The 72,089-nt window shown below is 34.7% G+C and overlaps 3 protein-coding genes and 5 pseudogenes across 3 annotated transcripts; 1 reads left to right on the top strand and 7 right to left on the bottom strand.

Moving 5' to 3' along the window:
- Nucleotides 1–3,749: 3,749 nt before the first annotated feature.
- Nucleotides 3,750–5,627, top strand: LOC143629760 (increased DNA methylation 1-like). The gene is made up of 2 exons (XM_077098942.1): nt 3,750–4,301; nt 4,560–5,627. Exons 1-2 carry the CDS (start codon nt 3,750–3,752, stop codon nt 5,619–5,621), a joined length of 1,614 nt encoding a protein of 537 aa, XP_076955057.1. The 3' UTR covers nt 5,622–5,627.
- A 6,143-nt stretch (nt 5,628–11,770) lies between these two features.
- LOC143629759 (cytosolic sulfotransferase 15 pseudogene) lies at nt 11,771–12,769 on the bottom strand (annotated as a pseudogene).
- Nucleotides 12,770–21,304: 8,535 nt separating this feature from the next.
- LOC143629718 (flavonol sulfotransferase-like pseudogene) lies at nt 21,305–22,333 on the bottom strand (annotated as a pseudogene).
- Nucleotides 22,334–27,526: 5,193 nt separating this feature from the next.
- On the bottom strand, nt 27,527–28,550 carry LOC143629758 (flavonol 4'-sulfotransferase pseudogene; annotated as a pseudogene).
- Nucleotides 28,551–35,950: 7,400 nt separating this feature from the next.
- On the bottom strand, nt 35,951–36,982 carry LOC143629757 (flavonol 4'-sulfotransferase pseudogene; annotated as a pseudogene).
- A 3,188-nt stretch (nt 36,983–40,170) lies between these two features.
- Nucleotides 40,171–41,250, bottom strand: LOC143629717 (cytosolic sulfotransferase 12 pseudogene; annotated as a pseudogene).
- Nucleotides 41,251–46,105: 4,855 nt separating this feature from the next.
- LOC143629716 (calcium-binding protein CBP-like) lies at nt 46,106–49,243 on the bottom strand. Its single transcript, XM_077098918.1, has 5 exons — nt 48,683–49,243; nt 47,288–47,334; nt 47,002–47,177; nt 46,879–46,897; nt 46,106–46,319 (listed from the first exon to the last, which is right to left on the bottom strand). Exons 1-5 carry the CDS (start codon nt 49,215–49,217, stop codon nt 46,215–46,217), a joined length of 882 nt encoding a protein of 293 aa, XP_076955033.1. The 5' UTR covers nt 49,218–49,243; the 3' UTR covers nt 46,106–46,214.
- Nucleotides 49,244–56,815: 7,572 nt separating this feature from the next.
- Nucleotides 56,816–69,653, bottom strand: LOC143629785 (chromatin-remodeling ATPase INO80-like). The gene is made up of 23 exons (XM_077098963.1): nt 69,397–69,653; nt 69,173–69,260; nt 67,800–68,148; nt 67,282–67,717; nt 66,996–67,196; nt 66,737–66,847; nt 65,765–66,192; nt 64,845–64,953; nt 64,689–64,769; nt 63,813–63,985; nt 62,610–62,735; nt 62,288–62,449; nt 62,148–62,205; nt 61,661–61,891; nt 60,911–61,057; nt 60,337–60,840; nt 59,525–59,785; nt 58,721–58,828; nt 58,546–58,640; nt 58,287–58,443; nt 58,011–58,205; nt 57,755–57,901; nt 56,816–57,004 (listed from the first exon to the last, which is right to left on the bottom strand). The coding sequence occupies exons 1-23, from the start codon at nt 69,454–69,456 to the stop codon at nt 56,888–56,890; spliced, it is 4,344 nt and encodes a 1,447-aa protein (XP_076955078.1). The 5' UTR covers nt 69,457–69,653; the 3' UTR covers nt 56,816–56,887.
- Nucleotides 69,654–72,089: the final 2,436 nt, after the last annotated feature.

Below are 72,089 nucleotides of genomic sequence, written 5' to 3'. Positions count from 1 at the left end.
AACTAAATATCACTAACCGTTGTTGTGACCGTTGTTGTTCGTTAGTGTTTTCTAAAGAATGAGTATGGATCCCACAAATAATTAAAAAAACTACGATATAATTGCACATTACCAATCCTCGGTAATTACCAATGGATAAGCGATGAATACACTAAAACGACAAAATAAATACTTTCACCAACAAATTAGCGCGAAGAACCACCGATGCACACGTAAGTCCAAAATTTGTCATCACATGTAGGAACAATTCTATTGATTAAGAAACCTTAACTTAGTAATTGTAAAGTGTCATTTCCGTTCTTGTGGTTTGGCAAATAATGCGAATTTAGTCCAAAAAGTTTATTTTTTGCATATGGACCCTCCACGTTTCTCAATTCTTGCCAATTACATCCAAATCACTAACCTCGTTAAATTTAATCGTTAAGTCAGGGGTAGACATGTTTTTTCACTATTTATTTATTATATGAGTAAAGTGCAAAAATCGTCCCCGAGGTTTGGTCATATTTGCGAATTTCGTCCAAAAATAATTTTTTTTGTAAGTAGATCCTCAATTTTTCCCAACCGTTTCCAATTTCGTCCAAATTGTTAACTCGGTATTCAACGTTAACTTATGGGTGTTACTATCCTTTTACATGTTTGTTTACACTATTATTATTATTATGTGTTTGTTCGATGACATATATAACACTTAACGAATCGTATGTTTGAATCCAATATAGTGTGCGTTTGTTTATTCTTCTTTATTTTTAGTTATATAAGGGTTTAGCTCAGTGTAATAATAATAACAATGTAAACAAATATGTAAAAGGATAGTAACACCCATGAGTTAACGTTGAATTTAGACCGAGTTAACAAATTGGGCGAGATTGGCAACATTTGGGAAACATTGAGGGTCTATTTGCGAAAAAAAATATTTTTGGACGAAATTCACAAATGTGACCAAACTTCAGGGATGATTTTGGCACTGTACTCATGTAATAAAGAAATAGTGAAAAGACATATCTACCCCTGAGTTAACGATTCAATTTAACGAAGTTAGTGATTTGGATGTAATTGGCAAGAATTGGGAAACATGGGGGGTCTATATGCAAAAAATAAACTTTTTGGACTAAATTCACATTATTTACCAAATCACAAGGACGAAAATGGCACGTTACTCATTTAGTAATCATTCTAGTAATCATTGCTAATACTAAAAGATAAGATTTGTGATGAGATTCACACCTTTGCCTTTTTAGTTGTTTGCCTGTAAGAATCGTGTTCGATGGAATATCTCTTGATTGTAAAAGAAAGATTTTTTTAGTTTCTAATGGTTAATACTTAATAGTTCTCGGTAGTTATCATTAACCAACCATCATAAATAACCATTTAAGAGGAACTACTCACAAAGGCCAACTGATAATTAGGTCTATTATTACTTTTATACCATTTTTCTTTGATTTCCATTTGACACATGTCAATAAATTATGACTTATCACACTTCTTATTTTTATTAGATTTTTATAATAACTCAACCCTATATATATATATATATATATATAGTATTCAGCTTTTCAAAATTAGACCTATATAGTCCTTTTAAAGTGTTTTTCGAGTTAATATATATTAATTGTGTATAAGTTAAGTGTTAAATAAATAAAATAATAATAATGTGGGCCCACACAAGCTATCCAATCCCCTCCCTCTCTTGACCACTACCATCCACACATTTGTACCGAACCCTAAGCAACATTAACTCAACTCCATAACTGAAGACCAAAAGCCTTATTGGATCTCAAACATATACTCACAACCATTCGGAGAACACAACATCAAATATGAAGATTTCATTGTACGAATGGTTGCAAAATGATTTGTAAGTCATGATTTCTCCATACTTTCACCTTTTTTATGCTTAGATAGTTATTAGATGTTTTTTTTTATTAAATAAATCATGATTTATACAGTTATAGCATATGTATTTGATAGTTGTATTGTTGATTTAGGCCCAACTTATGGTTTATCAGTAGGCCCCTAAATTAGGTTTCATTTTTGGATATTAATTTGAGTTCTTCACGTTTTGAAAACACAGAATTTGCTAATTGAAGTGATTATTGTGTCTTTCTTGAATTATTTGTATGATTACTTTATAGCACTTGAATTAATTGCAGTTTTGTGCTAATATAATTGTTGAAATTGGTAAAGAGAACATTTTCAATCATATTTTCTTTAATATCGATTGTGGTCAAATGTTTGCGAGCTACTTGAGCTCGGATTGAAAAAAAGCTAGAAGCGTGCCGAGCTTTTTCGAGCTTAAGCTCGAGCTTTCATGAGCCTTGTATTTTTTAAGTTATGCCTGCTGTGGACTTTTATGCATTAATTTCACGATGTACAACCGAGCTTGAGTCGAGCTTTGGCTCGTTTAAGGTAGTACACGAGCTTGAGCCGAGTTTAGGTGTGTTTTAATGTTTTTCTGAAAATATATAAAAGATATAGAAAACGAGTCGAGCTCAAGCCGAGCCCGAACTTGAAAAAACGATTCATGAGCCGAGCTCAAACTTTAGAAAAGTGCTTGAAATAGGCTGAGCTCGAGCTCGAGCTCTCGTAGGTCAAAACAAGCCGAACTCAAACTTAGTAGATAACACCCCCCCCCCCTCCACCAAAAAAAAGTTCAACTAAATTAGTATCATAATTGCTTAGGGTCAAGTTGGGATTCTTCTTTTTTTGTTTTTCCTTTTAGTGACGAATTTCTTTTTAATTTGTTGTCATCTGTGAGACTTGAACCCAGCTACCCAAAACCTCCCTTTCCAAAACCCAGGTGTATAAAAGCTTTGTCTTCGTCAATAAACCACCCACCATATTAGTTGTTTGGGATCTTCCTCGCTAATCTATATATTAAATATGCATGCATCTTAAAATATTTTGTAAATCAAAAATGATTTATTTCATCCCAATTTTATCTATAAAACTAAATTTGTATTATAGAAAGGAAAATCAAAAGAGACGAATGATGCATAGGGGTATGCATGAGTCGGTTTAAAATGATTTTGGTCTAATACCATAAGTTCATAACTGGCCCGTTATGACGGTTTTGGTTAATAAGTTTTGAAGAATATAGCGAATCTGTGCGGTTTTCGTTATTCAGTTTTGAAGATTATAGTGGGCCTGTTATGGGTTGGTTAATTGTGAATTTGGGTCTAACTAAAAATAACTCAAAACAATAGAATTGAACATTATTTTAACCTAAAAGTTTGGGTTTGAAATATTTTGACCATGAAAAACATTTACAATATTAAAATAATTTGTTCGATTCAGTTTTGATAGGTATGGAAACCGTATTAACCATAACCGACCCAAACCACTGTCGGTTTTCAAAAAGTCACTACCCATTAGTTTTCTGGTACCGTTTGGTTATATCATTCCGTTTCATCGATTGTTTTGGACTTTGGTTATGAGTCGGTTAATTTGATTTTTTTGCACACCCCTTATGCAGATAGGCAAAATATATACTTTCTTTAATAACTAGATAGGTTTCCATATATTCGAATAGTTACCCTTTTTTATTCCACTTAATCGTTAAATGTGCGTCGGCCTTATTATGTCACATATAGATAACTTCAAGGACTAATTACTAACATTAATTGTAAAACCGACATATATCATATAACATTAACAGTTCTATATTCTATTCATTGACAAACATTAAAACATACGTTATCAAAAACTCTAAACCCTAACCAAGATTCAACCACATCATCAATCAATCTTCAATGGAGTTATCTCCAGATTACGTAAAGTATCAACCCGAATACAACCCAGAAGCCATAATCAGGTACGCTTCAGACGACGTTAAAGTTGGCCGAATCAAGAATCCACACGTTAAAGAAACAATCTTGAAGGCGAAGAAGCATCTCGCTGCACTCGGTTGGTCTTTCTTCTACTATCACAAGACTTCCGACCGCAGAGAACTGCGGTATCGTTCTCCCGCTTGGAGAACATATTGTTCCCTCCGAACCGCATGTCTCAATGCGGTTCATTCCCAAAACAAAAAACCCGAGAAAACCGACGAGTATTCGTTGGGTAATAATCGACCGAAGAAAAAGATTCGTGTGGTGGAAAAAGATTCATGTCAGCATGCAGTTCAAACCCAAAACGCTAAAGAACCCGAGAGTAAACCCGAAAAAACTGATTGTTTTTCGTTGGGTGGTAATCGACTGAAGAAAAAGATTCGTTTGGAAGATGTCGGAGACTTGTATTTTCGACGACAAGAAGAGGAGTTTTTCTCCGAATTTAATGAAAACAAGAAAATTGGGGTTTCTAAGGTACATGAAGTTGATGTTGTAACGAAAACTTGCGGCAAAAGGAATTATTTTAAGCCGAAGAAACTTATTAGAAAGGTGTCGGGTTCGCGTTCGCGTTCGGGTTCATCTGCACGCAGTTGAAGATGCGTTCTTTCGCTGTTAATCGAAGAGAGCATAATATTATCGGGTTCACGAGTCTCGTACTGCAAGAAAGACGGTCGGGTTTTGGCGAAAGGACGGGTTTATGATTCTGGGATTCAATGTGATTGTTGTGATCAGTTCTTTCTGTTGAGTAAATTTGAGGCGCACGCGGGAAGCACGATTCGTCGTCCAGCCGCCAACATATTTCTCGAAGATGGGAGGTCAATTTTCGATTGTCAAACGTTGTTACAACACAACAACAAAGCTGCTCGTGTTACGAAAACCTTAAAGCCCACGAAATCGTTAAAACCGATCAGAAACGATGATTTTTGCGCGTTTTGTGTCGATGGTGGCGAGCTGGTGTTATGCGATTCGTGCACGAGTTCTTTCCATTTAACGTGCATTGGGCTGAGTCGAATCCCAGATTCGGATCACTGGTTTTGTCCTTCGTGTTGTTGTGGAATATGTCACGAAGGCGGTATTGATAGTGATAGTGATCAGATTAAATGCGAGCAATGTGACCGTAAATTCCACCTGAATTGTCTTAAAAAGTTAGGGTTTATAGTAACCGATTCAGGTCATGGTGACTGGTTATGCTCGGAGAATTGCATACGAATATCCTCCGGGCTAAAAATGCTTTCAAGAGAAACAATTATACCGTTCACCGAAAATTTAAGTTGGAGGATATTGAAGCTCGAGAAGGACGAATTCGACACGTTTGAGTACACGGAAACTTTTAGTAAACTAAAGGTTGCATTAGACGTAATGCACGAGTGTTTTCAACCGATAAAGCATAAATGGTCTGATAACGATTTAGTCGAAGATCTGGTATTCGGCAGAAGCTCAGCCCGGTCGAATTTAAAAGGGTTTTTCACCGCGGTTTTGGAGAGGGACGATGAGATGATTACAGTGGCTACATTGCGTGTTCATGGCAGTAAGGTGGCGGAGATCCCACTCGTGGCAACGAGGTTTAGGTACCGAAGATTGGGGATGTGTAGGGTGTTAATGGGTGAGATTGAACGGAAACTGGGAGATTTAGGGGTTGAGCGGCTCGTGTTGCCTGCGGTGACGGAGATGGTTAGTACTTGGACGACTTCGTTTGGGTTCAAAGTGATGAGTGAAGATGAAAGAGTGGAACTTGTTAAATACAAGTTGGTTGATTTTCCGGGTACTGTGAGATGTCATAAAATGTTAAGGTGAATGTGAATGGGTTCTTATGTAAGGATGTTTATTTTGGGTTTATTATGATTTGTAGAGATATTTTGATTCATGAGTTTAATGAAACTTATATTTAGGTGGTCTATATTTGTATGATAACCAATCGTCTTTACTGTTTAATGTTTAACTAGCATGGAAGCCTGCGCTTTGCAGCGGGTATACGGGAACTGATATCAAAATAATAAACGAAATAAACTCTAATTGGTTCAAGTTTATGGGTGTGTGCACACAAGATTTAAAGAAAAAGATATTAATGCCAAAACACTAAATGCCAACTGATCTTGAAAAGCTTGTCATTGTGGCTTTACGTGTTGCTGCCCTGTCTGCTTGTTGATTGAACCTCGAACAACCAGGTTCTATATCAGTTTTATATCATAATCCTAATTCAACCCGCCAAACCACTAATCTGTCGCGGTTGACACCCATATTCATTGAAGATTCAACATATTTGTGTACCCTCTTGGTTCAACCAAGCCACTTTACATATTAGATCATGAACCATCTCGGCCTATTGACAGCTAATAAACAAATCCGTCACATCAGTCCATAGGTTGTTTAATGTAAACATACTTGAAATCCATTAATATATCTCAAATATTGGCAATTGACTAACAGTATGTTATTATAACCTTATATTTACAGTCAGATCAAAAAGAAAATACTTGCAACAATATTGATTGACACAATTTACTTTAAACTTAGGTAAATGTTCAAACTTTTTCATTAAGCATTTTTTGTAATGTCACTATCATTTGAAATAAAAAGATAATAAAAAAGGAAACTTTAACCAAGTTAATAACTACAAAATTAGATGCATACAAAGAATGGTCTTGTATCACCAAAGAAATTCAGTACTGACTGGCATAAAGCACACATCTAGCTTCTATTTTAGTAAGTATCCAAATCCAACAAATACTGTTTAGTTTTGCATATAGAATGACTAAAACAAAATTAATACACCGTTTAAGCGGTGACATTCTCATAGCTCCATTGACGAAGACCTCGGCCTTCTTGTTCTTGACATTACGAATTTGAGAAGCCTAGTGATATTTACCCGCGCGTTGCTGCGGGAATTTGTTGTGATTCAGTTTATTACGTATCAATACATCACGATTTCAATACAGTTTATCAAGCCATAATGATTGTTGACACTTTCAACAACAAATCTAGCAATGAACGAGGTTCAGTCCTATTATATAGAGGGGCAAAGAAACTGAGTACCCATGAAGGTTGATATGACCCGAGCTTAAGCCTGCTGTCTTAAAAAAAAATTACATAAGAGCTGCAACAAATTCACCATACAACTCATTTTATACATATCTATGAATCAAATGTTCCCTAAAATGAACCCCATCATATTCGCTCATTTCATACAGTTCCATAGATAACCATGAACCCACTTTAAAAAAACTTACTGCTCAGTTTATTGTTTTAGTTGTTGAACGCACCTTTATAAAGCCTTGCTTAAGTTTGACATTACATTATATGCCTAATAAGATCTTCTTAGCTCAATGATCGAACCCACCTCATAAATAAAACTAAAATATAGCAAAGAAAAAACGGTTGAAGGGTTCGAAATAGCACAAAGTGTGTGTGTGTGTGTGTGTCTATATATATTATATTAAAGAAGGTAGGTTGTTATGGAAATAACATAAATTTGTCACTCATATTTGACACTATGACGATCAACGTGTGTATTGACCCGTCACCCAACCCATATAGAACTTATGGCTTACCTGCAGGTGGATATGACTTGTTCCTCCGCATCGTTAGTCCACATAAACCATGGCAGTTGTATGAAGCAACCCCAAAGACCATTCGTGTAATTTACTGAAGCAACTATATAACTATTTGTTTCTAAAAACTAAAAAATTATACTATTCTTTAGCTATTTATTTTCAAAAACATTGAAAAATCGTGTGGGTGGATTGGACTCAGCAGACCTGACCCGTATTCACCTACACCGATTTAACAGTAACAAAACCGTGTGTTCATCATACTAATTTTACCTGGCTTTCTAAGCGTAAGGTTCTCTTTCCCATCTTTCCCGTAGTTCCATCCAAATCTACATGAATATTTTAATGTAGTGAAGGTTAATAAATAAATAAAATAATCATATGATCCGGCCCCACAAATGTTATGGACCTATGGTAAGCCAGTTTAATAAAAAAAAAAAAAATCAAATACCATATAAACCCATAAAATAGTTACTTGTATACTTTGTTTTTAGATTTAATAAACTGTTGTCATTATGTTGGTTTAAGATAACATAGCTGTATCCCAGTTTAATAAATACAAAAGGGTTTAATATTTAGTGTGTTTAACACTATATTCCTAAAAGTTTCATCTTTGATTACTATATTGTTGGGGGACACTATTCTCATTTTTCAGAGTCTGCAAACTTGTTTGTTGGCTATGTTATCATTAGGGGTGTGCAGGATACAGGTTTGACCCGTGATACCCGTGAACCCGGTATACGGTTCCGGTTTAACAGAACCGGTATTAGAAATCATGTACATTTCCGGTTCTGAATATCAACCCTAAACGGGAAACGGTCCGGGCCGGCTCATACCCGTCGGAACAATAATATAGAATGAATAAAATATAATGAATGCCATGCAAGAAAGAAGATGAAAACATTCTATTATGTGCCACTGTTTTGTATACGGCTGCAAATGGTCATGTGCAGCAGATTATGCGTGTTTGCATCGATGAATGTTCAATTAGCAAACCCGTAAAACCCGCCAACCCATTCCCGCAAAACCGGTTTAATACCCGGACCGACCCATTTGTAATAGGTCCGGTTCCGGGTTTGAAAAATCACGCAAACCGGTTCCGGTTCCAAACCAGTTTCGGTCTGGTCCGGGTTTTGTTTGTTGAAACACATGTATGGAAATTTCTAACTTTATTGATATAGATAACAACAAATCGTAAGTTCACCACAATATCAAACAATTAACCAACTTAAAGAATATATCATATGTTCAGTGATTATAAAAAGATAGCAAACAAAGATAAGTAAAACACAAAACAGATACCTGAACTTTAACAAAGCAGCAATTTTCAAAGCTGGTAGTCACCGCCCCAAAATTTTCAAATGAAACCTGTAAACCCCCAAATCAAACCCGAATAAACAAAAAAAATCGAACGGCTGACTTCCTTAACTCGTGCATTGGGGTCACACTTATAAGCATCTAAGAGTTGAATACAAACTTTAAAACAACAATGATGAATACCATATGGAATAGTAATTGATGGTGGAATGGAAACCGAAACCTGTAGTAATTGATGATGGAATGAAAACCGAACTTGTGATTGATTTAATTGAACGGATTGAGGAGGCGGTTGGGATGCTCCGGCTAGGTTTGTGTCTGAATGCTATCGGCAGGCAGATGAAAATTGATATAGTAATTAATATAAAGGTGTCTCACCTGAGAATGATTAATTACCATTTTGTACTCCTTAAATGCTTTATTATTATTATTATATTATTATTATTATAATTTTTATTACTGTTGGTTTAATTAAAATGAGAGTGGCTACTCGACCTTGAATCTTAGAAAGCTCAAAGCAGGCTGAGGTTTTTCAAGCTTGAGCCGAGACCAAGTCTTAAATCTTGGTTGTTTAGTTAATAGTTATCAAGTCTTGTAAGGAAAGTTCGTTTAGAATCGTTGAGCCTTGTGTATTTTTAAGTTTACCTCTTTTGGACTTCTATGTATCAATTTCACACTACATGGTCGAGCTTGAGCCGAGCTTTGACTCGTTTAAGGTACCTTTCGAGCTTGAGCCGAGCTTAGGCTCGTTTAATGTTTTTCTCAGTATATAAATTAATTAATAAAGGCTAAACGAGTTTAAAAAAAACTAATGAGACGAGCTTGAGCTTTAGAAAAAGACCTCTAAACAAGCCAAATTTGAGCTCTTGTAAATTAAAACAAAACAACCTCAAGCTGAGTCTAAGCTTGAAAAAAATTACATACGAGACCAGCTCGAGCTTTGGGAAAAATGCTCAAAACTAAAAGACTTGTTTATTTTGACAAAGAGAAGCTAGGTTTAACCTAGGATTCTGTTTTCAAGGGTCGACACGTCTTGTTGAAACCAAGACTTCCTAAATTAATTCTTTGTTTCTACATTTGTTAGTGTAATATACTAATTTATCCATTCCAAACATAAACTTAGTTTAGCCATAAATTTATTAAACCAAAAGTATATCATGTGATAAATATATGGATCAGTTTTGTTCTTTTAGGGAATTTGTGATTCTAGAATCTAGGCCAAAGGTTAAAACAAGCAACACATAATTGGGCTTGGGAAGCAAATAAATTGGGCTGTAATCGGGTCCGAAGGTCAATTAATATTTTGAGCGAATTAAAAATAATAATTTCTTTTATTCTGGTTTGGGTCAAAATTATTCTCTTACGATTTGAAATTTATGGTTTGTATTTTTCTTCTTAGTTACTATTTTGACGGGTTCAGTCTCTTCAGTACGGTTTGTTTTCAAAGATGACCATTATCCTTTATTTATCGTTAAAGATACAACAATATATTTAAGAATAAGTCTTGTTTACCTCCACTTCACCATTTTTTTTTTCAATTACAGTCTTGTTTACTATTTTATTTTTCTGAAAATTCTAATACAAATTTTGTCTACAACATAGTTGTTTTCAAAAACAATGTTTGTGGTCTCGTTAGCGGGTTTGACCGATTGTTGGATCGACACTTTAGAATAAGTAATTGTTTAAAGTTAAGTAATATTAACTTTTTAAAAATACGTAATGAGATATTAACTTTTTAAAAATACGTAATGAGCGAGATTAAAACCTAGTAAAATGGTAAGGAAGAAACTTTGTGTGTCATGTGGCTCAGGTTCAATTTAGCAGCACCAGGGTGACGTTTAAAGACTAGACGAGTACAGTGACGAAGCATGGACTTAATGGCAGCGGAGACCGAAGTCACGGACCTAAAAATTTTCAGTTTGACGATTTGGTTCGTGTCGGGTGGGCGATTCGGGCTGGTTCCGCGATTCGGGTCGGTGGGATCAAACAATAGGAAATCTGAATATCTATTTTCTTTTCATTCATTCAAATAATTGTTCTTACAAAAAATAATAATTAAAAAAACTAGATAATATTTTTAACCAACAAATGATCTAAAATATTCATGATGATGCGAGAGGAAGGGTGCGGTTACTTGATGTTGCGGCGTGTGTGGTTTCTCTAAGGTTGAAGGCGTTGTCCTGTCTGTGGTGGCTGATGGTCTCTAGGGTGGTGGTCGTCAGCGGTGGACAACAATGTGCGCTTAGTGGTGGCCAGTGGTCTCCATTGAGGCAATGACTTTGAGTTCTGTACTGAACGAATGGTTGATGATTTTCAAACTTTAACCCAATGGCAATCCTGATTTTTTTTTGTTGTTTAAACAAGTTTATTATTATTATATATAGCCTTCTTCAATTTTGAGTTTTATATGAACAAAACTTTTAGTATTCGACTAGTATTTGTGTTAAAAAAAACGTGAGGGTTTTTTTTTTTTTTAAAAAAAAAGCAAATGTTGGAATGCTATAAAAAACAAATTCAGTGGTGACTGGTAGCTTTTAGGAGAAATACTTTAGGGTGACCATGCTCAAAACTTATAAAAGTTTTCAGACAAAAATCACAAAATTTACCCTATTAACCAAGAAAACAGCAATGGTCGGGGTCACCCCCGGTCCCCATAAACCTTTGCCCCTGGACGAGTAGGTGGCGCTCACTAGTTGGATCTTTGAACTGAATGAGTTTTATTTCACCACATTGTCGTGTCTTCAGGGAGTGTTCACCGGCATGGGCCTTAGGTGAGAATTTTCCTCGAATCAAAAGACGAATGTATCCCGATGTGCTTAAGTTAGCTAGCAACCAACCAATATGGAGATTTGTTGGCCATTTAAAAAATAATAATAATTAAAACACTATGATTAGATTAGTTTAAAGGAAATTCATAAACAAAAGCATGTATTAATAGTTTAACACACCAGAAAAATGAAATTTACTAACTTATTACATTCAAATCAAATTATTTTGGAACGACATACTTAGCCATAAACATTTATTTTGAACGACGAGTTATGAAACTTATGTGACCCAATTGTCACATATATGCACTTAGATCCAAACCATGAAATTTTCTTTTTGTAATTTATCCAAAGTTTGACTCATTTCGGTTGTAAGATGGTTTTGCCAATCACTAACTTTTCCTTCTCTAAAGAAAGCATGATTAGGTATACCTATACTTAAAGTCCCATGTTTATTAACTTCGCTTAAGTTTTCGAAACTACACAAACTCGCAGTCTCTTCCACTATACCTTTGGCCTCTTCCTCCTCAGTGAAAGGGTATCCCAAGAACTTTGCAAGAAGCCTCAAATTATTTTCGGTATCCATTTTCATGTCCTCGTACATTACGAACATAATCCTTGTTGGTTGTTCTAGCCCGACCTTGTAGTACCCTTTAACGTGATTCCAATATGGTCCATTTGGTATAACACCGTTTGTAAACATCACAAACGCCTCCTCGAGTGTCATTAGATTATGAGATGATTTCGCTCTCAACTTATTTGCAAAGTGAAACAAAGAGACTAACACATCTTTAGGGTTTCTACACATGTAAATTATGTGACAGCCAGAAGCAAGAATAGATTGAGGCAATGAAGTGCAAGGCATATGGGTAGCAAAGAGACGTGGTGAATGCGCATCAGCATAAGTAGGGCTAGTTCTTAACACTTCACTCTCAACAAAAGGTACACAATTATGAGGGTTAGAGGTTTGTAGAGGGTGAGATGATAGAGGCTTATTTTTGTACGTGTTTCGGTTCACGATAGCAAACACAAGGGCTTTGAGCCACGTTGTGCCCGATTTTGGTAGTGTAGATAGGTAGATGTCGTCTGGGCAAGCTTCAAAAGTGTCTTGTGTGGCCATCACAGTTTCAACTGAGACAACGTCCTTCGACTGGTACCAAAAGCCTTGATAGTTGTATAGATCTTCAGTCATCCAACCTTTTGCTTTTGGGAAATTTGTAAATCTATCCTTGTATCGATCAAAGATCATGGCCAGATTCGCCTCTTCATCTTGATTGTCTTCTAAACCAAGTTTAGTTTCTAGTGACATTTGCAAGATTTTCTTTATAAAGGGATTGTTATTCTTTGCATCCTTAAGTAGCTATATATATATATATATATATAGGGAAAACAATTAATATATTGGGTTGAAAAATTGGTTAATGTTGTAAACGTTAACAAAATGACAAGTATGTTTTGATCAAATTTTAACAAAGTGGTCACAAATCTATAATATATTGAGGATATCTTATTTAGATACATTAAATTGACGGCACAACAAACCGTTGATTGTTTATTTAAAGTAATTGTTTTCGTATCTCATTATTATTGTCATAAAATAAAATATTTGGGAGATGCACCTTCCAAAATGTATAACATAGGTTGGGACCAGGATTCTTGATCCTTGTGGATAAGCTATTCTTGGCGACTGTTTCCAGGAATAAGGATCCTTTATGGATAAAGGATCCTCAACAGCTGAAGACTTGGTCAAAGCATTAAAGATTGTAGACGTTGGAAGGAGTTACAACTCGTTTATACAAGTCATAATCGCTCCAATATTCTTGCAAGGACAATAAATGCTCTTTATGGCTAGTTATTATTTAATTATTCTTCTTGTAACTATATATATGAGCTGATTATATCACATAACACACACAACACATAGCATATAGAGAATCATACTAGCAAACACTTTGTACTCACGATCAGCTAATATTCTCACCTATTGTAATATTTTCAAGTTCAATATAATCGGTAGTGATAGTTTTCACTACCCGGGGTTTTTATGCCAGCGGGATACTAGTTATCAAGGGCTTTTCCTCGTATAAATCTCGGTGTTCATCTTTTGATATAGTCACTTTGATCATATTTGTCATACAAGCATCAATCCTTACATACGAATTTGGTTACTTGATTTTTAGACCGATTTTTTACCAAAACAACATAAATGATAAACATCTTTGGGCTATATAACAAGGGACACAACGACATTGTTGACTAATGTAAAGCTATGTAATGGTTTTAAGTATTCCCTTAGGTGTGTGATGAGAAATCAAAATGAGTCGCGTGCTAGGGGTAGCACGGTGTGACACCCACCCGAGGTTATAAGGCGTGGCAATTTTTGTAATGTTCGGTCCGGATTTGGCTGACATATTACAATAAACATTGTTTCTGAACAAAAGACATGATTTTATTTATTTATTTACTAAATGTATACTACATTGGGCAAAGTAACTTAATATTAATTTACAAAACTAACACGGTTAAAAAGATACTTTTATTGAGATCCTAATGTTTTATTCTTCTCTCTTAATCCCGCCCGAAATAACCTGTGAACCTGAAAAAAATAAAATAATAACGAAATGAGCCGAATGCTCGGTACGGAATAAAAAGCTCAAACAATTAAGGATTTAATGAGACATGATTTAAATTGAACTTATAATAAATGATACCATGCAAAGTAATTTTATTAAATAATTTAATCGTATCATATGGATGTACCCATGAGCGAGCACAAAACGTGAAAAAACACAGGTAGCTACTCCTGCATAATTATCACACGAGATGGCGAGTTGGCATACCCGCTATCCATATCCTTAATATTAATCCTAGTATCGATCCATACGCCTCCTAATAGCCATATGTACCACTTGTACTTAAGAGAGGCCGTGAATTGATCTCACAATCACGGGTGGTGCACATGCTGTCGATGCCGCAACAACATGCTCGTGTGACACTCCGCGAGAAGCGACACTCAGGGTATCGGAATACAGATGATCTTATTCACATATATCATAGCAAATATATTATCGTAACATATATCGGAACATGCGAAATGAGTACAACTAACATAATCTATCGCATGACGTCAAGCTAAATTCAATATTATTGCCAGAATATGAATCCAATGAAAATAAACTGAATCGATATTTAAAAGACGCAGGGAGTTTCTAATGTTTATGAAACTAATGGGTTAATAACAATGAACATAAAAGCAATAAGGAGTAGGGTAACGATGGACCTTTAAAGTTTCAAGGTGATACCGATTTGTTTTAAAAGAACTCACAAAGATCTACATATAATCAGTTATATTCTTTTAGAAACTTGTTCGATTTAAATCACGTGTTACAAATAGTATTTTTTTAACTTGTTTTACACATCTATTATTTTATTACTTTTAGATGCTAACATTTTGATGTTTCCATTAGAGATGATCAAAAAAACCGGTTTCTGGAACCGAACCGGTGGACCCGAACCGGAACCGAACCGGTTCCTACCCGTTTTTTGTAGGAACCGGACCCTATCTGATTCAACCCGATGATCCGTGACCGGTTCTTGCATTTCTGAGTGGGGGCGGGTAGGAACCGGAACCGAACCGGAACCGGTTCCTAACCGGTTCCATCCGGAACCCGGAACCGGTTAGAAACCGGTTCTAGCCGTTGGATCAAATATAGCTGTTGGAAATCGTTTTTTTGGCCGTTTTTTGACCGTTGGGGTCAAAAATAGCCGTTTTTTGGCTCCCCCAAGCACCCCACTACTAGTATAAATAGGTATTTGGTGTCATGGGTTCATCACAACACTCAAAACGCAAACCCTAACGCAAAAAAATACAAAAAAACGCTATTACAACGTTTTGAGTTCTCTAATCTCTTGTTTTCTCTTCTTCTATATTCATATTTGTTGTTATGGCTGCCTCACAATCATCGGTTGGTCAAAGTTCCAACGCTGAACCAAGTTTCGTTCGTATTGTACCTCATAATCGTAATCAAGAGATTTGGTGCAATTGGGATTTGGTTGAATTGAGTGACCATTCATTGAAGGCTCGGTGCAAGTTTTGTGGGGTTTATTTAAACCCACTTTCGAATTCAAATTTAAAGAAACACATCGAAAAACCGTATTGCAAGACGTTGAAAAAAAACGTCGATTCGCAACAAACGCAAATGGATAGTGAAGGAGGAATATTTACATACCAAATTGATCGAGTTCAAGATCGTATGGCGAAGTTTGTGATTCAAGAAGCTTTGCCGTTTAGCCACTTCGACAACCCTCGCTTAACCGCCATGATTCGAGATACGCTTCAACCACAATACACTCACGTAAGTCGTCATACTCTTAAACGTTATTGTTTAAAATTATGGAAGAAGGCCAAAGAGGTACTAATTGCATATTTTGAAAATATAAATACGGGAATAAACTTAACTAGTGATGTTTGGTCGGCTCCACATGGTCTACCCGAATCTTATCTTTGTGTCACCGCTCATTGGGTAGACCCGTCATCGTGGGAAATGATGAAACGCACCATTGCTTTCGAACTCTTTGAGTATCCACATACTGGAGATAATTTGTTTGAAATTTTAGATTATGTATAAACTAGAAAATAAAATATTTTCAATGGCATTTGATAACGCGTCGAATAATACATCGACGGTTGATAAATTAAAATTAAAATATACGCCGATTTGCAATGGTGTATTTTTTCACTCAAAGTGTGTTGCACATATCATTAATTTAATCGTGCAAGACGGACTTGCTTCGGATGAGGTTACATCGGTTATAAACGATTTTAGACTAATGATACATGAAGTTTTTAAGAAAAGTAAAAAAAGACAAATGGAATATAGAAAATTTTGTAAAGATACGGGAAGAAAAGCTTTGGGAGCTAATTGGGATGTACCTCATCGATGAAATTCCACTTGCATAATGTTTCAAAGTGCTTTGGAACAAAGAGAAACTTTACAAATGTTTCATTCTAGTCTTGACGATAATGATTTGGCAATCCCCTTTTCAAATGAGAAATGGGAAATTATCAATGACTTATCGACTTTTCTTGAAGTTTTTAAAACATCAACTACGAAACTATCGGGAACGTATTATCCGACAAGTCCCTTGGTTCTTTCGGAGTTATTTTTAATGGTTAACAATCTTAAAGAATTTGAAAATAAAAGTCCAATGTTTTCAAACATCATATTACCAATGAAGTTTAAATTAAAAAAATACTTTCTTGAATTGCCACCGGTTTTTACTTGCGCCGCCGCTTTAAACCCAATGTTAAATGTTACGGGGGTTGAATGTGTGATAGACGAAATTTTTTCAGCCTTAGATATGCATGAAGTTGACTCAAACTTTTCAACAGAGGCAAAAAATTATTTTAACTTGAATTTTAAATTTATGTATGACTTTTATTTAAATAAATATGGGTCAAACATACACATGCCTATGCCGGGGGGGTCTTCATCAAGTTCAAGTGCTACTAGAGTACGAGATCCCATGATTAGCCTTATGAACACCGTTCGCAACGTAACGGCTAAAAAACAAATGGGTAACACCCCTTCAAGCGAACTAGGAATGTATAATGCAAATGATTACTCTACCGGTTTATCCGAAGAGGAATATGGCACTTTTGATGTTTTGGCTTGGTGGAAGGTAAAGGAAACCGAGTTTCCGATTCTTGCCACCATGGCCCGTGATTTACTAACCGTCCAAGCTTCTACGGTAGCTTCGGAATCCGTTTTTTCTTTTAGTGGCAGGGTAATACCGGTGAGAAGAACAAGACTAAATTCAGAGTCGGTGGAGATGTGCATTTGCTTAAAGGATAACTTGGACTCAATCGATCGTATTCAACACGTAACCACTCTCGAAGATGAAACACCACTTGATGTTCGAGTGCACGACGAACAAGAAGGCATTTCTACAAGTAATTCCGAGGAAGAAGTCGCCGCTCAATAATTACGACGAACAAGAAGGCTTTTCTAGAAATAATATGTCATAACTTTATATTTATAAGTTTAATGTTTTGTTAGTTTGTTTTTGAAGATTTTAAAACATGTAACCTTTTTTTTTGAACTTCTTAAAGTAAATAAAATGAATTTTATGTTAATTGTTTTTTTTATTTTTCATGTTATACAAATACGAATCGTAGTTTAGAATCCAAATCGCAAACGAAAAACGAAAAAAAAAAAAATTTTACACTGTAACCGGTTGGAACCGGTTACAGTACAGGAACCGGTTTAGGAACCGGTAAGAACCGGTTAGATAGGTTAGGGGTCCGAGGGTGGGAGAACCAGTTCGGTTCCCTAACAGGTTCGAGCCTGGAACCGGTTTAAAATGGGGTTTTGAATATAGGAACCGGTTAGGAACCGGTTCCAGTTCCTAGTCCCAAACCGTTTTGAACATCTCTAGTTTCCATATTAATTCATCTTAAAATTTGCTGTAAAACAAATTTTATAGTTTATCACAATATAATGATTGCGTGGGGCTCCTTTTATACATATTTTATTTCTAAATAATAATAATAAGTCACATCATCTTTGATGAATTGTTAACCAACAAATGGTTTAATCTTTTTATAAATCCTTAAAATTAAATATAAAGTTTATATAACAAGAATTGATCTCATGTCACATATTTTTACCCTTACCAAATTAAATTAGATTTAAATTTATTTATTATTTATAGTTAGTGAGTAAAATACAAAATTCACATATTCTACAGTATTTGTATTTATAGTTTATATGTCAAGTAAATCTACTTATTCTAATAAATTAAAATAATTGTAGACATTTGTCATTTTTTTATTAATTTTCATAATTCTTTTCTCTCCAAAACTCAGATCTTAATTAACCCTAATATATATAATAGATCAATAATTATACACTTTCTTTTTATACTCCATTTATATTATAACTGTACATTTTTTATTAAAATAAATATCAACATATTCTTTTACTATATATTTCAAAATACTTTGTGAAATCCAAAAATTAACAACAAATCATGTTTGTCAAATATTAAAAAGAATATAATTTCAAATGATATCGTTACATATTGTACTATGTACATTGTAGGAGATTGTAAAGAAAAACAAACTCGAATATGCTTTCGTTTTACAAAGTTATTTTTTAATCATAAAATTATAAATATATGCTTAAAAGTCGATCCATTTTTTTAAATCAATCAATTTATCTATTATTATTGTTGTTGTTGTTGTAAATTGTCATATAAATTTTAAATTATAAATCATTGCTTTAAATCTATCCATTTATTTTTCGGTTAATTTAGTAAACTATATATATGTTGAAATGTAAGGATAGTATATGCCAATAACTTTCAGACATAACAAAGTTTATCATATTTAATTTCTTAGTATTTTTATCAAGGATTGTTCCGGGTTTTATGTGGAACTTAAATTTGATTTTTTATGGGTCAAAGGTTGGTGAATAGATTTTTTGGTACAAGTTAACTATATTTATGATCAAAATTTGTTACATGTAAAAAATGGGAAATCTGAGTATTTTTAAAAGTTTGAGATTGCAAATAGATTTGTCATCAAATTTGTTATGAGTTCAAAATGTTGAGTTGAAAATGTCAAACAGATGAAAGTTAGAATTTTAAACATGATTCGGGTTTCAAAATTATTCTTAAGGGCATTTTTGAAAATAATCAAATGGTTCGGAATTTGACAAATTAACTATTTTTTCCTCGACTATTAAAATTTAAGAAAAAATTGCGAACACTTTCGACATGCCACCTCTAGACCTATCAATGCTTCTAAGTTTTATCAAGTGTAAGCATTAACTTTTCATTCAATGGTGATCAGAACGTTATATGGGAAACATGTCATGCAAAACTATGCTCAAATGAAGCAAAATATTCACAAAATTGAACGAGTTAACATATTATTTTTTATGTTGTCATTATGACAAAGTCGAGAAGCTCCCTGAAACTTATCAAAATCTTTTTCATGGTGTAGCTCATAAAATCATAGTTCATAAAGAACATCTGCCGTTACAATTTAGTATTCTCCTTTTCTTCGATGTGTGGTAAATTGATAAATATATCAATAAAGGTAACACTTACTTTGTATTTATACTGAGTGGTTAGAACTACTATTGTATGAAAAGTCTTAATCCTGAAATTGGTTAACAACCAAAATTCTTTAAATTATACATATATGACACTGATAATGAAATTTTCAATAGAAAGAACGTTCTTAGGTACATTTCCGCAGATGCATTTTTTTATTAAGTTCAATTAAAAAAATTATTTTGTGATATAAATAAAATTAATTTATATACACATAGTATAGATACAAGCATAGATATAATACATTTTTTCATACACGTTATGTAATTATTTATTTTACTTGTAATTTTATAATTTGGATAATCTCGTGTATGACACGGGCTCTAAAACTAGTTAAATAACATATATAAAAATACTTGTTTACAAATCGTCGTTATAAAACCATAAAAATATCATTTTTGACATGTAAGTTTAAGTTTATGTTTCATAGAACTTTCAATACATAATAATATAAGTTCATGAGACTACGATGATAAGTTTACAATAATAATTTTCTTTTTTTTCTATAATACATATAAATATTAACTATATTGTCAGTAAAAGAATATACCTTTTAAACGTTGATGAGTGGTTGTAGTTCTGAAGTGTGGTCAGAAACAGAAAAGAGGTTCAAACATGGTGTAGGTGATTTATGTAAGTTTTGTAAAGTTTCATTACTTGGCTTTTATAATAATTTTCTTTTGCTTAACTAGGAAGACAAAATAATTTACATAGATTGAGATGAAAGGATTGCTTCCATGTTACACTATGATTCACCCAATTTTAAAATGTAATTTATCCATTCTTTCAATGCATATCCTCTCTAACATATGTGTGACTAAATATTTATTATTATTAATTGAAGTTTAAAAATATTGAATTCCTTTATCACTACAGTATAAAATTTTGTTCTCGTGAGTTTGTTTATATAATTTTTGGATATTACAATTTTACACCAACAAGGGACAAGTGATAATAAAGAATGGCCTAATCACATATCACATCTTTGCTTTTTTGGTGGTTGAAAACTATCATGAAACAAAATTTTTAGCGTGGGCATATCCATAGGAAGTCCCTCGGTGAGATTGGCAAACGTTGGTAGTCTGCCAATAAGACCCGTCAAGAAATATGGTGTGCGTAATGATTTTATTGATGGTAGATAAATCAACTTATAATATCGAGGGTTTGGTGATGGAGTACACTCGTAGTTCACATGTCAAATATCAACGATAGATATCATAGATTACTTTTCTAGGGATGTGATGCATTTTATATGCACCTTGTTGAATATCAATTATGGTATATAAATGCATTTATAATATTATAGTGTATAGGGTAAATGATCAAAGGAGACAACTAGACAAGTTTTATTCTAGATATGAATAAACAAGATAAGTAATTTTTTTGATTATATTTACATATGATATGTAGCTTTGTTGAAAACTTCTTGCTACTGCTACGTCATCATCATCGTCATCATCATCATCTTGTGTCACCTTCTAGTCACTTATAATTATGAAAACAAACTATATAATGTAACAAACAAACAAACGATACTTAATAATTTGATAAATTCAAATAAACGACAATCACCCGTAACAAAGAATTTGCCACTTATCACAAACATGCGAACATCGCAAATAGAATCACTCGTACTGAAAATGGACTAACGTATTACGTTTGATGTGTTTTCTAATAATAAATCTCGGCCAGGGTTGAAAACTTATACTTTTCACAATGGTTTTTAGAAGGAGATATCCAACCCATGAAACTGTTCTTTAGTGATTTTATCTAAAATATTACTCATTTCATCGGTTAGATGGTTGATCCAATCTCCAACTTTACCTTCTCTAAAGAACGAGTTATTAGGTATGCCTTCGCGTAGATTTCCATGCTTGTCCACCTCACTTAAATTTTCAAAACTACAAAGTCTAACTATTCCTTGCACTACACCTTCAGCCTCCTCCTCCTCTGTGAAAGGGTAGCCCAAGAACTTCGCAAGTAGCTTCACATTGTCCACGGTATTTCGCGACATTTCCTCGTACGTTAAGAATAAAGTATTCTCATGGTCTTCCAAGCTGACCTTATGGTAACCTTTCACATGGTCCCAATAAGGTCCGATTGGCGTGATACCTTTCCTAAACGACTGAAACGCCTCTTCAAAAGGCATTATACCACGCGATTTATCTCTCAACTTATTTGTAAAATGAAACATAGAGACCAAAACATCTTTAGGGTTTCTACATAAGTAAACGAAACGACAATTGGAATCAAGAATGGATCGAGGCAATGAAGTGTAGGGTATATGGGTAGCAAAGATCCGTGGCGAATGTGCCTCTACATAAGTAGGTGTGTTTCTAAAAACTTCGGTTTCAATGAAGGGTATGCAGTTATGAGGGTTAGATAGAAGTAAAGGGTGAGTTGAAAGGCAGTTTTTATACTGGTTTCTATTTACCAAAGCAAACACAAGCGCCTTGAGCCATGTTGTACCGCTTTTAGGCAGTGTGGCCAAGAAGATATCGGTTGAGCTTTGAAAGTGTCTTGCACTTCCATCACAGTCTCGATTGAGATTCTAAGCGACGATTCATACCAAAAGCCTTGGTGCATGTATAGGTTTTCCTTCATCCAACCTTTCTCCTTTCGAAGCGTTGCAATCTTGTCTTTGTATCTATAAAAAATGAGAGTCATATTTGCCATTTTCTTTATCTTCATTACTATGTTTAGCCATATAAGAAGGAAGGGAGAAAGCATGAGACCCTATAGGTGCCGACATTTTTTAAGGTTATTTGTATGGAATCAAACGATTTTTTTCGTATTTATAGACCAAAATAATCTTCTTTATTTAACTTTCTTTTATTTAAAATTGTTCATACTTGATTTAAGGAATAAAAAATCTTATAATATCAAAGTAAAGACTATATGTCATTAAAATACATGAACCAAGAAATCTTGGATTTGATCACAAGTTTAGTTTAAGACAAAAAAAGACAAAACTATGCAGGTTTTCTGTGTTTCAATAATAAAAAAAGGTAAGTTAGTGGGGGATCTCAGAATTTTCATTCATGGCCTAAAACAGGTTTGGTGAAACAATTATTAAAAAAAAAAGAAAAAGAAAAAGAAAAAAAAACTTTACATTTATAACATATTATTTAATTTTTTTTAGAAAGGGCACAAAGTTTGCATCTCTTTTTGAAATTCACAAAAAGCCACAAAGTTTTCTTCTTGTTAAGTGTGTTTCCAAGATCCTTGGGATCGGATGCATGTGATGGAAGACTTGTAACCTCCATGGCCTTGAAAACCAGTGTTTTAAAAACCGGTACGTACCGGTAGGTTGAACCGGTTATACCGGATTTTGGTAACGCAAATGATATTTAGAGCCCGGTATTTTTGGACGGTTTGCTAGTGTGACATTCGTCAATTTCGGGTCTTTGTTTGTATTCGTTTTTGTATTTGTTTATTATGTAAACTGACCCGATTTGTAAACCGAAGCTTATGTTATAATCAAAATGATGGATTTATGTTACAATATTGTTTCACACTTGTTGGGTCTTGAAAACATCCTATTTTTATTTTTATTTATTTATTTATTTATTATTTATTTATTTATTTTTTGTTATTTTGTGTTTTTGTCTTAATCCATTTTGCATGAAAACTCTTGTGTCTCACACCCATATTTGACCACCAACATTACCCTATATATACACCACCTTTCCTCTTCATTTTCCCTTGCTACAACTCCAAAAATAAAAAAAACTCTCTCAAACATCAAAGATTCAAGGTTATCTTCTTAAGTGTTCTTAAGGATTTTTGTCTTTCATCTTAATTAGTTTATGTAGCCTTATTAATACTTGTTTATGGTTGTGCAACATATATATAATATACACCCCTTGTTTACCTTTGGCAGTTACTTCTCCGATTCCGGTCGGTGAGGTTTCGGACCCCATAAGGCAAGGCTTCATGGAGGACTTCGTGTCCTTGATATATATACATCTATATAACTTGTTCATACATATTAATCTTGCTTATTTTAGTTTGTTGGTCATGTTTACAAGTTCCATGGTTATGGGCTTTTAAAAGTCTATGCTTCGGTTTAACCGTAAATAGCTCTAAACCGTAAACCGAACTTTGTTACTAGTTTTGTTTGTTTAAACATACTTAGTGTTAGATCTAAGTTTCTAAAATCATTTTTACAAATTCTATGGTTATGGGTTTGTAGAATCTTACCTCGGTCTTAACCCGAAACACGATCCGAACCGAAAACCGAACTTTTGTTTAAAGACTTTATTGTTAACTTTTGGTATTTTTTTATTTGTACATTATTATACAAGTTCTTTAGTGTTTGGACATGTGGAAACCATCTATGAACTTGTTGTGAGATGGAAACCGAACCAAACCGATTCTTGCTCGCTTAAGACACACAAGTGTGTTTTTTTTAGCCATCAAGACTTGTATATTTCTTTAAAAATAGTTACAAATTGATTTTTAAATATTTTCTTAAGTACTTGGAAATGTTGGATCCAACTTGATCTCACAACAAAGTTTGGACCGACAAAACCGAACACTCGCTTAACGTGCGTTGTTAGTTCTAAAACAATTGAACTACATACTTGGTTAAGTCTTATTAAATTTTATTGAGTTATCTCATAACATTCAATATTTTGGAAAGTTGACTTTGGGTTTGACCAATTATCAAGACCCGAACCGACAACCCGAACACTCGATAAAAAAAAACCTGTTTTAGTATCTTTATTCCAAAGGGATTTGCATTCTTGCATTTTACCCACCTTATTACTTAACATAGGTTGAGTAAATATTAAGGTTAGATACTTTAACCCGGTTTCGAGCAAACTTACATTTTTAAAGGGTTATTATTATAAATTCTTAAATAGTTACATTTTAAACCTTGAACTTTAATTATTTACATTTCTCAACATTTATTTTGTTTAAAGACCTTCAAGACAACCTTTCTAAATTCAAGACTTCTTTTCTTTTTAGGCATTGTGCGTTAAACTCGTCGTTCCGACAAATCTCCAAATTATCATCTTTCAAGTTTACCACTTGAATGTGAGTACTTCATACCCCATTTTCCATCTTTTATTTTGGGGGTAACATTTCATACTTATTCAACAAAATGCTTTATATTTAAATCTTAAACCACAAACGTAGTTTTATACTTTACCTAAATAATTGCTCGATTTGGTGTTCTATGCTTATATGCCTATGTGTTTATCGCTTTTGGTTGGTGGAACTATAAAATCCTAGACTATTTGGCATCCCCTTATAGCAAGGTGTCGTTAACGTAATGCAATTAACGATAACTATAAAATCCTAGACTATTTGGCATCCCCTTATAGCTAGGTGTTGCTAATGTGTTTAGCGATATCTATTTATCCAAATTACCACTTTTATTTATCGTTTCGTATGCAAGTTTTGTGGCTATCTTTATTATATACTGATATGATTAAACTTATGAATTGCTCACCGACCTTTGTGTTGACAAACTTTATTTTATGAAATGTTGCAGGTTTGCATCTTGGTTGATTTATGATTGTGAAGAAAACGACATCAAAGACCTTAGGATATTAGTAAAAATGAACAATATCAAATTTGCCATATTTTGTGATATCTTGTTTATGGTTATTTTATGGATAATTGTTATGTGACATTTTCGATGTTGTGAAATGAAATGAGTTTATTAAATACTGTCACTTAAATTAGTGTCATGTGCTTATGGACAATCGTTACACCTCGGCATGTTCCGCCGCCTTTGGTCGGGGTGTGACAGCTAGAATATCATACCGCCTGTTTTTTCTTAAATACCGGTTTAAACCTGCAAACCGGTTTTAAACGAAGATATTTTTTATACTTTTTTGTGGCTCATATATTTTAAAAATAACTTTTAACCTAGTGGGTAAGGTTGAAACGAGTATTCATAGTAAACGACGAATCACTAATAAACAAATTTTGTATAATGCAAATCTAAGATTGGTTTATTTACATCTTTTGTAATGCATTAAGTTTCTATTTAACTTATCATTGTTCATGTGTGATGTTTGATTCATGTTTGAAGTTTATTAATGTACTTTTGAGTTGCTTTTTGAGTTAAAGTTGCATCTATATTGAATTATAGGGTAAACTATTTAACCCGGTTGAACCTTTCGGTACATCCCGGTTCAACCGGTTATACCATTTTTCAAACAAATCCGGTACAAGTAAAATTCCGGTTTTTAAAACACTATTGAAAACAGATCTACACCGATTTCGTTTTGATATAAATCTATCCGGCTTATTTTTGTATGTGATTCGGTTCACGATAGCAAACAAAAGGGCTTTGAGCCACGTTGTGCCCGATTTTGGTAGTGTGGATAGGTAGATGTCGTCTGGACAGGTTTCAAAAGTGTCTTGTGTGGCCATCATAGTTTCAAGTGAGACAACGTCCTTCGACTGGTGCCAAAAGCCTTGATAGTTGTATAGATCTTCAGGCATCCAACCTTTTACTTTTGGGAAATTTGTAAATCTATCCGATCAAAGATCATGGCCAGATTCGCCTCTTCATCTTGATTGTCTTCTAAACCAAGTTTAGTTTCTAGTGACATTTGCAAGATTTTCTTTATAAAGGATTGTTATTCTTTGCATCCTTAAGTAGCTACATATATATACATACATACATATATATATATATAGGGAAAACAATTAATATATTGGGTTGAAAAATTGGTTAATGTTGTAAACGTTAACAAAATGACAAGTATGTTTTGATCAAATTTTAACTAAGTGGTCACAAATCTATAACATATTGAGGATATCTTATTTAGATACATTAAATTGACGGCACAACAAACCGTTGATTGTTTATTTAAAGTAATTGTTTTCGTGTCTCATTATTATTGTCATAAAATAAAATATTTGGGAGATGCATCTTCCAAAATGTATAACATAAATGATAAACATCTTTGGGCTATATAACAAGGGACACTACGACATTGTAGACTAATGTAAAGCTATGTAATGGTTTTAAGTATTCCCTTAGGCGTGTGATGAGAAATCACAACGAGTTGCGTGTTAAGGGTCGCAACGGTGTGACATGCCCGATGTTATAAGGCGTGACAATTTTACACCTACAGCCTACAAGTGATAATATGGATAAAAGATTGGCCAAATCACGCATTGCAACTATGCTTCTTCTTTTTTTTTGTTGGTTGAAAACTATCATGTTTCTACCATATTGGAACAAAATTTTCAACATCTGACATATCCGTAGGAAGTCCCTCAATGAGACATGTTAGTATCCGTCAATGAAGCCCGTCAAGAAATATGGCGTGTGCAAAGATTTTATTGATGGTCGATCGACTGATAATATCGTGTTATAATATTATAATGTATAGGGCAAATTACAGCTTGCATCATTTATGTTTGGATTCACTTGCAGATCTGATCATTTAACTTCAATAAATACATTGGACGACTTTGATGATTGTGAATCGTAAACAAAAAAGCATGTGAATTTGGTCAAAGGAGACAACTAGACAAGTTTTATTCTAGAAATGAATAAACAAGATAAGTAATTGTCTGATGAACATATTTATATAAATGATATGTAGCTTTGTTGAAAACTTCTCGCTATATGATCGGCCAAATGATGATGATGAAAGAAGAGAGATCATCATCATCATCATCATCATCATCATCATCATCATTCGTGGATCATCTAGTAGTATCTCGTGTCACCTTCAAGTCACTTATAATGAAAACAAACTATATAATGTAACAAACAAACCATACATATTAATTTCACAAATTCAAAAAACGACAATCACTCGTAACAAAGAATTTGCAAATTATTACGAACATGGAAACGAAACGAATAACATCACTCATAATAAAAATGGACTAATTTATTGCAATAGATGTTTCCTAATACCAAATCTTGGCCAGCGTTGGAAACTTTTATTCTTCACCGTGGTTTTTAGAAGGAGATATCTAAACCATGAAACTTTTTTTTAGTGATTTTATCTAAAATATGACTCATTTCATCGGTTAGATGGTTGGTCCAATCTCCAACTTTACCTTCCCTAAAAAAACGCTATTTGGTATGCCTTCGCGTATGTTTCCATGTTTATTAACCTCACTTAAAATTTCAAAACTACAAAGTCTAACAACTCCTTGCACCGCACCTTCGACCTCCTCCTCTGGAGTAAAGGGGTAGCCCAAGAACTTCGCAAGTCGCTTCACATTGTTCATAATATCTCGCGACATGTCCTCATATGTTAACAATAAAATATTCTCACGGTCTTCTAAGTTATGGTACCCTTTCACATGGTCTAGTAAGGTCCGAGTGGCATGATACCTTTACTAAACAACTGAAACGCGTCTTCAAATGTCATTAAACCACATGATTTATCTCTCATCTTATTTGAAAAATGAAACATAGAGACCAAAACATCTTTAGGGTTTCTACATAAGTAAACTAAACGACAACCAGAATCAAGAATGGATCTAGGCAATGAAGTGTAAGGCATATGGGTAGCAAAGATACGCGGCGAATGTGGTTCTACATAAGTTGGTGTGCTTCTAAAAATTTCGGTTTCAACCAAGGATATACAGTTATGGGGGTTAGATAGAAGTAAAGGGTGAGTTAAAAGACAGTTTTTATAATGGTTTTTATTTACCAAAGCAAACACAAACGCCTTGAGCCATGTTGTACCGCTTTTAGGCAGTGTGGCCAAGAAAATATCGGTTGGATGAGCTTTGAAAGTGTCTTGCACTTCCATCACAGACTCGATTGAGATTCTCCGCGACGATTCGTGCCAAAAGCCTTGGTACATGTATAGGTTTTCCGGCATCCAACCTTTCTCCTTTGGAAGCTTTGCAATCTTGTCTTCGTATTTTTCGAAAATGAGAACCATATTTGCCCTTTCTTTATCTTCATTACTATGTTTAGCCATAGAGGAAGGAAGAGAGAAAGCATGAGACCCTAAAGGTGTCAACATTGAAAGGTTATTTGTATGGAATGATGGACTCAAAAGAACTTCATATTTGTAGACCGAAATAACCTTCTTACATTTTACTTTTTTGTGGTTTTTTTTAGTTTATACACAAATGACAGACATTTAAAGAAATAAAAATGTATCTAAAATCAAGGGGAAAGATTATAAGTGATTAGTTTATAGACCAAAATAATTTTCTTTATATAACTTTTTTTTGTTTCAAAATTGTTCATGCTTGATTTAAGGAATTAAAAAAAAATCTTATCAAAGGCAATGACTATAAGGATGTTCACTATGGAGGGGCTTTAAAAAAAATGATGGAATCGAAGCCCTTCTTCTCCACGCCCCTCGGTGGTGTGAGTGCCCCAATATATACACATATGTATATGAGAGAGTGTGTGTGAAAAGCTTCCAAGAGCGCCGGTCGTTCCAAAGGCGCCCACCCCCTTTGCCGCGTCCCTTGGTGGTGTTCCGCACCCCATCAAAGCCCTAAGGGCGCCCATAACGTGAACTCTAAGTTATTAAAATACATAAACCAACAAATCTTGTATTTGATCACAAGTTCGGGGCAAAAATTGTTCATACTTGATTAAGTAATTAAAAAATAAAAATAAATAAATAAACTTATAAAATCAAGGGAAATGACAAGTGATTAAAATACATAAACCAACAAATCTTGAATTTGATCACAAGTTCGGTGCATATCTATTAAAGATGTGAAAAAAAAAAATATATGTCTGTTTTCTTTGTTAGATAAGTCTGTAGTGGATCTTGGAATTTTCATTATCGGCCTGAGACAGGTTCGGTGCATATTTATCACATATTACTGAAAAGTTTTAAAAATAAAAATTAAAAGTTAAGTCCGGCCAAAATATTAGAAACATTCACAAAGAGATATCATTCTCACATTAAAGTGATTTGGCTGTTAAAAATAAATTTAAGTTCGGTGCATATTTATTACATATTTCTGAAAAAATTTTAAAATAAAAAATAGAAGTCAAAGGGTTCATATTTTCGCTGTTAAAAAAGAAAATTCACAAAGAGCCACGAAGTTTGCTTCTTGTTCTGTGTCTCCAAGATTCTTGGTATTGGAAGCATGTGATGTGTTGTGATTCCCCATGGCCATGAAAACAGATCTCTATCGGATTCGTTCGGATTTAAATCCACTTCGGCCTATTTAGCATTTGAAAATAAGGTTGTTCCTATGTTTAAAGATAAAAGCAGGTTATCGTACAAGTTCATTAGTCAGACATGTTGAAATGCCACGCTGCATTTCCGAGTCCCTTTATGAAAATAAAAGGAAGAAAAATAAAGTTTTTTATACTTCTCTTTTCTTTTATCATATGTTCTTTTTCTTTAATTTTCTTTTCTTTAAAAAATTTTCAATTTGTAAAAATATAAATAGTTTTATTTTACTTATTATTTTCTTTCATTTTCTCTCTCTTTCTTTCCTTCGGTAGAACTCAGGAACACCACTCCCCCCCTTTTATTTTTTTTCTTTTCTTTTATTTTTAAATTAAACTCGAGAATACAACACATCTCTTATTTTCCTTTTCTTTTCTCTTTTGAATAAAACACTGGAACACACAGTGTTTTATTTGGCAACCAATTCACGCTAGAGGCGGCATGATAACACATTGCCTAAATAAGCCATTCAATTTAAATATATAGCATAAAAGTGAACAATAATATTTAAAAGCTAACAATTGGGTGGCTCGGTAACCAATATAAATATATACAACTAGGTGGCACGGAAATAAAAATAAAAAGGCTATAATTCTAAGAAAACCTTGACAATTTTTTGTAAACCGGTCTCCTTAGTCCTATTTGACCAGTTTACAACATAAAATAAGGGTATGTTTGGTTGGAGGTAATGGAATGAAGGGGGAATGGAATGAGAGAAGTATGGATGGCAATAAAACCCGAACCCGATGAGAATACCGGAAACCCGACACAATTGGGACGGGTAATACCCAACCCATTAGGGTTTGGGACGGGTTTGGGATGGGGTTTGAAAATTTTCATGGTTTTGGGAAGGGTTTGGGATTTGTAATATACCCGATTACCCGACCCGATTACCCGATAACATTGACTCATTTACCCGATTATATACCTGATATACCCGACATAGCTTTATATGTTTTTATTTAATATATATTAATATAAAATATTAAATTTGTATAGATGATTAAGATAATAGTCTCTTAAAGTTTTCAAATCCTAAATGTCTTTATTCTCTTCGTCTCGGTTCACAACACATTCCTTCAATTATTCTAATTTCCAATTAACAGTTCGTAACCTTTTTGGTTAAATATAATTTGCTTCTTTCTTGTTTCTTCTAAGGATTCTTTTTTGGTTACTTCTTTTCCTTTTTGTTATGAAAATTCGAAGAAATATTATTTGTTGAAACTTATTTATAGTAATTATTTGAGACATTTATTTTTATGGTAATCGATTAGTTATATTTTGTCGAAATCCGATAGAAACCCGACGGTTTTTTTTTTGTCAAAACCCGATAAAAAACCCGTAACCCGATGGTTAATTACCCGATAAATACCCGACGGGTTTGGGACGGGGCTATAATCGGGTCCGGGTCTGGGAATGCCTAGACCCGTCCCAAACCCGACCCATTGCCATCCCAAGGGAGAAGGAATGGAATGGACAAAGGAATGAAATGGATCATTACCATTCATTTTTCTTGTTTGGTTAACCTATAGGAATGAAATCGTTTATTAATTTTTATTGTTTGGTATCTAAAAAAATTTTGTAAAAATGAAATAGAAATAATAAAAACACTTCAATCTCAAAATACTTTTTAACCAAAAAAAAAACCTACAATGGTCGTGGCGGTGGCGATGGTGGTGGCAGTGATGGTGGTGTCGGCGGAGTTTGTGGTGGTGCCGATGGTAGTGGTGGTGGTGGGTGTTAGGTGGTGGTGTTGTTGAGAAAGTTGGGTGAATGAGGAATGAAATGAAAAAAAGAAGGGGGGTGGGAAGGAATGAATTTGATGGAATGGGATTCCATGTGTAATGGATGATTCCATTCCATTGAGCAAACCAAACACCACTTTTTTCATTCCTACGTAATGAATCATTCCATTCCTACTGTCATTCCTGCGTACCAAACGCTACCTAAGTCTAGAAAGAAAAGAGTTCTTACTCTTAATACAGGGCTGGCTAAGTGTAGTGATTTAACTAAAAATTGCAAAAGTGTGTGGCATGTCAGTGGCTTACTACTGCTTACTGCCACGTAAGCATATGACTTGTCACACCCCGACCAATGAAGGCGGAAACGTTGAGGCGCGACATGATTGCTTATTGCACAACGACACTGTAAAGTTATAATATTTAAACAACTCATTTAAATCCATATCATCATAAATAACACAACAATTGTTCATACAAAATGCCAAATAGATAGATAAACAAATAACTTGTTCTTTCATTTTCTAATATCCTAAAGCCAAGATGATAAGTTTCTTCAAGTAATCCAATCAAGCTAACATCAAACCTGTAACATTGCATAAATAGAGTTTGTCAACACAAAGGTTGGTGAGCAATTTTCATAGTTTTGGACAATAAGTATATAGTATGAAATCCACAACTATTATATGAAAATAATAAATAATAGCAACAATTTAGATAATAAAACCGTCAATAAGAACACGTTGACGAACCGTCAATAAGAATACATTGACGACAATAATGAAATCGTCAATAAGAATACATGGACGACACCTTTCTATATGGGGATACCATATATACTCGGAATTAGTGTATGATCATACTTTGATGAGGCTACCCGCCTTAGCATTCAATAGGCTACCCGCCTTAACATTCAAGAATTTGCACATAATCATGTAAAGCATATAACACCAAATTGAGCATTTATTTAAGTAAACATATACAATAAGTGTTGTGGTTTAAGACTCAAGTATAAATCATTCGAATTTGAATAAGTATGCAATGCCACCCCCAAAACGAAAGATGGAAATCTGGGGATGAAAAAGTACTCACATTAACAAGTAACTTGAAAGATAGTGTCGTGAATAATCAGAGAGATCGGTTTAACGAGCAAGACCTATATTAAATGGGTCTTGTGTTAGTATGTGGTCTTGGAAGGGTTTAAAATAAAATACATGACAAATAAAGTAAATAAATAAAGTTTAGGATTTAAAATGTAAATATTTGAGAAATTAAATAAATGAGTTTTGTAAAATAAGTTTACTCGAAACCGGGTCTCGGTATTCTATTCATTAGTTTTTTTTTTCTTTTTTTACTCAACCTATGTTAAGTAATAATGTGGGTTAAAATGCAATATTGCAAAACCCTTGGTTATAAGAATACCAAAACGAGGTTTAAACGAGTGTTCGGGTTTGTCGGTTCGAGACTTGATAATTGACCAAGCTCAAAGTTAACTTCCCAAAATAATAAATGTTATGAGATAACTCAATAAAATCAAAATAGACTTAACCAAGTATGTAGTTCTATTGTGAACAACCTTAACGTTCGTTAAGCGATGATACGACTTTATCGGTCTGAACTTGTTATAAGATCAAGATGGTTACCGACATGCCAAGTATGTTTAGAAATTAACTAAAATTAATTTAAAATATAATCTTGAAGAAAAATATGAGTTTTGGTGGCTAAAAACACACTTGTGTGTCTTAAGCGAGTGAACTCGGTTTAGTTCGGTTAGTGGTTCAGTCCTTGACTCGGAATAAGATCGAGGATGGTTACCACATACCCAATTACCATGGAACTTGTAAAATAACTTATAAATAATAATACTCAAGTTTTACATTCAAAAAGTTAACAATAAAGCTTTTAAACGAAAGTTTGGTTTTTGGTTCGGTTCTCAACTCGGGATGAAACCGAGGCTAGTCACCACATACCCAATACCATGGAACTTGAAAAATATGAACAATAAACTAAAATATGCAGAAGTTAAGCAAGTATAACAAGTTATATGGTTAAATTTGTTAAATATACAAACAAGGACTACAAAATCCTCCATGTAACCTTGCCTTACTAGCCCGACATTTCAACCGGCCGGGACCGAAGAATGAAAGACCGAAGGCAAACAAGGAGTGTATATTATATATATGTTGTATATGTTGTAACATCAAGCTTTAAGTATCGAGAAGTTAGTTAAAATGAAAGATTAGCTTAGTTTGACCTTGAGAGTCAAACTATAAAGAACAACCTTATAATTCAAGAATTTGAGAGAGAAATGAGGAAATGAGCAAGCACAAATGAAGAAGATGTGTGTGTATATATAGGGTAAGTTGAATGGGTCTTTCATAAAGGGTGTTGCATGAAAATGGGTTAGTTATAGACCCAAGAAAGCACAAACTACAAATGGGTCCTTCAAGTCTCTATTTTGGTAGTTTTTGTCTCTTGAGTTCGTTTTGAGCGTTTTCGGGGCATTTTAAGAACCGAAAAGGATGTTTTTTTAGATCCGACAACTATAAAACAAATATGTAACATAAAATTCATCATTTTGATAATATCGAAAGGTTTGGGATACAAAACGGGTCGGGTTTACATTAAGAATACAAGTATAAAATAACCCGAAATTGACAAATGTCACATAACTCTTACTAACTTTTCCAAAAAAATAAGTAATAGTTTAACTAAAAACATAGTTATCTTTAATCTTTCTTCTAACAAAAATTGTGTGTTGGATGGTGACTGATTAGAAAACAGGTCGGCCCACACCCATGTCCCTCAACCCCGTCAATCCCCTAACGCTCAAGCTAGAGGTGTACTAAACCGGTTTTTTAACAAGCCGAACCGGTTTGGGTTTTGCATGTTTGAAACCGGTTTGACCTAAACCGGTTCGATTTAGAAACCGGTTTAAGCATAAAACTAGTCAAACTGATCCGGACCGGTTCGGTTTTAAACCGGTTTAAGACAAAAAAAAAATGGTTTGATTGTGATATACCCGAACAGCTTTACGAACCGGCGGTTTGGTTCCGTTTGAAAACCGGTTTGGCAAAAATGGTTTTAGAAACTAACCGGTTCGGTTTCCAGTTAACCGGATCCGGACCAGGTTTTTTTACACCTTTAGCTCAAGCCCCTTGACACCCCTCACCTACGCGTTTCGGTGTTTAGCAAGACTGGATATGGATAGAGTCATTAGCCCACTAAATAAGCAAGTCTAATAATTGCCCAAAAGGGATTCAATTGACTCCATCAGATTTTAAAACACGATTGTAGTTTGCTTCTTTGCCCATTGACAATCTTGAACAACTCCAATTAGAAATATTGTATTGCATGCCTATATCAATATGACATGTCCAATTGGACCGTACATGAATCAGACCATACAAAAGTTTGGGCAAAGATTCATTTGTAAGGCCCAGTTAGGATTCTTTGGGTCGGCCTTTAGGAGTTTAGGTACCTGTTTGTGAGGCCCAAAGATAAGATTTTTTTTTGAACTGTCCAAAGATTTTCTTTCGACGATTAGTCTACCCTCGGTGTATATCCGGAGGTGGGCTAATACAAACAATTTTATATTCTTTAGTTTGTTTTAATAAAATCTTGTCCCGGGAACAAGTCTCAAACATTTAAGCAATAGGCTTATGTCCCAAAGCAAAGTAAAGGCGTAAAATGCTCGCAAAGCGAATAATAAAGAGTACACATCCGAGATAACCTGGGCACAGACTGGTTTTAAAGATATAAATGAGGCAAGCCGTTCGTGAGTTATTCGAGGTCGGTTTACCGAAGTTCGAATTGAGTCAAGTTAAACAAACTCAAGCCTAGACAAAAAATAAAATAACCCTAGCCCTAGCTTTACTTATTTAGCTTTGCCTACTTGTGAGCATATTATATTATTTGTATTTAATACATTAAAAATGTATTTTTTTACATTAATTATTATGATATAAAAAATTATGTTTGGATTACTAGCAGATCTTATCATTTAGCTTCAGTACATACACTGGACAAATTTGATGATTGTGGATCATAAGCTAACAAGCATGTGAATTTGGTCAAAGGAGACAACTAGACATGTTTTATTCTAGATATGAATAAACATGATATGTAATTTTTTGATCAACATATTTACATATGATATGTTGCTTTGTTGAAAACTTCTCGCTATATGATCGGTCAGATGATGATGATGATGATGATGAAAGAAGAGAGATCGTCATCATCTATATTAGTGGATCATCTAGTAGTGTCTCGTGTCACCTTCGAGTCACTTATAATTAAAACAAACTATATAATGTAACAAACAAACCATACATAATATATAATTTCATAAATTTATTACGAACATAGTAACAAAACGAATAACATCACTCGTAGTGAAAATGGACTAATTTATTACATTTGATATGTTTTCTAATATCCAATCTCGGCCAGGGTTGGAAACTTATACTTTTCAGGCTTTTAGAAGGAGATATCCGACCTGTGAAATTGTTCATTAGTGATTTCATCTAAAATACTAGTCATTTCACCAGTTAGATGGTTGGTCCAATCTCCAACTTTACCTTCTCTGAAGAACAAGTTATTAGGTATGCCTTCATGTACATTTCCAAGCTTGTTAACTTCACTTAATTTTTCAAAACTGCAATGTCTAATAACTGCTTGCACCGCACCTTCAGCCTCCTCCTCCTTTGTGAAGGGGTAGCCCAAGAACTTCGTAAGTTGCTTCACATTGTTCACGATATCTCGTGACATTTCCTCGTACATTAAGAATAAGGTATTCTCACGGTCTTCCAAGCTGGCCTTGTGGTAACCTTTCACATGGTCCCAATAAGGTCCGACCGGCATGATACCTTTACTAAACAACTGAAATGCCTCTTCAAAAGGCATTGTACCAAGCGATTTATCTCTCAACTTATTTATAAAATGAAACATAGAGACCAAAACATCTTTAGGGTTTCTACATAAGTAAACTAAATGACAACCAAAATCAAGAATGGATCTAGGCAGTGAAGTGTAGGGTATATGGGTAGCAAAGATACACGGCGAATGTGGTTCTACATACGTAGGTGTGCTTCTAAAAATTTCGGTTTCAATGAAGGTTATACAGTTATGGGGGTTAGATAGAAGTAAAGGGTGAGTTGAAAGACAGTTTTTATATTGGTTTCTATTTACCAAAGCAAACACAAGTGCCTTGAGCCATCTTGTACCGCTTTTAGGCAGTGTGGCCAAGAAAATATCGGTTGGATGAGCTTTGAAAGTGTCTTGCACTTCCATCACAGACTCGATTGAGATTCTCCGCGACGATTCATGCCAAAAGCCTTGGTACATGTATAAGTTTTCCGTCATCCAACCTTTCTCCTTTGGAAGCTTTGCAATCTTGTCTTTGTATTTATCGAAAATGAGAACCATATTTGTCTTTTCTTTATCTTCATTACTATGTTTAGCCATATAAGAAGGATGTGAGAAAGCATGGGACCCTATAAGTGTCGACATTTTAAGGTTATTTTTATGGAATCAAACGATTTTTTTCATATTTATAGACCAAAATAATCTTCTTTATTTAACTTTCTTTTATTCAAAATTGTTCATACTTGATTAAGGAATAAAAAATCATATAATATCAAAGTAAAAGACTATATGTCATTAAAATACATGAACCAAGAAATCTTGGATTTGATCACAAGTTTAGTTTAAGACAAAAGAGACAAAACTATGCAGGTTTGGGTATGTTTCAATTAAAAAAACAAAAAAAAAGGGCAAGTTAGTGGTGGTTCTCGGAATTTTTATTCATGGCCTAAAACTAGTTCGGTGAAACTTTCACTAATAATTATAAAAAAAACTATATATTTCTAACATATTATTGAATTTTTTTAGAAAGGCCACAATTACAAAGTTTGCATCTATTTCTGAAATTCACAAAAAGCCACAAAAGTTTTCTTCTTGTTAAGTGTGTTTCCAAGATCCATGGGATCGGATGCATGTGATGGAAGATTTGTGACCTCCATGGCCATGAAAACAGATCTACACCGGTTTCATTCTTATTTAAATCAATAAATACTTGAGTTTGTTTTAACCAAAAATATGTAAATCTTATATTAAGGTCGTTTTAGCTTAAGAATTAAATTAAAAACTAGGATATCATACAAGTTCATTGGTAAGACTGGTTGACATGCTCTAAAAAACGGATGACCACATAACCAATTTAAATATATAGCAGAAAAACGCAAACCCTATACAAGCAAGGTGCAAACTGGTTTTTGGCTGGTTTTGATTAGTTTTTAGGGGTGTAAACAAGCCATGCCACTTGGGAGTTATTTGATATTGGCTTGCTAAAAACTCGAATGGAGCCAAGCTTAAACAAGCTCAGGTCTGAAAAGAAAAGCCCTAGCTTTACGAGTCTAAACGAGCCTATTATTGGATAGTTATCTTATTTGAAAGCAGTGGTGGATCCAGAAATCTTTTTCAGGTGGTGGAATACTTTTAGATGTTTCTATTTCATAGAGTCGGGTATAAAAATTCGGGGTCAGTTTGAGGTTCGAGTCGGTTAAATGATTCGGGCAAAGTTCATTACGTACACAATAAAAATACGATAAAATACTAAAAGAGACACGGGCCTCTAACAAAATATGCTCGTCTAATTTCATCTTTTTAACTTGGGTGATATGATGAAATTGGTTGCCTTTCGGAAGGATCCCATGAAAGATCATCCAAATTTATTTTTGACGGTTTACTACTTGAAGATGATGATCCAAGGTTCTTTGGTTCTATTTGGAAATATCTCTTGATATTGATAATACCTACAAATCAACAATTACAAACTAACAAAATAAAAACTAAGAACCTAACAAAAACTAACAAATTAAAACTAGCAATGGATGGATTAATGGATGACTCCACCGATACAGTGGAATGTGATGGATTAATGGATGACATAGTCACCGGAATGTATAAAAGCTGAAGCTTGAGTTTTTCGAAATTTGATGGTGGTTTGGTTTATGCAACACCATCTATATTTATACAAGAATTGGTGAACTTATTAACCATGATTACTAACTAGAGTAACTTGAAGTATCAAAGTAAAGAATGTACTTAGATTTTTTTTGCCATTTTGTCAGATTTGATAGACATCTAAATTATTGTATCTGACTAACTAACTAACAATAGTTTGATTTACTCTTTAGTTTATTAGAAATTTGCCTCATTCTGTTTTATTTTATATTATTTTTAACAAAATATATATCAAGAATACTTTTAGCTTTCTCGTCTGTTCACAAATGTCTCCTCTACACCTTCAAAATTTTGTGTTATAGACGTTATTTTGATAGCTTAATCCTTTAAAAATCTACACATGAGGAACCTAGTTTAAATACCTTCAAAATTTTGTGATATAGACATTTTTATGATAGCTTAATACCTTCAAAGTGGGATGATTCGAGCTTCGAGGAAGAGTAGAAGGCTGAAGGCAGGAGGTGTGTGGTCGGCCAGAAAAGCAACAGGCAACGGCAGTGGTCGGAGAACGGTGGTGGCATAGTGGCTGTGTGTAGTGTGCGTGAGTTTGAAGAAGAGGGGAGAGAAACAGCGTGGTACTATGTGTTTTAGTAAAACCCTAAATTGATATAAGGGCATTAGGGATGAGCAAAAATCGGTATGGTACCGATTTGGTACCGTCGGTACCGGTATTTCCCGAATATTACCTTAAATACCGGTACCGGTACCGAACCGAACCGAACATTTCTGTACCGGTACGGCACCGAGCTCATTCTTAAAGGGCAAAAAAAACACCTGCCAACCGGAATTGAACATGAGACCTTAAGTTTTCAAATCCAACCTCTTACCAGCTAGACCAACACTTATAATGTAAAGAATGTGGTTCCTTCCTAATTTATAAGGTAGTTCCTCTAATATTTTCTATATATAAGTACAATATGATTTCGAAACTCGGGTTATTCCGAGGAACCACCCAATTACCATATAGATCCGCCCATGTTTGAAAGACTACATTACTAGCCAAGGCCTCTTTTCCTTTTTGGATGCATGATTATACAAAAAAAAATTGCTCCAAAATTTTCTATTGTTCTTCTCTATTTAGTTCTTTCATAGATTAACCATCTCGCATCGTTTAATATCTAAAAACACTCCATATGTTCTCTCATATATAGTAAACTACCTTACACGTGATTTAACGAAAAGTATAAATACATCCAAGATTACGACAAAGTTCAAATCTATCTTAAAAGATGGGCAAATAACTCTTGATAATAAGGTTGTCCGTTGGGGTGTGGTAGGATCCGGTGTTAAGAACCACGTGGCCGCCGATGTGGCATGATTTTTGCAGGGATGGCGCAGTTTCCGGCGTTAAACACCATGCCGCGGGCGGTGTTTGGCGTTATCAGCCTCAAGCATTAACGAGTAGAGGGGGAAAAGGTGAGGCGTTATGGTGACGTGGTGGCCGGCTCTAACGTGGATAATGAATAACGCCTGCCGGCGTTAAGCACAATGAACAGCCCAAACAAATTTGGTGGGTTATAATTCTTCTTTTTATTTAAATATGCTTTATACATTATATAAGAAACAATAAAGAAATTGCAAGTACACATACTTAATTCCATGGGTAGCAAGTAGCATTAAAATAACGAACAACTTCACTCATAAAATAAATGGACTTGTTTTTATACACGATAATATTATATGGTTAACCATGATTAACCTTATGAACTTTATTAGTTAGGGAAGGATATATCCAAACCACGAAACTTTTCTTGAGTGATTTCATCTAATATATGACTCATTTCATCGGTTAGATGGTTCTTCCAATCTCCAACTTTACCTTCCCTAAAGAACGAGTCATTAGGTAGACCCTTCCCCAAATTTCCATGCTTATTAACCTCACTTAAATTTTCAAAACCACAAAGTCTAACAATTTCTTGCACTGCGCCTTCAGCCTCTTCTTCTTTTGTGAAGGGGTAGCCCAAAAACTTCGCAAGTCGCTTCACAATATTTGTGGTGTCGGCTGCCATCTCCTCGTATGTTAAGAATAAAACTTTGTCCGGGTGTTCTAAACTAAACTTACGATACCCTTTCACATGATCCCAATACGGTCCATGTTGCGTAATACCTTCAGTAAACAACTTAAACGCCTCCTCAAATTTCATTAGACCAAGAGTTTTATCTCTCACATCTCTCAACCTATTTGCGAAATGAAACAAAGAGACGAAAACATCTTTAGGGTTTCTACATAAGTAAACGAAACGACAACCAGAATCAAGAATGGATTGAGGCAATGACGTGTAGGGTATATGGGTAGACAAAAGGCGGGGTGAATCTCCATTTGTGTATAAAGAAGGGTTTCTAAAAATCCCGATGGTGATGTCTGGTACACATGTATGGGGGTTGGAGACAAGTAGAGGGTGAGTTGCAAGATTGTTACTTTTATATTGGCTCCTCTTTGCCAAAGCAAATACGAGTGCCTTGAGCCACGTCGTACCAGACTTAGGCATTGTGACCAAGTAGATATCACTTGGATAAGCTTTGAACGTGTCTTGTATGGCCATCAAAGCTTCAATCGAGTTTACAGGTGCCGATTGATGCCAAAAGCCTTGGTACATGTATAGATTTTTGGTCATCCAACCTTTCTCTTTCGGAAGCGTTGCAATCCTGTCTTTGTATTGGTCAAGGGCCATATTTATCCTTTCTTCATCATCACTATGTTGAGCAATGGGAGGATAGGACGAATGAGAAGCTTCAGGAATCGACATATGAAGATTATTCGTGTGCAATCAAATACTAATTTCTCTATTTATAGAACAAAATAATTCTTATTTATATTTTGCTTAACTTTTGTTTCCCACGTAAAACCTAAGGGTAAGATTATATGTGACTAATTTATAGACTAGAGTAATTTTCATTTAATTTACTTTTTTTTTTATTTTAAACTGCTCATAATGATAGGTATTTAAGGAATAAAATATTTTATAAAATCACGGGAATAGATTTTATGTGATTAGTTTATAGACTCAAGAAGTGTTCTTTTATTTCTCTCTTTGAACTTTAAATTGTTCATACATGATGACAGACCTTTAAAGAATAAAAAATTAATAAAATCAAGGGAAGAGATTTTATGTGATTAAAATACATCAAGTCATGATTCATGAACCACGAATTCTTGGATTTGGTCACAAAGTTTACTTCGATCATGAATAGATGACAGACCTTTAAAGAATAAAAAATTAATAAAATCAAGGGAAGAGATTTTATGTGATTAAAATACATCAAGTCATGATTCATGAACCACGAATTCTTGGATTTGGTCACAAAGTTTACTTCGATCATGAATAAGGTCGTCCGGCCCACTTCAAACATTGGAGTATTGAACCTTATGTAGCTTAATTGTATAGGGCCCAGTTAGGATATCAAACACAAGCCTACTGCCAACCCAGTTCCTGTTCAAAATAAAAACCCGGTTTGTGCACCTATACACAAGTGAATTGGGTAAGGGCCAAAGCAAACCAAGACCGTTTGTTGGAACCAACCAACTATAATTGTCTGCTCTCTTGAATGGCAAACTATCAATTTCTTGGTTTGTGATCAACATGAAATATTCAGTTTTTGCCTTAACCCTCTTCAAAACTCAATTTCTTGAATTCGATCGTTGACTTTTAACGAAAGCGTTTGATCTTTGCAATAATCAGTGTGTATCACTTTCAATTTACCAACTTAATGCACAAGACTTCACTCCTATAGGCTATAGTTCTGTAAGTTTATATAGCGACAAATATACGACCCGGAGTGTGTGAACCAGCTAGTCATGCAAGTATAGCGACAAATTATGCAATGTCAATGTTGTGAAAATATGACGAAAACGACATGTGCAACCTATAGCTGCTTAGACGTGCACAAAAAAACCGGTTCCGGAACCTAACTGGTGGAACCGAACCGGAACCGGTTCCAGTTCTAACCCGGTTGGTACAATACCCGGTTTGGGTATTTTTGTACCCGAAAATCGTACCCGGTTCTCATATTTGTATGTTAGTATCAGTTCCAACCCGGTTCCTACCCGGTTCTTAATTGTAACCGGTTCGGTTCGTACCCGGAAAAACCGGTTCCGGCGGGTTTTTTTTGAAGAGTCAAACAAAAGTCAAAGTAGCCGTTGGAACCGGTTCCAACGGTAATATAGCCGTTGGAACCGGTTTTTTAGCCACCAATTAGCCGTTGGAACCGGTTCCAACGGTAATATAGCCGTTGAAACCGGTTTTTGATGCCCAAACCTATATATAACTTGTTTTCCACCACTAATTTCACCACCAAACTCAAAAACAAACTAAAATACTACTCCTTTAGCAAACCCGTTCCGTTACCCGACCATCCAACTAAATATTATTATGGCACCCATCAAAAAAACTAACAAGAAGGCTAAGAAGAGTGTTTTTGTTGCCCCCGTTCCTGTTACGGAGGACCCAAGGGTTGTTACGGTAGTCAGCCATAACCGCAACCAAGACATATGGAAGAATTGGGATTTGATTGTGGATGACGAAGGTTATCAAAAGGCTCGTTGCAAACTATGTGGTTCAATATTAAAGCACGATTCCAACTCTACTTTGAGAAAGCACATCGAGAAGCCATATTGCAAGGCGTTGAAAGGGATTGGCGCGACCGATCAAATTGACTTGGGTAAAGATGGTACACTATTTTGTTACAACACGACTCAAGTTCAAGATAGAATGGCAAAGTTCGTTATTCAACGAGGTTTGCCGTTTAACCACTTTGATGACCCGGAGTTGACGTCGTTGATTCGCGAAACTCTACAACCGAGATACACACATGTAAGTCGTACTACCTTAAGACGTCATTGTATCAGGTTGTGGGAGTGTGCTAAAAAAGAGTTAATCGAGTCTTTTCATTCTTTAGAAGCCATGGTTAGTTTAACTACCGATGTTTGGTCGGCACCACACGGGTTGCCCGAATCATACATATGTGTCACCGCTCATTGGGTTGATCCGGTGACATGGCAATTGATGAAACGCACCATCGCTTTTGAAAACTTCTCGTTCCCACATACCGCCGAAAAATTGTTTGAATTACTTGATGAAGTTATAACGACTTACAACTTGAGAAATAAAATATTTTCGATTTCGTTTGACAACGCTTCAAACAATACTAAGGCGGCTGAAAAATTTATCATTAAATATTCACCACCTTGTTTCGGGGATTTTTTTCATGTCCGATGTGTTGCACATATCATCAACTTGGTTGTTCAAATAGGTCTTGACAATGAAAACATTTGTGATGATTTAAAATACTTTAGACTTATGTTACAAGATGTCTACAAAAGTGGTAAAAGAAGACATCTTGAATATAAGAACTATTGCAAGTGGGTTGAAAGAAAGTATTTGGGGCCGAATTGGGACGTTCCAACCCGTTGGAACTCAACTTGTCATATGTTAAAGTGTGCTTTTGCCCAACGCCAAACTTTACAAGCTTTTCATAACAATCTTGTTGAAGAACGCGAGGCCGATATGTTTCCGGAAAGTGTTTGGGTCCAAGTCGGTTATTTGTTGGAGTATCTTGACGTGTTCAAAAAGTCAACAACAAAATTATCGGGAGTCTATTACCCTACTAGTTGTTGGGTTTTGCAAGAATTGTACTATATGTCTTGTGTTTTTAAAAGCTTTGCGGAGAAGAACAAACTCTTCGAAAATATTGTTGCGGTGATGAAAGAAAAGTTCATAAAATATTTTGAAAACATACCGCCGGTCTTTACTTGTGCCGCCGCATTAAACCCCTATTGGAATGTTAATAGGGTTGAAACAACGATTGAGGAAATATTCGACAACTTAGGTATGCACGAGATTGACCCGAAGTTGTCGACGGAAGCGAAGGACAAGTTCAACAAAAACCTTCAAGACCTTTATGACCATTATTTTCAAATGTATGGTCCAAGCACGAGATCGTCTTTTGTGAAAAAAACAACTAGTAGGTCGTGCAATGACCCACTTATAAACTTGATGAATGGGATTCGTGAATCGGCATCTAAGAGGCAAAGAGGAAACACACCAAGTAGCGAACTTGGTCGATATAGTGGAGCAAACTATGTTGAGGGCGCAACGGTCGACGAAATTCGCAATATTGATTTGTTGGCTTGGTGGAAAGGTAAACAAAACGAATTTCCCATTCTATCCGCCATGGCTCGTGATTTGCTTGCCGTACAAGCCTCAACGGTTGCTTCCGAATCGGTTTTTTCTCTTAGTGGGAGGGTGTTATCTATGCGAAGAACAAAACTAACTCCCGAGTCTCTAGAGGTTTGCATTTGCCTAAAGGACCATTTGGATGCGGTGGATCGTGTACAACACAAGGCGAACTTTGAAGACGAAATACCAATAGAGCGTCATATTCATGATGAGGAGGCGGAGGACGGGGTTTCTTCCGATAACGAAGACGAGGGTGAAGACGAGAATGAAGACGAAGAAGAGTTGTAATTATTTGTTTTGGTAAAATTATATGTAACTTGTTCAACTAATATTTAGTTTTGATTTGTTTTATTATAATTACTTTTGTTACTCATGATTAATTTTTGTTACTTTTTTAATAACGACGAACATTTTATTTATTTAAAAAATAACTATTACAAACATTATTAAAACATAAACGATACTAAACATAACAACTAAAACATAAAAAACAAAGTCCGTCGTTTTAATCCGGGAATACTTATTTTTGGGTTGTAGAGCCGGACGACTCTCCCACTTCCGTTTTTTTAGCTTCCAAACTTCTTTTCTCTCGACAATACTTATTCGTATGTTTTCGTAATGTCGAGTTGGACCCTGCTTTAAGAAACTTCGAGCAATATTTGCAACGTGCCAACTCATGTGAGTCGGTCATGAGACACAAATCATAATGAACCCAAACATCGGGGCATCTTGTTGTTTCGATCACCATAACAACGTCATCATTAGTTGCCATTTGTTGTTGGTTTAAGGTTAATTATGGTTTGGAGTGTGTTTTATAGTTTTGGAAGTGGTTTAACAAGTACACAAACAAACCTTGCTATTTAGAGTAAAAAAAATAACCTATTTATAGTTAAAAAACCGGTTCCAACGGTCAAAAACGGCTATATAGCCGTTGGAACCGGTTCCTAACGGCTATGATATTTAAATTTCAAAAAAAACCGGTGGAACCGGTTTTTACGTAAAAACCGGTTCCGGTTCATACCCTACCCGGTTCTTAAAAGTTAGCATATATGGGCATCGGTTCGGGTCGGGAACCGAACCGGTTCTTGATTGGAACTGGTGCCATTTTACAACCCGGTGTGAAAAAACCGGTTTCGAACCGGTTCGGGTTTTCTAGTTGAACCCGATTTGTGCACCTCTATAGCTGCTTACATAAACGACACCTGATCAAAAAGTACGGGCCGACACCTATTAAGGAGCTTTTATCTAGAGAGTTGCATTCATTGTCCCTCTTTAATGACTTAGCATATTATCGGTGTTCACACGTTGTCATCACAAAAGAGATTTTGGATGGCTAATTTGGCTATACACGAATAGTGATCACCTATCACACGCATTTACAAGTATTTTCTTGAAAACGGTTTTATTTCATACCTACAAGGCTACAACCTTCAATACCTTCGCAATAACAAGTCGACAACACTTTATTTAAACAAAAACAGCACAAAACAAATTCAAGGAAGCATTAAACAAAACAAACAAATCTTTCTCTGACAAAGGTACTAGGCGATGAGGAAGGGCAAAACGGTCAACATAAACACTTCATATGTAAACGTCGCATTCCCTGAGTATGTTGTGTCCTTCTCCTTGAACTTCTCTGTTAGCCCCTGAAATCACCATAAAACATATCTTTAAATAACATAAAAGTTACAATATTTAAAAATGATTCGATTTGGATTATTGTTTACATGTCATCGGATTATTGATTTATTGTTTGCATGTCATCGGATTATTGATTTATTGTTTGCATGTCATCGGGTCTAGTTAAAAATGGTCAAATAATTTAAACCCAGAAAATATATGTTGGACCAGCAACCGATCCATAGCCCAACCGAACCAAAACAAAATTTTGACAGATTGGTTTTATGTTTTAGTAAAAACAGATATTTTGATTCAGTTTTGGTTTTGCGTGCAATTAAAACCAAAAAAGTCAAACCAAATGTATGATTTTTCTTTCTTTTTTAATTCTGAATGTTAATAATTTACAAGAAGTTAAAGTGTAACCCAAAAAATGCAAATCCAAATGGTAAAACCAAAACAAACTGACATCAGACCCGTTTTGACCAAAACCCGACCCGTCATTCTTCAACCTCTAGCTATAACAAATGTAGTCGAAGTTTGACCAAAAAAATAGTAGTTTTCAGGTACTCAAATTTTGTTACATACCTTAACAGTCAAACAGCACCTGAAATCATCAAACATAAAACAAGAGCATTGTTAGAGATGACAAAATTTTAAAATTAAAAACTAAACAAAAAATAAAAATGACAATATATCAAATTAACTTACTCAATGAAGTTATCATATTCAATAGCCTTGTTCTTTCCACCAGTTTTGTCAAACTTAGACACCAGTAAATCCAACACCACAGGTGACACTGCAAACCCAAGGCTCAAAAGAGCCTCTCGTAATTCATTCGCATCGATCTGGCCACTACGATCGCGATCAAATTTCTCAAAGTTTGCCTACAATAACAAGAAATATGAATATTATTTGTTTGATAGGATATTAATACTTGAATAGATAAAAGATCTTGAATTGATGATAATGAATCTTATTAAAAGTTGAAACTCACCCTCCAGTTTTGCAAGCTGTAGAAAACTTGAGTGAATTCTTTAGGCCCTGATTTCATCAAGAAAAATAAGTTAATACAAAGTTAAAATCATAAAAATAATCATTTAGTGTTTATGTAATACATAATTTTACTTCTACAGTTATAAAATTCATTAAATTATTTCAAATTTCGTGTATAATAAACGTCTGAAATAAAAAAATATGCCCAAATTTTTATTTTTATCACAAGAATTAGGGGTGGTTAAAAAATCGAAAAGAAAAAACACACCAAAATAACTGAAATTTTGGTTTTGCGTGTAATAAAAACCAAAAAGACTAAACAAAACCGAAAATGATATAGATTCTTTTTATAAAACATTTTTTTTAAAAGCTAAGTTTGTTCATAAAAGATTTTTATAAATTGAACATTTATTTGAATATTAATTATGTCGTTTTTATTATGCAAAGTCTATAACCTAGTTTAGCGGTGCAACCGGGCCGAGCTACTCGAGCTCGAATCAATAAAAAGCTCGAGACGAGTCAAGCTTTTTCGAGCTCGAGCCGTGTTTCAAATAAAGCTCGTTTAGTCATCGAACCCAAGCTCAGCCTTGCATGGGAAGCTTGTTTAGGCTCGTTGAGCTTTAACAAGCCTTGTGTATTTTTAAGTTTTACCTCTATTGAACTTACATGTATCAATTTCACACTACACAGCCGAGCTCGAGCAGAGCTTGAGTCTCAAATAAAGTTTGCTTGGTTATCAAGCCCGAGTTCGAGCCTTGTATAGGAATTTAGAAGCTTGTTTAGGCTCAACTCGTTGAGCCTTAACAAGACTGGTGTATTCTTAAGGTTTACCTCTCTTGAATTTCTAGATATTAATTTGACACTACTCAGCTAAGCCAGAGCCAAGCTTTAACTCGTTTAAGGTCCTACACGAGCTCAAGAGTCAAACCAAGCTCAGGATCACTTAAGGTTTTTCTCAAAACATATAAAAATAACCAAAAACATATATAAATTAACTAATAAAAAATAAACAAGCAGAACTCTAAGCTTGGAAAAACAACTCACGAGCCGAGCTTGTGCTTTCGAAAAAGAGCTCGTTTCCAGCCGAGTTTGCTCAAACTCTGGTAAGCCCAACGAAGCTCGGCTCGGCTCGGCTCGTTCCGTTGTCCGAGACTCATTTAAAAGAAAACGGCACACATGACATGGAGACACACGTCACCATCTGCACACGCAAGTCATTTTACCCGGGCCCACACATTCCACGTAGGTCCAAATAACTGTACGCTTCCAACGCGTTAATGCTTACGTCAGATTTAATAACCCCCAACTAACCACTCCCCTAACCAACGCCACGTGTCCAATTTCACCCAATTCAATCACCAGTCCGATTCACAATCTAGAGAGAGAAAGCAGTTACCGATCTTTCTAGAGTTGTTGTTGGTGAAGAGATACATGAGAAGATGAACTGTACGGAGGCTGAAGCTCTGGTTATACGAAGACAACGCCCTCTGCAGTTCCTTATCATCAATCACACCGCTTCCGTCCTGATCCGCCACCCGAAAACACGCCACCACGTTCGGATCTGTCCCTGGAGGAAACGTCGACGGTAACAGCGCCGAAAACGGACTGCCGTACGATCCCGCCGGCGTAGGATAGCCTCCGCCGGGCTGTTGACCACCGTAGGGCTGTGCGGGTGCACCGTAGGGCTGTGCGGGTGCACCGTAAGGCTGCTGTGGTTGTCCTGACGAAGGTTTGTTCTCTTTTGGAGGTTTGTTAGGTGGCTGTGCACCGTAGGGTTGTGCGGGTGCACCGTAAGGCTGTGCGGGTGCGCCGTAGGGAGAGGCTACCGGAGCGTAGGGGTTTTGTGAGGGTGCACCGTAAGGTTGTGCGGGTGCACCGTAGGGCTGTGAGGGTGCACCGTAACCGGAAGGATTTTGGGGGTAACCGGACATGGTTTTGATTTTGTGAGATGTAAGAAAGTGAGAGTTGTAGGATGTATGATATGTACTTATTTTTAAGGGGGTATTTAGGTATTTATATTATTTATTTTGGAGACTTCAATTTACGCGTTTTTGTGAAAGTTAATTTATTGGAAATGAAAATGGATTAAAAAAGTTACTTTACTCGGTTAAAGTAACTGAAATACGAATTAGAAAGAAGTTAATCGGGTGGTGACTGAGATCGATAGAAGTTAATCGATGACGTTCCTAAGTCGAACGTTTCCTTCAATAAGAAGACTTGCAAAAACCGTGATTTTTTTTAATCAAATAAATGTTATACTTCTAAGAAATTGAACCATTAACATCTTATTTTATAACGAGGCATGCAAAAATTGTGATTAATTCCAAAGGTAAAAAGTGTTCTTTTTAAACTGATTGATATCAAAAATTAAAAAGGGGAATTTTTGTATCTTTTTCAATCTGTCAATATTACGTCGGTAAAACTATTAAACATGTCCAGATTTTTCACAAATTTCACCAATAAATAACTAACGATACGTTTTTCATTCATAATTTTGTCATTCGATAAAAGTAAATTAACACAGATATAGTAAATTAACATATTATGTGTATACCCTATGTATTTTGGTTATTAATCACATCACCACTTATCGAAATCAACCACACGTTTTCTCTTTTAAGAAGTTGATTTGTATCGATCAGAATATGCTAGTTTTTTTATAAAACTAGTTGTTTTCTATTAATAGATGTTACGATTAACACCCGATTTTTAAAAAGCTTTGTGATAAAGTTATTTTTATTTCAGAAATAGAAGAAAAAAAATGCATTGATAAGATATGCATGTATAATTGATTAATTGAAGCTAGTTGAAATCAATGTGAAGAGGTAGGTCCCAGCAGAGCCCAGTTGGACCCGCAAAACTCACCTTGAAGAGGGACGTCTGCGCAAGGACCAACTGGTTCCGCAGGACCCACCATGCTCAGAGATGAAGACCTTAACCGCAGTACGCCAGCTGTTCCCGCAGGGAAAGCCTCCCAATGGTGAAGTACCCCGCCTGTCCCCGCAGCTGCGGATACAAGCCATCAGGGAAGGCTACCCGCACTAATAGCAAGGCTACACGCACAAGGCACTAACTCTCAATAATTCAGTGTCACCTGAAGGAATGAGCAAGGCGGGAATACTCCCGCCCAAATGAGCCAGTCCGTATGCTTCTGGAAAATCTTTTGTACTATACCTGCCAAGGTATGGACAAAATAGACAAGATCTGACCAAAGCAGCCAATGAACTAATCACAGGGTGACGCTCACCGACAACAGTACGAGGAGGAGCATGCTCTAGTACTGTTTGTCACTATTAGCCGCTGCCTACTCACCAACCCTTGTCGTGGCACGCACATAGCCTGCAGTTGGTGGAAAGGGAACAGTACACAGCCGGCCTTGTCACTATCAGCCGCTGCCTACCCACCAACCAGCATGGCATGTGCGTAGCCCATAGTTGGTAGAACAGGAATATTATACAGCTGGTTGTACCTGCTTGGAAACCTACCTTCGGCTATAAATACTCCAACACCTTGGAACGGTATCATCATCTTGTATCTTACCTTCACTAGCTATTTCTCTCAATATACACTTATATTCAGAGCAATCTAGTCTGATTCTCACGCCGGAGGGTGGTCACAAGGAGGAACCCCCCCCCCCCCCCCTTCTCAGTGACGAGCTCACGGTGTTTGTTTTGCAGGTCATCTGAAGAACATCCTTCTTTGCCGAACCTAACCCTCGTGGGAAACATTTACTTAACCCCCAGATTATCCATAATCTACTCGGGATCGCCTAGTGTTTCTTCACAATGGGAAATGAGAAACATGAAACTAGTTGCCACTTGCCAGCACGCAATTACAATGTGACAAAACGTACTTTGCTTTTATTAAGAATTGTATCATGAATACTGTTTTGTAATCATATTTAATTCAATGGTTATTTACAAAACAAAAATTATAAAGAGCAAAAAAATAAAAACAATCTTCAAATCAACACGACTTGGTCTGTTGTTATTCATAATATTATGGTACTCATAACTCATCTTATATGTGAACTTATTAATTTTAACCGCATATTAGAGACTTTTTTTTGTATGTACACAGTGACAGAATAGAAAATGAAATTAAAAAAAGAAAGGAAAAGAAAAAAGTAGTTTTAGCTAGCATTCAACCATCGTGATCTATCACAATAATATTTCTCTTTTACAAAGCATATTTGATATTTTCCTTTTTCAAATGCGACGCTTTTTTCTTATTCTCCAATCCACTTGTCACGTTCGCTTTACTATTTAACAATTATTTATCCAATTTATTTTCTCAACTTGTGACTCTATAATATTAAAATAACCAACTTAATTGACTAATCTTTCAATATTTTAAAATTTATGGTACTAATATCTAAGTTTATATATGCATTATTTAGTTTCTGTCACAAAAATCTTATTTTATAATGATCATGCATCCATCATTAGTTTCTATCTTGGCCCCATCTAATACCATATTATCAAAATTTAATGTTTTGATGGAGGGAAAGAAATTGATTTTTAAACAGGTATTTCTATATGTGTGTTGCGTGGATCATGTTAAACTTTTATAGCAAGTTAAAATGATAAAAAATTTTATAGCTAAAGTTAAAATGATAAAAGTTTAATGGTCTTAGTTTTAAAGTCATAAATATTGTGGTAATAGGTGAAAGGACAAAACTTTCGTTACCAAATTTTACGAACCAAAAAGTAAAGGCAATAAGCTAAAGTGCAGGGGTCAAAAATTTTAATGAATTCAACAATAAAATTGAACACGTTTTTTTAAATGTTAAATCTAACTCCACTAATAAAATACTACACTTTTGTTTACAACAACGGACTTGAAACCTCATCTTTTGTAAAGAGAACTTTATTCGAGACCTTGATAGCACAAAGCCAAAGACTCTTTGGTAATTATTCTGATGTTATAAACGAAGGAGTTGGGGTTTAAACGTTGAATCAAACTCGAGCTTCGAGGTTGTATGGGTTACTTTTGGGCTCGTCACTTTTTTTTGAACAACAACTTGGATCACTGACAAGTCGCTGACCAACCCAATCATCTCCATTCCTCAGGTACGAAATCTGGGGTGCTGAGCTAGCACGTCACTAGTTTGTACATCAGTCCGCTCTATCAATCCCGACCCGAAGACCACCCTCTAGAGAAAACCTGTCATAGGTGAGAAAACTCACCGGTCCAACTTAAAACTCCTATTTTGTTACAGGCAAAACTTAAACCCAATACATCCTTTTTATGACGAAGTCTTTTGATCTGGTTACTATAGCTAACGACAATTTTAATTTTATAAATTGACAATTTATGTATTGTTGTTTAAACGTGCCAAGCCGCAATCCAAGAGTTGAATTCAAAGGCGTTGACTTTTAAGAAAAAGTCAGCCATTCCTTAGCCTCCTCTCGCCAACCCAATAAATCAATGATCCACCGAAGAATAACTTGACTTTGCAAAATATAATCTAATATAGTTATGAAAATTAAATAGAATAAAAAGAATAATCACAGGAAAAAGGATCGAGTAAGCAAACTTAGGTGGTTGAGGACTTGAGACATTTCTTTTCGATTTCTTTTCTTTTTTTAATTAAAATTAGTTGAAAAAGTTACCTAACCATAGCCCTTTTAGTGTTATGGTTTGTCAAATCATTAACATCTAAAGAAAAAAACTATAACTAGTTTGTCACCCGGCGGGTTGCGTCTGGACACTTCGATAAAATCCAGACATTGGTAAAACCCAAGCGTTATCGGTCCTGGGTGTTGAGACGGTAAATCGACGTGAATTCCTTTGGTTTCGATTACGTACTTTATGTATCGGAACTAAAACAAAAAAATTATAAAAAATTGAGGTTGACCAATGAGGTGGCAATGGTTGGTAAAACTCGGACATTGGTAAAATATGAGCGTTGTCAATCTCGGGCGTTGAGGAAGCGAGTCTAAGCCAATTCGGTTGGTCTCCTTCGCGTTTGTTATGGTAATTATAACTAAATAAGAAACAAATTTGGCATTTGGTAGTTTTCGTTATGTTCGTTACAGCCCTAGAACTAAAACAAAATATGATGAGTCTATGCGAATTCGGTCGGCAACCGTCACGTTTGTTACGACTCCGGAACTAAACAAAAAAAGAAAAAACCAAATTGGCATTCGATCGATTTACGTTATTTTCGTTATGTTACCGGAACTAAAAAACAAAAACATAAACAATAAAAAAAACTAAAGTGACCACTAAGGTGCTGCCAAATGGCCCAATCAGACACTTGCGGCACCAAAGTTCTCTTTTACATATATTAATAATAATAACTAGTTATTAGGCCCCGCCGCATTGCGGGGGTTGTTAAACTTAGTAGATGTGTAGTTAAAGAAGTAGTTACATTGAGTTTATTACTCGTCTAGTAGTTCCATTAGAACTCGTGGCAGGGTTGTTAAACTTAGTAGATTTGTTGTTAAAGAAGTAGTTACGTTGAGTTTATTATTCGTCTAATAGTTACATTAGAACTTCGTTCTAGCTCGACATGCCGGTTATTAACGTTAATGTATATTTAATTTATGGTTTGTGTTTTAGCTTCTTGTTAAGAATGTTGTACTCTTAATGTATATTTAATTTCTAGTTTGTGTTTTGGCTTGAAGTTATTATAGCATGTTAAGAAAGAATAGCTTAAAAAACATAAATAAGAAGATAAAATGTAAACAAAAAAAGAAAATAACAGAGAAAACAAAAGGGGAAAAAAAGGTAAACAAAAGAATAGAAAGAAAGAACCTAAGCCATGGTTGTGGAAGAATTGAACCTGACCCTAACAATCAATGCATCATGCTTACCATTAGACCACACTTGATATTGTGTTTACCTTTTATCTTTTATATATAATATATGATATGTTAAGAATGTTAGTACAACAAAATATGCAAAGTGTACCATAGACATGCTTAAGAAAGTTGTCTTTTAATATAGACAAGGCTTTAGAGCCCGCGCGTTGCGCCGGGCATGAATCCGGTAATGATTACGCAGAAAGAAAGTTAGCGCTTGCACAACGAAACCAAAAAAAAAAGTTGTAACATGATTTGTGGCTCAGATCCGTGTTGTGGTTGTCATACGTTACCATTCCCAATAATGGAGCGCCATGTATAAACGAAGTATGTAGAGCTATAGAATATTGTTACGATAACGAAAAAGGTTAAAATGAGAAATCGCATACTAAAGCATAAAAGCTTCTTAGAAAAGCCAAAGATGCAAATCAGATCGCCAGATATGATCTGCTGCTAAACCTTGTAGTTCCATTTTATAGATTACCTGAAACGAATTCAAACGTTTGTACCAAGTAGGCCAAATAATCTGGAAAGTTCAATAGTTTTATGATAAAGAAACTTGAAAGTGGCTTTAATCTTAAATTTTCATATTCAAAGCTATCAACATCAGGGGATTCAATTTCAAGTAATATTTACAGTCATGAGCAAACAACCACCTTACATTTTGACAACTAAGAATCTTCAAAGATGCTGATGGACGCCATAATTTTTACCCTGAAAACGATCCTGGCATTTGCTTAAATGTTCTTTCATGTGTCATCATCACTCATCACCTAACAATTGTTAAACATATAAGAATCAAATAATCCCTTTCGTTTTGACTTTTGAAGTAGAAATTTACAGTTTTGGCTAAAAAAAAGCATCCTTCTTGCTATAATAACAAATTCTCATTAGCTATTACTTATACATTGGGTGAGAAATTAGATTCTAAAAAAATTCACTTACGTTTCCAAAAAAGATTTGTTGGCGTATTTATGCAAATTGGAGATTCACGCCCTGCAAAACAAAAATATTAATATAGTTCATACATGAATTTGCATTGGTTTCATATAATATCAAGAATTGCGTACCTCATAAATGGCATCTAAGTCTTCAATGCAGCCTGGATTACCATAAATAAACTCTAATACAGTCAATTAGAGGTGCACAAACAGCCCAAAACCAATTTGGGTTGAAACTGGTCGCTTTGGTTAACAAAAGTCAAAACTTGTTTATGATTGGTTTCGATTTGGATTGATTGGGTTAATAGGTTTCGATTCAGGCTTTGACCGGCTTTTGTCAGTTTTCACAGGTTTCGGTCGAGAAAATTACAAACCGGTTCCAAACCTACCGTTTCAATTGGTTTCTGTATAATTGATTCCAAGCTGGTTCTTTCGCCCACCTTAGCAGTCAATAGACACCGCAAATAACCTCGTTGTTGATCAATTTTAACCAAATTTTGTTACACAAACCAAAAGGGAAACAACAAAAACTACTACGGAAGATAAATTAGCAATAACTCTTCTCGAGAGATTAACAGGAGCTATAATCGGCAATTATAGAGCAAAAATTCTCAGTTAACAAAATATGTTGTATACACATATGCGTGTTATCTCAAAGTTAGAGGCATACCCGTTCCAAGGCTTGAATTGCACGGTTCAATTCAGAGGCCGGAAAAAACCACCACCACCGCCACCAGAGAACCCGACAGCAGTAGGTTAGACGTCTACACCTAATCCGCATATCTTCCATTAATTAAACCAAATATGAGTTGCCCATTTCACAGCACGTCATCAGAGGAGAAAACGTATCATAGCCACGTGCACCTAAGGTTACATAATAAGCAGCGAAATTTACAACATAACAATTAGAAAGAAAACTGTACAAATCACGCAGCCTAGATTACAAACACCTTACGCTTTTTTTACAATGAATAGTGAATGTGTGTTTTTTTAAGGAATACTTGTAATTTAATATATATATCAAAAGCATAATTTTGTATAATATAAAATATGTTCTAATGGCTCTAAGTAATTGAGAATAATTTAAATATTAAGGGGCAAACAACTGTTTTGAACAAGTTTCAAACCTTAAAACCAAACCACATCTATATTAGACCAAACAGTCAACGAACACCCCTAAATACCATGTTGCAAAACTCCTTAAAACATTATATATAGAGGGAACAAAATAGTCCCAATTTCCCCCCAAAAACTTTCATTTTCCCCGAAATTGAGGGATTGTGTCCCCATTTTTCCCGGACAATATTCCCACAACTTTTTCCCGACTACTTACTTTTCCTCACATTGAATACTGGTAAAAAGTAACCCGGGAAAAACAAGAGGCGGTGTTCCCAGTTCCCACCCAGTGCCAGGTTTCTCCGGCCTCCCACCTCCCACTTCGTCCCTCATAGGGCACATAATATATGTTTATAAAGATATAGGATGAGATCCTGAGATAAGCTCAAACTTAGCTCAAGATATAGGATGAGATCCCTGAGAAAACTTTTTACTCTTAAGCAACAAGCTCATAAAACAATCCAATAAACTATAAATTCCTGCGCAAATTTATAAGAAGCTAATATATAAGTATAAAAAATATATAACCTGTACAAGACTATCATACAATTTGGCCATCAATGGTTTATCTTATCCTTGTTCTCCCTCCAAAAATAACAAAGATGATATCAATTTTGTAATCACTCGAGATTTTTTATATATAAATGTTGTAGATTATATATATTTAGATTTAGCATTCATTTCAGTCTTCAGGCGGAAATGTTGGGGCTGTAAATGCAGATTCAAGATTCTCATTTACAATCTCATCATGTCATCGGATTCTGCTATCAAATTGGATGCTGAAGACTCGGGTTTTTTCGGACCTTTTGGAAGCCTTGATTTTGGAGGCCCTTTCTCGGCTGTAGATTTTCTCTGCAAATGAAAACATGTTTGGTTAATTGTAGAGCACAAAATGACTCATTTTTTTGCTACTTTTTTTATAAGTTGTTGGCATAGCATCTCATCAGTGGTTTTAGTTTGATTATATGCCATGTGGCGTATGATTCAGCATTTGCTACTTGCTTTTAGATATAACATTTAGAAGCTAAAAGATCTTTTAGTCAAACTTGACCAGGGGTGTAAACCCAAGCTGGTTTGTGAGTTAATCGAGAATGACACGTTAAAAGCTGGAATAGAGCCTAGCTCAAACGAGCCTAGCTCAGACGATGAAAATAAGCTTGTTAATTAAACGAGACCGTGCCCAGGCTTCACTTATAGAGCTCGAGTTGGCTCATGAGCCTAAACGAGCAAATTATTTATATAACTTTTATTTAGTGTGTTATATATTTATAAAATAATATTTGTTATGCATAAAATTGTGATAACTGATAAAAATAACTAAACAATATATGCAATGCTATAGAAATTATAATTTAAAAATATATAAAAATAGCTAAAAATGTAGAGAGCTTGAAAAAACAACTCACGAGTAGAGCTCGAAACAAGCCGAGCTCGAGCTCGGGCTCTCGTTACAGAAAATCAGTTAAATGAAGTTGGTTAAAAATCAGGAAAATATAGTACACTTATTATTTTTAAATTAGGTAAACTAGAATAGTTTATGCCATAACACAATTTTTTCAGCAACTTTCAAACCGTTGACCTATTTTAACCCGGTTTCCATACCTTCTTACTAGACATTGGTTTATCAGCAGGGGAGGTTGTGTTTGCATCTGGTGTTGGTTCCAGGCCCATAATATCTTCAAACCGTGCATCGCCTTCATCATCTATCCGTATAGCTTTTGTCCCACTTTTTCTCTTATGTCGGTTAACCTAAAATTTGAACAAATGAGTGCAATCAGATATTATATATTTATGATAAACTTTATTTTAAATTGTTTTAGCTATTCCCACATACAAATGGTGGGTTATTATTATATACCTGTGGAATTTCTTTTAGCTTTTGCTCCATTTGTGCATCATCAATGAGTAAGGAAATAACATCTTCAGGAGCCAATATGTCACCCTGTATATGACCACCTGTCATTACAAGTTGCTGAACTGTACTTTTTTGGCTAGCTCTCTGTAAAATCTTTTCTTCAACTGTTTCTTTGCAAATTAACCTATAAACTGTTACCTGCGTCATCAAAACATAAGTTTCAGAAACTCAATTATTTATGTAAAAAAATATAAAAAAGTTAATGATGAGAAAGCTAACATCTTTTGTCTGACCCAAACGATGGGCCCTATCCATGGCTTGTAAATCCAATGTTGGATTCCAATCACTTTCATAAAATATAACCGTGTCAGCAGCAGTCAAATTGATCCCGACACCACCCGCTCTCGTGCTCAGTAAAAACACAAAAATATCATTTCTACAAGAAAACAAGTGTTAGCCAAAAGATAAGTGTATCTTCTAGAAGTGTCTCAAGAAATAATAAAATAATAATAATTTAATATTGATTTACTATTCTGACCTTAGTTGGAAGTCTTTGACCATATCCCTACGGTCTGTTATGGTAGATGATCCATCAAGCCTTAAGTATCTGTACTTCCTATAGTTCATATAGTCCTGCAAATTTAAAAGAAACCATCAAGAAAATAGAACATAAACAAATGCATCCAATAAATAACTGAAGTAGTTTTTGATACCTCAATAATATTCAACATCTTGGTCATTTGTGCAAAGAGAAGAACACGATGATTTCCAGCACGCAACCGCTTCAAGAGTATATCCAGGGTTTGAAGCTTCCCTGAATCCTAAATAATTAATCAGAATCAATTCAAGTTAGAAAATGACCAAATGGACAGAGTATGCAGATTACAGGTGGCAATTTTGACCAACAATATGATTATGTTCTATCTCTAGCAAGGTAAACCAATTAAGCTAAAAATTAACTCTAGCCGTCCAAAAATAAAAAAATAAAAAAAAAGATGCCATTTAAGAAATGAACAATTAATGAAATTTTTATTTAGCAGAATGTTAAATTTACCCTTGATGCATTTAAGACACCATTTGCTTACAATCGTTTGAATATTCATTTAAAACAATTATTCTCATTACAAGTTAGTCTAATTCTATGAAATTGAAATATCACCTTTTACAATTTAGTTTAGCTTTTTAGGCCCAACAGCTGATGTTTACATTTACTTTTAATTGGTGTTCACCCGGTTATATCCGCTCATCTATGTTCGTGAACCGTTCGTTTATACCATCAATGAACATAAACGAACACGAACATGCTCAAGTTCTTAATGAACGAGCACGAACAAAAATAACCTGTGCATTTAATCGTCCATGTTCGTTCGGTTCGTTTACAAGCCTAAATTTCCTATTTTCTTACAACCCCACTTTGACCCATTACTCATTTTTAAACGACGCATTTCGACCTCTAATAAAAATATATTAAAGCATGCAAGAAACTTTTAAGTAAACAAAATGATAGATTTTCATACTGTGAGCATCTTGGCAGGATCAAAACTCTGCATAGGTGGACATGAACCAAAGATCTTGTGAGTGAGCTGGAGAGCAGGTTGCACAATAGGTAGTTCTTCGTCAATTTCTTGTATCAAATGATGAGGAGCGTTATCTGGTTTTCTAGGTCCGTTTGAGTCGGACATGCGTGCAAAACCAAGCAATAATCTCTTAATCCAAGGATTATGCAATTCCTCAACTTTTTTATACGCAAAATCTCTATCTGGACAGTCTGCATCAATCTGCCAATCACACAATGCACAATGTCAATAACAGATATTTATTAACAGCAGTAAGTTTATTTACGAGCACAAATAAACCCATTTGTGTATACAAAATATTTAACATACACAGTGATTTAGACGAGTCAAATGGGTAAAATAAACTAACTTTTTGGCAACGCGTGTTTTCACATAAAACCTCCTAAATCATTTTATTCAAAACAGCAGATTATTATTAATCAATATTTATTATCATATTATTATTTATAAAAAGTTAAATACTCTGGTCAAATGGTGTTTGGGTAAACCCATCCGTTTGACAATTAAAAAGGTTCTAGAAACTCTGGAACCAGAACTGCAATAAGATAGGTCAATATCTGCTTGATCAAATCTAATAACTGATTTTATTTTATTTGCCTATGAAGGATTAAAAATGAAACTATGAAGTTTTGAAGGATGTATATAAAATTGCCCCTAAAAGTTATCCTTGGTGCGGTGGTCCTTTTAAGGGTCGTAAGAGTAAAGCTATATACCACGATGAACAAATATATTAACTTGATGGTAACACTTACAGGAGGTGCTCTTATTGGTGGAATGAAAGAGAAAGCCGAATGAAGTAACCGAACATCAGACGCAAGTCTATCTTCATGTGAGAGTACCAAAGCCTCAAACGGGGCATCCGTGGGTCCCGTTGCAAGTCTTCGTTTAAGAATATTCATTTCCGACTTAGATGGTAATAATAACATTCTTGTTACCGCTTTCACTTTCTCCTTCCCAATATTATTATCCTCATCTTCCGTTATAAAGTCAACAACCTCGTCTAAAATACTCGAATCACATCTAGAAATTGAAAACAATAATCTCTCCATCATAGAAGCATTTGCTATGAATGATGTTTCGGCTGGTGAAAGATCAATCAATCGTGTAAATCCAAACGCTCCATTGTAATAGGGCCCGTATTTAACTTGCTTAAATATGGATTGATAAATCCTTAGGGGAGAGAATATGTTGAAATGTTTCTCAAAAAACTCTTTCCTAGTACTATGTTTTCCTTCCTGGTGTATTACTTTTGGAATCTGCAAACAAAATTAGTGATTAACAATCTGATTCTGGAAACTTAAATGTATGATTTAAGTAATTAATTACCTTATATGTAATAGGATTCTTAATCCCAGAACAATATACATCCTCCAATTCCCCAAACGGAGGTGGAAGAAGCGGATTTGGGATGTCTCCAAAATAGAAATATGAACTTCCTTCGTTTCTCTCAAATAACTCAGGATGGTTACAAACCTGTCATCACAAGGGAAAATAATGGTTCAAACAAATATATAAAATATTGATAAAAGTGTTCTAACAATGATAAATAGGCTTGTAAACAAGCCCAAACGTTCAGTGAACCATTCGTGAACAGGAAGTTCGTTTATTTAATAAACGAACGAGTATGAACAGAACTTTTTGTTCATTTGGAAACGAGCACATGTCTCGCTCGTTCATTTATGTTCGTGGACGTTCATTTAAGTTTGTCATTTAAATCTGTTTATGTTAAGTTGTTTATGTTCATTTGTTTACGTTCATTTATGTTTCTTAGGCTACGTTTGTTTAAGTTTGTAAAGATATTCATTTAAAATTTAGGCCCGTTAGTTACTTTTAATTGGTGTTAGCTCAGTTATGTACATGAGCCATTCATTTTATATTATTAATGAACGAATACGAGCGCGTTCATTTTCTAAACGAATGAACATGAACAAAAAAACCTCGTTTGTTTAATTGCTCGTGTTCGATCCTTTGTTCGGTTAATATGAAACAAACGAACACGAACATGCCCCATTCGTGTTTGTTTACAAGCCTAAACGCAGAGAAAAGAAAAGTGGAAAAGATAAAAAGGAGAATTGCCTTTCTCAACTGGATGACAATATTCATCAAGTTCATAAACTTCTTCTCATTAAGTTGACCACGATTACTGTCAAACAACTCAGCAAGAGATATTTTGTTTTTAATAGCTTGGTAAAACGCTTGTTGTCGTGAACTCAATTTGCAATGCACTGTAATTTCAGTCTTTCGAGTCAACTCGGAAACCACGTCCTTCTTAACACGCCGCAACATAAAAGGCTTTAAAATAGCATGCTGGCAAAAACGTAATAAACAAAATAGAAAACTAAGGTTAAGAGTATGGTGAAAATCTCATGTAAGGGGGTGTTTGGGATTCCTTATGAAATCTCCTTATAACCTTTCAATAAGTTACAAAAGTGTAACTTATTAACTTTTCCCTCTCACACCAAAAGCAATCCCAAACACCTTATTACTATTCAAAAAGTTAGTTATAAGTTGGGGAAAATTAGCAATCCCAAACGCCCCCTAAACAAAGAAACTAACTACTTACCAATCTGCTAAGTTGATGCTCATTTAAAGTCCCACCATGTTCAGCATGGTTTTCAATACTGATGCATACACAATGAAGCATTATTCTTTATACTGTTGATATATAAAAGGAATACAAGTTTTAAAAAACCAAAATCTTACCCTTTAGAAAACCACTCATTAAATTGCTCATGGCTGTCGAAAAGGGTTGGCATGATGAAATGAAGGAGGGCCCACAACTCAGCCATGTTGTTTTGAACAGGTGTCCCAGTTAGTAACAGACGATTTCTACAATTAAAACTGAGTAGTGTCTTCCATCTTATACTGTTAGCACAATTAAACAAAATACAGTGAGATATAATATCCTATAAAGCACATTATTTATCCATACAAAAAAAAGCAAAACAAAACAAAACTAAAAGGACAAAAAAGTGGAAGTGTTTGCAGGCCAATTCAACCGGACACAGCCCGTTTAAACCATTACCTGGTTGAACTTTTGATTGCCTGAGCTTCATCCAATACCATGTACTGCCATTTCACACGTCTGAAGTACTTTTCATCAGATACTAGAAGCTGGTAGCTGGTAATAAGGATATGGAATCCAGCATCCCTGTTGAGTCAAAATTAATTGAATCAGCATGTCTGGAATATTATGAAACACAACACAATCTGTAAACTTGCAATGAAAAAAACAAACAGTATGAAATTGTCTGAATGCATGTGTTTATCTAGTTTTGTTAAAAATCACTTTGTAAAACTTTAATTTTAATTTAAAAATTTACTCATATTAGAAAGCATATCTAAATCAAACTAAAAAAAAAGACGGAGTGAAAAGGCACCCATTAGTAGCCCAGTAAACGAACCAAACGTTCAGTGACAGAAAGAAAATGAACATATTTTTCTGTTCATTTAGTCAAACGAATAAACATGAAGACATGGCTCATTCATTCATTTATGTTTCTGAGCATTCGCTCATTTACGCCAGTTTATGTTCGTCCTTTTACATTCAATTATGATCGTTTGTTCATATGTGTTTTAAGTTCGTTCGCGTACGTTATATATTCAGTTAAACTTTTTAGACTAACTACACTTAGTCTAGATTCTTTTATGCCCAACAGATTGATGTTCACATTAAATTTTAATTGGCGTTTGCTCCGTTGTGTTCATTCATCTATGTTCAATTATGGCAGTATGTTTATGTTCGTGAACCGATCGTTAATACTATTAACAAACAAACATAAATGAAAGGAGCACACTCAGTTTCTTCACAAATGAACATGAACAAGAAAACCTCGTTCATTTAAACGTTTGTATTCGATCACTTGTTCAGTTAAAGTTAAAACGCACGAAGTCATCAACATATCACGTTCGATTCGTTTACAAGCCTACCCATTAGTGCCATGTTACTATTGCCTTCTAAGTACAAAGGTAAACAAGCAACCTAACAATCAGCCAAAAAATATGATTGAATAAATTGCAGTCAGCAATTCATTTTCATATGTATGTTGACTCAAATTAAAAAATATAATACGAAAGCATAGGCATTTGGTGATTAGAGGAAGCCTAAAGGTTCACACTTTTTAAAAAAATCATATTTTTTAACATGGTTTATAATATATATTTATTGCAAAAAAAAATACAAAAAGATTGATGCAAGTGCACAAAATAAGAATCATGGGGTGGGTACCTTCGATAAAGTCGCTTTGGATTTATGTTTTTCCTAAGTACTGTTCGTTCCTGAATGCCACCCCAATAAGGAAGCGTTTTTAGGTCAGGGCAGAACCGGCCTATTTCATCAGCCCAGTTGTTCAAGACAGAAGTAGGTGCAACAACCAGAAACGGGCCCCATATATTTTTCTCCTGCAGAAAGACATAATCATTAGTTCATTACATGTTATTGCAACTGAAACTGTAAAGATCAGAGGTAAAGGTGACAATTTCAACCCATGCACTTATGAATAGTCATTTAAATACGTTCTGTGTTCGTGTGTTCGCTTAAGATACGCTCATTTATGTTTGTTAGTTTGCAATTGTTTAAGTTCGTTTGTTTAAGTTCGCTTATATATTTATTTTATTTTGTCTTGGTTAATGTTCATTAATCATTACAATTTATTCTAGTTTTGTGGAATTAAAATACAACCCATTACAAATTAGGTAGTCTATTTACTTTTTAGGCCTGCCAGATTGATGTTCACGTTTACGTTAAGTGGTTTTTGCTCAGTCATATTCATTTATGTTTGGTCGCCCATGTTCACTTAGGTTAGTTCGTTTACGTTCATTTATACTCTTAACGAACGAACATAAACAAACACAAGCACATTCATTTTCTTAACGAACAAAGACAGACAAGCAGACAAGAAAACCATCTTCCTCTAATTTTTCGTGTTCAATCGTTTGTTTGGTTAAAGTTAAACGAAGGAACATGAGCATCCACTGTTCGTGTTCATTCAGTCCGTTTACATGACTAGTGATCAACCCAACCGGCCCGTGTCAAACAAAACACCCCATTAACCAACCTGCCCATCTTGCCACAAATATTCAGAGTTTCAGGCAGTTTACTTACTTCAGCCAAATGAGCCAAGAACGCCATTGCTTGAATAGTCTTCCCAAGGCCCATCTCATCAGCAAGAATACCATTTAGACCCTTAAGAAAACAGTCAACAACTCAGCAAAACAATAAGAAAGAAGAATAAAAATGTCCATGAGACTACATTATTACCTGCTCATAACAATTGACCAGCCACTGGAGACCTTTTAGCTGATACTCTTTCAAAGAACCTTTGAATAATTCTGGTGTTTGTACCGAAGATGCTACTGGCATAGTTGAACTGAAACAACATGGAACATGTACCCATTTAAGTAAATAAACTACTGTAAACTTAGGGAGCATTTGGCTTGAAATTACGACTCGCTATGGGTATGGGTTTAATAACAGGAGGAAGCTGAAACAGGATTGGGAATAGATTTCTAGATCCAACCCCCTTGGTGGGTTTAGTGTACGCCCAATTATTTGAGTTTAATATCCATTTTCAAAACCAAAACCCACTAACCGATGGCTTTTATTAGAAATAAAAATCATTCCTTCATTCCCATACGCATAAATAGGCTTGTAAACAAACCGAACGTTCAGTGAACACTTTTATTAGAAATAAAAATTATTCCTTCATTCCCATACGCATAAATAGGCTTGCAAACAAACCGAACGTTCAGTGAACAGCTCGTGAACCATAGCGGTAACATACGACAAACATGAACAAAAAATTTTGTTCATCTAGTTAAAGTTTTAAAAGGACTGAACATGACACACGTCTCTTTCGTTCATTTGTGTTCGTGAACATTCGTTCATTTAAATTTGTTTAGTATGGATTTAATTGTTCCTCACATTAATTTTAACTGGTTTTAGCTTAATTATGTTCGCTCATATATGTCCAGACATATTAGTTATGTCAGTCCATTCACGTACGTGAACGCTCATTATATTGTTAACGAACGAACACGAAAACCCGGTTCTTAAATTGTTCAAGTTCATTAATTTGTTCGGTTATGGTTAAACCAACAAACACGAACATGCTCCAATCGTGTTCGTTCGGTTCGTTTACAGGCCTATACACACTAAAAATTGGAAGAAAAAACACATACGGGTGCAATAAATCTATGTTGCTAGATCCAGCAACTGAAGAATCATGTTGTTCAGGGACCTCAACACCTGAAGCTTGACGCAATTTTAAACATTCATCATCAAATGCACTCGTGATCTTTTTCTGTTTGGAAACTGCATCTTGGGCTGCTTTCAGGGCCTCCATTTTCATTTGGGCCTCTTCAGGATCTTCTTCAATTGCAATAGCATCTGAAGAACTCATGATTGCTTCTTGATCATTGGTCTTATCATTTTCGAGTAATGCTTCGGCTGGCTGTGCAGATGACTTGTTCTGCATGAAGTGACCATAAAGTTCTGTTTGAGATAATAAAAAGTTTAATCTCTGCTGCTGGCGTTTGGCTTCACGAAGTTCCTGTTCACGTTTCAAAGCTTCAGCAGCTTCCTTTTCTTCTCTTTTCCTAATCTCAGCCTGAACGACAAATTGAATACAAGTATAAACATTCCCCAACTTACTACAAAAATGTTCTTTCTCAGTAGGACGTATGTAAACATCATGGGTGTATAAGAAATAAACAAAAAAACAAGAAAAGGTGTGTCGATGCATTTTAAGATAAACAATAATTCTATGTTGAACATTGTTTTGATCTCCTATAAGCATTTAACATGAAGATTCATTTAGTTGTTAACTTGCCAAAAATAATGATAAAAGAAGTAGAAGTTTGTAGCTAACAAGCAATGCACAGAGTTATGCGTTTAATCAACCCAACAACTGTAGGTCAATTTACAAAGAAAAAAAATAAGCTTTTCTTCTACATTGGATGTAAACAGAACCTTGTGTCTTTTAAGTAAAAACGTATATGTATAAAAGGTGACAGATCAGCAAAACTACTTAATAGGCTTTCTTGTAAACATGTATAATGAGCTTTATGTAATAAAAAGCAGTTATCAATTCTTTTCAGAGATTCATGTACACACTACATAGTATTGCCCAATAAGTTTAGAGAAAATATTACCATCTCTTTATCCACTCTTTTCCAAAACACCAGCATATCGCGTGCCAGTTTACGAGTGCGAATGGAAGCACCCCTCATCAACTTAAGTGATCTGCTCACCTTCATTTTTACCTGGAAGAAAAAACAAATTTTAAGCATGCCAATTGGAATATCAGAAATTTAAAAGGCTAGCACTCACACTATATTACAGGATTTTGACTAATGCAAATAATGCTTGTAGATTCAACAAAATGTGAGTGACATAAAATATGATAAATACCTCTCTGTGACAGTTCTCAGAAAACCTCTTTGCATCAGTTAATTGCTTTCTATGAAAGTTGATAAAGAATCTGTGATGTTTTGGAACGTCTTTTCTGACCATATTCACCCAATATTTATCAACTCTATCCATCTCCTCCTTCTCAATTTCAGACGGATCTTTCTTCACATTTTGCTTCTTAGGTAGACTACGTTCAATAATCTGGAAGCCAAACGATTCAACAAAACATAAGTCAACAAATCCTAACAAACTATAAAAAGTTAACATCCAGAGACAAAATACGAACCTCGTATGTGTCACCTTTCTCCAACACCTTCACATAGTGCACCTGCAGCACTCCACTTTCTGACATGATAAACCGCCTAAAACCGCCAGCTGCACCCTCAGGAGCAGAATATGACTCCAATGCAGCATCACTGACTTTAAGACTGAACTTTTGTGAGGAGTTATTTGATGTTTGGGAACTTAATCTTGTCAAAAGTGATTCATATTGTGGTTTGGGCTCGCCCATTCCTGATCCACTTCTGGACCCAAATCTTTTATCAGCAGACATCATTGAAGCTAACGAACCCAAATCAAGAGTGCCTGTAAGGTAAAACTCCTCCACCCGGATATCTGATGTTTTTGGTAAGTTTAATGAGGCGGCTAGCGTTTCATAAGTTGGAGGAATCTTGTAACTGACACCATCCCCGATATCCAGATAAGCCGGTTCATATACTGACCTGCATATTAAGGTAAAGAAAACTAACTAATCAGATCAAAATGCAAATTGAAACATCTTTTAACAATTTAAACAGCACAAACCTATCTAATCCATACTCTGGAGAAAAATCTGCATCTTTGTAATGCCCTACATATTGAGGAACCGTTTCAATCTTGTGTGATCCAGGACGGCCATTCCCCAATTTATGATCCTTTGATCCGACACTACTCTTGCTGCCAAACATCCCGTTCCGTGTGGAGGCAGAAGGCAGATTATTATGTTTATGCCTTCTTTTGTACTTATGAGCATGCTCACCAAGCATTGCTCTATATCTCTCCTCAGAAACATACTCATCATAATTCCCATCCTGATCCTCATCACTACTATACGTATTTCTCCGCTTTCTCTTTTCCAGCATCATTCCATTATTCCGGCCTGTCATTGCTACACCTGATAATAATATAATATCCAATCATTAACTTCAATATACACATTTAATCACTCTTTATCAACCTTCAATCATTCAAACAATAGATACAAAATAACAAAGTTAATCAACAATTAAGTCGTTTGTTTCTGTGTCAAGTAAACAAATAGTCAAATGCCAAAAAACAACAATCGTTTTTAAACCTGTAATTGACTAGCTGTAATGTAATTTTAGTGAAAATCTACAGAGAAGCCTTTAATTATTCAATCACTAGATACAAAATAATAAAGTTAACCAACAGCTAGTTCGTGTGTTTCTCTGTGGCATATTAATCACTGAATGTAATTGACTGGCTGTGATGTAATTTTAGTGAAAATCTACAAAGAAGCCTTTAATCGTTCAATCAATAGATACAAAATAACAAAGTTAATGAACAGCTAATTCGCGTGTTTCTGTGTCAAGTAAAAATAGTCAAATACCGAAAAACAACAATCGTTTTTAAACCTGTAATTGACTAGCTGCAATGTAATTTTAGTGAAAATCTACAGAGAAACCTTTAATCAGTCAATCAATAGACACAAAATAATAAAGTTAAGCAATAGCTAGTTCGCGTGTTTCTCTGCAAATTGACTAGCTGTGATGTAATTTTAGTGAAAATCTACAAAGAAGCCTTTAATCATTCAATCACTAGATACAAAATAACAAAGTTGATCAACAGCTAATTCGCGTGTTTCTACTGAATAAGAACGATCGTTTTAAACCTGTAACTGACTAGCTGTGGTGTAGTTTTACTGTAAATCTACAGAGAAACCTTTAATAATTCAATCACTAGATACAAAACAATGAAGTTAATCTACAATCACCGAATAAGAACGATCGCTTTAAACGTGTAATTGACTAGCTGTGATGTAATATTAGTGAAAATCTACAGAGAAACCTTCAATCATTCAATCAGTAGATACAAAATAACAAAGTTAATCAACAACTAATCACCGGACTAACTGTAATGTAATTACACTGTAAATCACAAATAAATCAAGCGCCTACCTCCTCGGTTACCTCTGCTCTCACCTTGACTACTATTCGCATAATAATCAAACTCGTCACCTTGCGGCACTTGAAACTTCGTCAGAGACTACAACAACACCACCATACATAAGTCAATCACACACATCAACACCTAAACACGAACGAAATCACAGAAAACCTAACGAACTACCTCAAAAATTGAACCGTAAAAGGCGAATTTAACGAGGAATAGAGACATGTACCTCGAGATTAAAGAGATTCGAGTAGTTATACGAGTTCCTGTGGTGTCGATCTGAGTCCATACGGCGTCAATTTGAAGAATATTGAGAGTGAAAGCGTAGGATTGTGAAGAGAATGATGAATTTTATGAGAGAAAGAAACCCTAGGTCTGTTGGAGAAGAAGGCGGAGGAGGTGCGCAGGATAAGAAGAAGATACAGAATTGACATGATTAAGGGGGTGGTGCTAAAGTGAGCGGGTCAGGGGTATGGGTTGTTAACGTGAGCCGGGGGTACTTTGTTTGTTCAGATCAAGTGCTCGGCCTGTACAGGGAGTTTTGAGAATTAGTGATGAGTGAGATTAGGTAAGATGTGGGGAGGTACACTGGAAACCTTTTGCGGTAATTTCTAGATTTTATCCACTTGGCAACATCTACTGCCTTTAATTAAATTTTCAACTTAGGTTTTTTATTTGTCACTGTAGCCTAATTATTTTGTCTTAACCGGTTCACGCTGGCTTCAGAGTTTGACTTGGGCATTTGTTTGGAAAATCATACCGTCGGCTGCCACTTGACAACCGTTATGATTTATAAAATTCTATTTATGTTATACTTAGCATGGTGCAAAAAATTTTTAAAACGAACTAGTTAACATGACACGACATTGACATGAACATGATTGAGTTTCAGTTTAACAAGCTTCGTGTCTTATTAGACAAGTCAACCTGTATAAACTCACGTCCTAACAGTAACCAGTTAATAACATGTTTATACTTCTAATTTTAAAAATATTTATTTTATTAAAGGATGTAGAGATGAAAATATACACCTATACTTTATACTATCAGAGTTATAGAAAATATGTTATGTATTAATTAAGACTTTTATTGAATTTTGTTCATATATGTTAAGGATTATTACGTTATGTTTGCCGCTTTTTGTTTCAATACATATGTGTTACTTATTGTATCCCTAAACAGGTTTTAAACCAATCGGGTCATTTTAACATGTGTTTAAATAGGTATTATACTATTGTTCGTGTTCGGAAAAATAACACGATTAGTTATCGTGTCATGTTCGTGGTCACAAATTCTTGTGTCTTATCGTATCTCGTCTGAAATGTTACGTCAACCCTACTTATAGTAGTGTGGTGAAAAAAAAAATTAATATACTTATAATAATATATTATATTTCATCCTTTTGATTAATTTTCACTAATTTATTTTGTTCATAAATTAAAAAAATTTACTTTTACAAATATGAGTATACAAAAGCATGAATTTAAGTAATTGAAAAAAAAAATCTAACTAATATATTAAAGCAACGTAATTTTGTCCACATGTCCTTCACCTAGGTTGTTCACATAGTCTTTCATGTCATCAACCTTCCATAAATTTAATTTTCACATATTCGCAATAAAATTTTAATCAATGATATTGACTTTTAAATTCTTATAACTTATTAATGTAATTATGATATTAGTTATTTTAATTATTGTTAGAGTTAAAAATCTTATTAAATTTACTAGGTTTATATTTTTCATCGTTTCTTCTTTAAATGACACATGCTTCGTTCAAAAATCATAACGCTCCCCGTCGTTTGTAACTAGATTTTTCGCCTCATCCATAACTGGTTCTTCATGATTTGTCGGTATCATAATCCAAACAACATCAAATATGTTCATCGTTTGCAAATATCAGGTGTGATTTATATTTTAGTGTTTAATCGATCTTTATGAAGAACAACATCAACTTGATTCACTGTTTTTGGATTTAGGGTTTAACCACATGATTTTTTATACTAACGATAAATAGATTTGATATTTAATCTATTTCTATTAATCGATTTATGTTTTAATCTATTTAAAGTTTAAAGGTATGATTTTTTTTTAAATTATCGGTTAATCGATATGATGTTTGATATGTTTGTTATTTAAAATTATGTTTGTTACTCAAAATTATGTTTATATATTGTGATTTTTTGTTCCTAATACATCTTTTTCCAAGTTTCACTAATATTAATTTATTGTTATGACATATCAATTTAAAATTTGAAAATCTTATTATATATGGATAAGAACCTAACTGTTTTAATAATTAAAATATTAGTTTATTATATTTAACACATTTCTTTATTTGGTATAATATTAGTCAAACAATAGTAATTGATTTAACGAGCATCTAATCTAACTAATATATTAAAGCAACATAATTTTGTCCACATGTCCTTCACCTAGGTTGTCCACATAGGTTGTCCACATAAATCTAATTTCCACATATTCATAATAAAATTTTAATCAATTATATTGACTTTTATAATTTTGTAACTTATTAATGTAATAATTATGATATTAATTATTCTAATTATTGTTAGAATTAAAAAACTTATTAAATTTACTATGTTTAAATTGTTCATCGTTTATTCTTTAAAAGGCACATGCTTCGTTCAAAAATCATAACGCTCCCCATTGTTTGTAACCAGATTATTCGCCTCATCTATAACCGATTCTTCATGATTTGTTGGTTTCATAATCCAAACCACATTAAATATGTTCATCATTTGCAATTATCATGTATGATTTATATTTTAGTGTTTAATCGATTTTTGTAAAGAACAACATCAAATTGATTCACTGTTATTGGATTTAAGGTTTAAATGCATTATTTTTTATACTAATGGTTAATAGATTTGATATTTAATCTATTCCTATTAATTGATTT

The sequence above is a fragment of the Bidens hawaiensis genome, unplaced genomic scaffold, assembly GCF_021521415.1.
Source record: "Bidens hawaiensis isolate Kalapana, Puna unplaced genomic scaffold, B.hawaiensis_p1.1 tig00005453_1, whole genome shotgun sequence".
Classification (NCBI taxonomy): domain Eukaryota; kingdom Viridiplantae; phylum Streptophyta; class Magnoliopsida; order Asterales; family Asteraceae; genus Bidens; species Bidens hawaiensis.
The sequence above is the reverse complement of the archived record's forward strand: the minus strand, read 5'-3'. Positions and strand labels throughout refer to the sequence as shown.

Excerpts from the sequence above, each read along its gene's own strand:
- LOC143629760 (XM_077098942.1), top strand. The coding sequence starts at position 3,750 with ATGGAGTTATCTCCAGATTACGTAAAGTATCAACCCGAATACAACCCA. Across the intron at positions 4,302-4,559 it reads AGAAAATTGGGGTTTCTAAG|TTCTTTCTGTTGAGTAAATT; the intron begins GTACATGAAGTT and ends TGTTGTGATCAG.
- LOC143629716 (XM_077098918.1), bottom strand. The coding sequence starts at position 49,217 with ATGTCCGGTTACCCCCAAAATCCTTCCGGTTACGGTGCACCCTCACAG. Across the intron at positions 47,335-48,682 it reads CAACAACTCTAGAAAGATCG|GGCCTAAAGAATTCACTCAA; the intron begins GTAACTGCTTTC and ends TGATGAAATCAG. Across the intron at positions 47,178-47,287 it reads ACAGCTTGCAAAACTGGAGG|GCAAACTTTGAGAAATTTGA; the intron begins GTGAGTTTCAAC and ends TTGTTATTGTAG.
- LOC143629785 (XM_077098963.1), bottom strand. The coding sequence starts at position 69,456 with ATGGACTCAGATCGACACCACAGGAACTCGTATAACTACTCGAATCTC. Across the intron at positions 62,450-62,609 it reads GCAATCAAAAGTTCAACCAG|TATAAGATGGAAGACACTAC; the intron begins GTAATGGTTTAA and ends TTGTGCTAACAG. Across the intron at positions 61,892-62,147 it reads AGCATCAACTTAGCAGATTG|CATGCTATTTTAAAGCCTTT; the intron begins GTAAGTAGTTAG and ends CGTTTTTGCCAG.